Source organism: Pyrus communis, chromosome 14 (assembly GCF_963583255.1).
Source record: "Pyrus communis chromosome 14, drPyrComm1.1, whole genome shotgun sequence".
NCBI lineage: Eukaryota > Viridiplantae > Streptophyta > Magnoliopsida > Rosales > Rosaceae > Pyrus > Pyrus communis.
In genome coordinates, this window is record NC_084816.1 from 9,834,946 (window position 1) to 9,891,260 (window position 56,315).

At 38.0% G+C, this 56,315-nt stretch overlaps 2 protein-coding genes and 1 non-coding gene across 3 annotated transcripts; all 3 read left to right on the forward strand.

Moving 5' to 3' along the window:
- Positions 1-26,559: 26,559 nt before the first annotated feature.
- On the forward strand, positions 26,560-30,759 carry LOC137715524 (BTB/POZ domain-containing protein At3g44820-like). The gene is made up of 3 exons (XM_068454876.1): positions 26,560-26,820; positions 27,909-27,978; positions 28,514-30,759. Exons 1-3 carry the CDS (start codon positions 26,771-26,773, stop codon positions 30,290-30,292), a joined length of 1,899 nt encoding a protein of 632 aa, XP_068310977.1. The 5' UTR covers positions 26,560-26,770; the 3' UTR covers positions 30,293-30,759.
- Positions 30,760-35,099: 4,340 nt separating this feature from the next.
- On the forward strand, positions 35,100-35,181 carry TRNAS-GCU (transfer RNA serine (anticodon GCU)). The gene has a single exon. It is a non-coding gene; the product is annotated as a tRNA-Ser (tRNA).
- A 256-nt stretch (positions 35,182-35,437) lies between these two features.
- On the forward strand, positions 35,438-40,256 carry LOC137716032 (protein RETICULATA-RELATED 1, chloroplastic-like). The gene is made up of 7 exons (XM_068455420.1): positions 35,438-35,964; positions 36,082-36,180; positions 36,375-36,595; positions 37,550-37,619; positions 37,886-37,965; positions 39,029-39,093; positions 39,845-40,256. Exons 1-7 carry the CDS (start codon positions 35,446-35,448, stop codon positions 40,036-40,038), a joined length of 1,248 nt encoding a protein of 415 aa, XP_068311521.1. The 5' UTR covers positions 35,438-35,445; the 3' UTR covers positions 40,039-40,256.
- The last annotated feature ends 16,059 nt before the right edge of the window (positions 40,257-56,315 follow it).

The following is a 56,315-nucleotide window of genomic DNA, read 5'->3' on the forward strand; positions in this document are numbered from 1 at the left end:
AAAAAACTTTTCTTGATTTGAGGGCTAGTGTGAATCTAATGCCTTTTCAGTGTATGAACAACTAGGTTTGGGAGAGCTTCAACCTACTTCAGTAGTCTTATAACTCACAGATCGATCAGTAAAATATTCGAGGGGAATTCTAGAAGATGTTCTTGTTCAAGTTGATCACTTTATCCTACCGGCGGATTTTATTATGCTTGATGTGGAAGTTGTTCCGATGCCTGAGAAAGAGATTCCGATTATTTTAGGAAGACTATTCATGGCTACATTCGGGACTAAGATCGATGTCAAAGAAGGTCTTTTAACAATGACAGCCTTAGGGGAAACAATCGAATTTAGAATTTTTGATGCCATGAAGTTACCGGGGAAGGTATATGATTGTTTTCGAGTAGACACCATTGATCGTGAGGTACAAAAATTGTTCAATCTTACTAGTTGCTCAGATGCATTGGAGACATGTCTTACTCAAAACTGTGATAAGTACGAATTGGAAAGTGAACTTTATGAAATGCAAGTTGTGCTTGACACATTACTAGTAATTGTTGTGGTTAAAAGTATGCACCAAGTTCCAGGTAATCATGTCCAAGGTCACCATGTTTTTGAGGAACTTCCTCTCATTTTCAGCAATCTTGTTCAGTTAGTCAAGAAACCTCCAAAGTTGAAACTCAAGGAACTACCTGAACACTTGAAGTATGCCTACCTTGGTGAATCAGAAACATTGCCAGTTATTATTGCTTCTAAAATTGACTAAGGTAGAAGAAGAGAAGCTTTTAAGGGTGTTGAGAGAGCACAAGATGACTTTGGGTTGGACTATAGCGGATATAAAATGTATTACCCTTTCCATGTGTATGATCGCATCTTTCTTAAAGATGACGCTAAGCCAACTAGTGATTATCAAAGACGGCTAAATCCAAATATGAAAGAAGTGGAAAGAAAAAAAGTTCTTAAATTACTTGAGGTTGGGATTATCTATCCTATTTTAGATTCAAAATGGGTGAGTACAATTTTGGTGGTACCAAAGAGAAGTGGTATAACAATGGTAAAAAATGAAAACAATGAGTTGATACCTATGAGGTTGACAACGGGGTGGCGAGTTTGTACTGATTACCGAAAGTTGAACGATTCAACACGCAATGATCACTTTCCTATGTCTTTCATTGATTAAATGTTGGAGAGATTGGTAGGGCATAGTCACTATTGCTTTCTAGATGGTTACTCCGAGTACAATCAAATTCCTATTGCTCCAGATGATCAAGAGAAGACTACCTTCACTTGCCCTTTTGGCACTTTTGCTTATCGGAGTATGTCGTTTGGGTTATGCAATGCCCCTGCTACTTTTCAGAGGTGTATGTTGGCCATCTTTTCTAATATGGTGGAGAGATTTACCGAGGTATTCATGGATGAAATTTTAGTATTTGATTCTTCATTTAATGATTGCCTCGATCACCTATCTCAGGTTCTAGAAAGATATGAAGAGTCCAATTTGGTCTTGAATTGGGAGAAATGTCATTTCATTGTTCAACAAGGCATAGTATTGGGACATGTGGTTTCCTGTAGATGTATTGAAGTGGATAAAGGGAAAATTGATTTAATTGCTAAGCTTCTACCACCAACTTCGGTCAAAGCAGTTATATCTTTCTTGGGGCATGCTGCTTCTATCGTCGATTTATCAAAGATTTCTCTAAGATATTGAAGCCTCTATGTGATCTCCTTGCTAAAGATGCCACCTTTGATTTTAATAATGAGTGTTTGCATGCTTTTAACTATCTTAAAAATCTTTTAACTTCTGCTCCTATTATGATGACTCCATATTGGAGTCTTCCTTTTGAATTAATGTGTGATGCTTTTGATTATGTAGTAAGAGCAGTTTTAGGGCACAGAGTTGGCAAGCTACCCCATATTATTTATTATGTAAGCAGGACCCTTAACAATGCTCAATTGAATTATTCAACCACTGAAAATGAGTTGCTAGTTGTGGTTTTTGCATTGGAGAAATTCAGGTCTTATTTGATTGGTTCTAAGTTAATTGAATTTTCTGATCATGCAGCTCCCAAGTATTTGCTTACCAAGAAAGAGGCTAAACCCAGGTTAATCTGTGGGTTCTTTTGTTGCAAGAATTTGACTTAGAGATTCGAGATAAGAAGGGGTCAGAGAATTTAGTTGCAGATCATCTTTCTCAGTTAGTTTCAGCTTTGAGAGATGATGAAGCGGAGTTACCGTTGAATGAGAGTTTTTCGGATGAACAACTCTTTGCCATTTTCAAAACAAATTTTCCTTGGTTTGCTAATATTGGGAATCACTTGGCTACCGGAGAATTTTCTGGAATGAGTAATCGTCAAGACAGAAAGAAACTTCAATCTGTGGCCAAGCATTATTTTTGGGACAATCCATATTTGTTCAAGCATTGTCCGTATCAAATTATTTAGAGATGCATTCCCGAGGAAGAACAGCAGAGTGTGCTTACTTGCTACCATAGCTATGCAAGTGGAGGACATTTCGAGGCTAAGAAAACTACTACTAAGGTATTGCAATATGGATTCTTTTGGCCTTCTTTGTTTAAAAATGCATATGATTTTTGCAAGAGATGTGATCGCTGCCAAAGAATGGGAAATATTTCGCACCCAAACATGATGCCACTCAACAACATTTTAGAGGTTGAGTTATTTAATGTGTGGTGTATTGATTTCATGGGACCCTTCCCAAGCTCTTACGATTATCAGTATATATTGGTGGGAGTTGACTATGTTTCTAAGTGGGTTAAGGCTTTGGCTACTCGAACCAAAGATCATAAAGTTGTTTTGTCTTTCCTCAAAGGCATCATATTTCTTCAATTTGGGACTCCTAGAGCCATTATCAGTGACAGAGGCACTCATTTCTGTAACAAGCCTTTTGAAGTTCTCATGAAAAAGTACAACATAACCCATAAGGTGTCTACATCTTATCATCCTCAAACAAGTGGTTAAGTTGAGGTTTCAAATAGAGAAATCAAGAGAATTTTGGAAAAGACGATCAACACTACAAGGAAGGATTGGTTTGTTCATTTGAATGATGCTTTGTAGGCGTATAGAACTATATATAAGACCCACATAGGCATGTCTCCTTATCGACTTGTCTATGGGAAAGCTTGTCACCTTCCGGTGGAGTTGGAGCATAGAGCTTTGTGCGCTATCAAGCGGCTGAATTTTGATTTAAACAAGGCTGGAGCACAACAGCTTTAGTTGAATGAACTAGAACTGCAGAATAAAGCCTATGAGAATGCAAGGATATACAATGATCAAATGAAGGCTTATCATGATAAGTTAATTGTTCGAAAAGAATTCTTTCCGGGTCAGAAAATGTTGCTCTATAACTCTAGACTCCGCCTTTTTCCAGGTAAACCCAAATCCCATTGGTCTGGTCCTTTCTTAGTACAACATGTTTTTCCTCATGGTGCAGCTGAAATTCATGATCCCAAGGATGGATCCACGTTCAAAGTGAATGGACAAAGACTGAAGCTTAACTGGGAGGATGCAACGCATGAAATTTTTGAAGCTTTATATCTTGATAAGTGCCCTGTTGTCTCCATTTAAGTTTGGGGGTCGTCCGTTTGGCTGAAGATGTTAAACTTAGCGCTTGTTGGGAGGCAACCCAACTAAGTGTTTTCGTTCCTTTTCTTTTAGTTTATTTTTGTTTTGTGTTTTTGATGCTTCTATCATGTTTTAAATGTTTATCTAATATTTGCAGATATTTGCCATGTGCCTATGCTAGTAAGTGGAAGTGAATGGGTGATTTGTCGACTTCAATACTTCATTAAAGGGCGTTCTAAATCCTATATTTGCAATTTCTATTTTCTTTTTCAATTTTTTTTTTCTTTATGTGGTCTTTCCATTTCTTTGCTTTGGTGAATGTATTGCGTGTATTAGTTTTTGCAAACATTGAGGGCAATATTTCATTTAAGTTTGGGGGTGGGAACTTTAATTTTTGGGTTTTCATTGCTTTTGTTTTATGAATTGTCAAAAAATTAAAAAATTAGGTTGCTCAAGCGGTGGTTTTTCTTCTGCTTTAGCAAAAAGTTAGTATGTGTTCTGTTGCTCAAGTGGTCATGTAGTCTGCTCAAGTACTTTATTTTTATTTATAAAAAAATGTTTTTTTTTTTTTTTTTTTTGTTTCTTCCAACACCTATGATGAGAATTGGATTTAAGTACATTGTATGATTGATATGAGATTGGTGAGTATTAATTATGGTCTACAGATTATTCACTTACTGTCACTAATTGACATGACTTTCCTTGAAAATTCTTGGGCACATTAACCATGTTAATATGACGGTTTCATGATATAGAGACTTGTATGTGGATTTTGTGAGGGGAGTTTTAACAAAACACTCCCGATACTGTTCACTTTTAACAAAAAATCACATTTTTATCTTTTCCTAGTACTATTCACTACACCTTTATTTGTCATTTTTCATTAAAACTAAAGTTTTGTTGAACTTTTCGGTTGTTTTCCTTTTTGTGAGATTTGTTTAACCCTTGTGAGCATTTGAGCCTATTCAAGATTGAACTATTATGTGCAATTCTCATTTATTCTTGTGGGAATGTTCTCATTTTATTTGTATCTCTAGAACTTCTCTTAAACCTGTTGATACACTCATCAATTCATGTAACAAACTTGGAAGTGATAAGGCATTTGTTTCTTTCGTTTGAGCCTTTCAAGCCAACCATTATTATGATTTTCCCTAGTTAGCCCTGTTGAGCCTTTAATGTGAACCTTTCTTGTTTCTTTAACCTAAATATTTCTACCTACCCTTGTTAAAAAAAATAAAATAAAATAAAATAAAACTAAACAAAAACAAAAATCCTACCTGTCTAAAGAGCTTGTAGAGTAGTTGTTAGGGTCGAATATTGTAATTTCAATCTTTCTCATTTTTCATGTTTAAAAAAAAATTAAAAAAGTACGTTGTTGTTACTACAAGAAAATGAATTGAGTGTTTCAAAGATCAGACCAAATGAAAAATAGTCTCTGCATAGAGTAGAAGTGCTTCATATATCTTTTAGATTATTACTTCTTTTTTCAAAGTAATTGTAAGCTCTACAAGTCATTTAGATTTTGTGTTTTTCTTACCCTTCTTTGTTAGCCAATTAACTCTTAGCCTCAATACAACCCTGCGAAAGACTTTTGATCCAAGTAGTTATTTGATATTGATACCAAGTTAGGTGGACAAGCAAGTATATGGCAGCATGTTTAATGAGATCACTTGAGCGAAACACACCAACCTACAAATATGAGTTAATGAATGTATACCCTGTGAGGAATTGGAGTTGAGCTAATTTGCATATACATATCTAGATCATGAAAAGTTGTGTTAAAAATGGTTAATGCTCACACACTTCAAGGATGCTGAGTCGATTTCAGAAAATTTGTGAATTGTTTGATTTGAAAATCTTTAATACTTGTTGAGATCATATTGATCATGTTTATGAGTTGAATTTCCTGAGGGTGCCATTGTTGGAAGGATTGCTTTGAGTTTTAGTTTAATTTTCTTTTGTTTTGTTTAGCAAGAGGACTGGCAAAATTTAAGTTTGGGGTACTTGATAGGACTCATATTTATACAAGTTTTTATCACCTTAGTACTTGGATTATGTATAGTTTTCATCCTTTAGTAGTAGTTTACTAGTGGTTTTCTTATTTTGTAGGATTAATTGCAAAGAAAGGGATTTTGAGGCTAAAAAGAGGAGTTTTGAGAGCCTAAAAACGGTCTGTAAACATTCAAAGGAAGATCCCAGGATATCAAAGTGATGCCTACGACATGGAGGTGACAAAATTTGGAAAATCTGGGATATGGGAGTTTCAGTCCAGCGACTTTGATGGGCTGCCATTTATTCATCCAGAGGAACCTCATTGCACACCATATATGGATGAAAAGATATAGAAGTCTTCTTTCAAATGGAGTTGGAATCATGTCAATCTGATATTCCTGCAATGAATTATGATTGTCTTAGTGACTACTGTTGGGATTTCCAGGTTCGGTTAACTTTGCATTTTAAGTGATTTGAGCCAAATCTGTGCAGTTCATTTGAGTTGGAGATTTAAAGCCCAACAAGTAAATTAGTCTAACCAGTGTGATGGAGAAATATGAGCTGCCCTTCTAGGCCCAATAATGCACTTCATCCTCATCAAAATACGAGTGGAGGGTGGAGATGAAAAGCAAAAAAAAAATTAAAAAATTGGCGCGGGGAGGGGGGGGGGGTGGGTGGGGTGGGGTGGTGGGGAAGGATTGAACTGTTTTGTTCCAAGCAGTTGTTGCCGCAAAGTAGGGGAATAAAGGGGAGAACGGCTGCAAACTTGAAGGGGGAAAAAGGAAAAGAAAAAAATGCAGAAAAGGAAGAAAAAGGCACACAAGAGTTCGGTAGCTTGAGGAGCGCAAAATTTTCCTTTGGTTCAATGGTTTCTTATGTTTTTCTTATCTTTAATTATGTTTTCCATGACCATGCGTTTCTAAATTCTTTTGCTAACACTACAATGTAGCCATAACAAGAATATTTTGTGTTTTAGCTATTTGATTATCCAAGAAAAATTTCGTTATGATGAATCTCAAATTTTGGGCTTAATTCGTTTGTTCTTTCGTTCTTAACGATTGGCCATCACTTGGCTGAATTAATAAATGTTTGTTGCAAGTTCATAGGCATACACCCATGTTATGTTCCTGTTCGAATCATGAATTTGAGATCACAATTTACTAGAAGCATACAACATGTTCTAGGTGTGGGCAAATAGGTCCTGGACCCGCTGGTTAAGGTGGATCCATGTTGTTCGGAGAGGGTACAGGGCAGGTCCAAAAATTCTAAATACAAAACAGGGTGGGACGGGGCGGGACGCAGCGGGTCTAGGTAAATATTGGGGCGGGGTGGTTCTACAAATTGGAGAAAATAGCCCCCGGCCCTGACTGTTAATTTCCTACTTTATTAAATCTCTACCATCTATTATATCTATCACCCTCTCTCTCTCTTGTTTTCAGATGTCAGACCCAATTCATTTCACTCAACTCTCCCCTCTATAGAATTTGAGCCTCAACCTCGAGGTCTCTATCCCGACTCCGACACCGGATTTGCTCTCCTCAACACAACCACCACCATCTACTCTCCTCAACGCCGATAGACTTCATCTCCCTCGAATTCCCAACTGGAGTACTAGCAGCGAGCGGTGACTTTCTCCTCCCTCGATCTCTCCTCCTGGAATCTCCTTTTCTCTTTCGTCTCAGACCTCAATCTCGAGCACATGCTCCCATCTTTGTCCATCAACTCTCCACATGTTCTCGTTCTCTCTCACACCCATAACAACTAAGTCGACCTCGACTATGTCGACATCACAGCAGCCAGCCATCATCACCATCGTGGCATCATCTCCTGACTCTCCACCGGTCCTCCCAATCATGAATTCCGACCACCACCACATCATCTACGCAATCGAGAATACCACCATCATCCTGCAAATCCCTAGGTAATTTATGAATTAGGGTTTCTGATTTAGGAGTTTAGGATTTTTGCATAAGCCTTTCGATTGATTTAGGAATTATGTGGGTTTCTGATTTGGGAATTTAGGGCTTTTGGGCTGTGATTGCATAATAAGTGCTTTTAGGAAAATCTGTTTCTGGGTATGTAAGATTTTGTTTTTATTCATCAATTGGTGTAATTTGTAATGGTGAAGGTGGAGGTCTTAGATCTGTGAAGAAAACGACGTCTCTCTGGTTCAATTTGTGTGTCAGGGTTAGCGGCTCCAACCGAAGCTACTGGTGTGGCTAGGCTCAAGCTCAAATTGCTAGAACAATCGAGAGAGCTGAAGAAGAAGAGAAAAAAAAAATACCTATGGACTTGGCCCGAACCAACCCATTTCAAACGGGCCAGGTTAGGTCCGGCTCCTGTATTAAAAAATTTTGTACCTACCCCGGCCTGGCCCGTTTCTTTTAATCCTGTGTCTGGTTCGGTCCTTTCAAAATTGGGCCGACCAGGCCCATGCCCAGCCCTACCATGTTCTAGGTTTTGTATGGTTGTATAAAAGTTTCCATTGTACTTAGGGAACTTCAAGTTGTGAATTCTAGGCATACACCATGCTAGGTTACTTCTTAGAAGAATATAATTTGACGCATACATCATGACCGGATTATAGAGTTGGGAAACTTAATCATCAACATAGGAGTTGTTAGTTGGATAGTTGATAGCTAAGAATCGGAATAGGATTGTTATTGGTGAAATTGGATGCCTTAGCCCTTAACGTCTTGTTTGTTCTTAAGTTTTACTGTTATTGCTTTATTTAGTTTCGTAAACTTTCAGCAATTTTATCTTTTAGTATTAATCTTCATAACCAATATTTCCTTTAATTTTCTTGCTCAATAATATTTTCAATTTCACTTGTGTGTTAAGTAGTTAGTTTTCGAGTTAAATTACCGTTCCTTGTGGGATTCGACTCTGTACTTGCACAACTATACCATCTATAAACCGTGCACTTGCTGATAAACGTGATTAGAATTAAGCTATTTTAGGTTGCTCTAATTTACACATCAAGTTTATAGGGACACCACCTCGCAAGCCGATGATTATCTAGTTGTTATGCAATTCCTACCTTACAGCTAAGTTTTTGTTCGTTTCACTAGTTTTTCAAAGAGGAATTCAGAAGTTATTCACAACTTAGCTCGACTGCATGCTTAAAACAACTGATCATTCTTGCACTTCAAATAAATATCGCACCCTTTCTAGGACTTATCCTAGGAATTACACCCCCTGGGGACCAACCATGCTCTCCAATACGATAGGGTAAACCAATTCCCCGACACCCGCATGGGTTTGCTTTCTAACACGAGAGGATAAATTATACACTCAAAATATCTAGACGTAGATGAGTCGGGCTGCCATGATGTAACTAGGTGCACGATGGCTTGCGTCGGGATTCCTAGAAATAGCTACAATGGTCTTTTTCAAGGCTTAACTAACTGAAGGACTTTTGGTCTTTAGCTTAATCTGCGAGGAACCAAGCCTTAGAAACGGAGACGCATTACGCAAAACACCCTATGAACGGCTGCATTGGAACCCTAAAGCTGCTACCGAGTGCACTAAGGTAGCCTACAGTTTCCAGAAGACTACCTACGCCTTACCCTTCAAGTAATAAGTTGCACTAAACTTATACAACCGCACATTTTTGTGAAAGGCTAACAGTTAGCATTCATATACGAAGCTTTATCCACTGCTGACATGCTACGTAGTCGATAAGCTTCATCTCTGCCAACCGCGGAATGATCTTTTAGATCTACACTAATTCCTAAAGTGTTGCGATACTTGCTACGCAACCCACAAAATTGGTTACATAAAAAGTAAAGAGTTTTCTCGGACCTTTGCCTACGAAATTCCAGACAACCGCATACTTTTGATACGAAAGGTTAGAGAATTTCATGCTTCAGAAATCTTTAGTATGTTGTGATGCAGGCCACATAACTCAAAGGATTGAAGAAAGCCAAAGTTAACAGCCAAGTGGTCACACAGACTCATCTGTTTCTGTAAGTAAGGCGTCCGGTTGCCGACCCTATAGCTAACAACTTTGCAAATTTTTTACACCAAAACCTACAGCTATATAGGCTACATGGGCTTGTCTGCTTATAAAAAAGCAACACGTATGCCACTAATCTAAAGGTTAAATGTTGGGTGTAAACAAATGAAGCAAAATGAAAATAAGCAAAGGAAACAAGTTTATTAAATTTTCTAGGAAAATTGATAAACAAATAACAAAGGTCGTTGGAGTTCAAGCAAAGCAAAAAGCAACAAGGAAAATAAAAATGATCCTAAATATTACTCGGTCGCCACACCTTCAGTAGTAGATACATTCTCAGCAGCTGCATCATTCAGCACTTCACCCTTGGCTGCCCCAACCTGGGCACCAACTTCTCCGACTACTTTACCTATGGAAGCCTTAAAAGTAAAGGCAAGCAAGTCTTACAGAGAAATTGAGAATGTCTTTAAGTCTTTCCCAGCAAACTCGAAGTCAAAATGCCTACCAAAGAGATGATCTACATAACCCAGTTTATAGAAATCGGCCTAACTCTAAACAAGCGAAACCTCAAGTCCAACTTTCTTACCTTTCAGCTGTTCTTTCTCCTTGAGCAGACCAACACGGACGTGCGGCAGCTCATTGATAGGAGCATATTCATGCGACTTAATTAGCTTGTTCTCGTGCATTTATGTTGTGTTTATTTAGTTATTTTAGTGTTTAAGGCCACTTTTGTGTATTTTCAGATTATAAGGCCAAAGTGTGCAAGAAGATGCAAATTGGAGCCTTTTGGAGCAAAAGAGGAATGAATGAGTTGAAGACGTGAAGAAACGACAAATTCCTACTCCAACAATGAATTCTTACCAAAACGAGGAATCCTACTCAAACAAGGTTTCCTATTTTAGGAAAGTTAACCCAAAGTTTCCCGTTTTGGTAACCTTTCCTAATCTTAAACGTCCATATTTTCTAGCCACTTTGAAGTCCTTGTAGGCGCTTTAGGATACAAAACGAAGGCCCTAGCCCAAATTCCAGCCCTTGCCGTGGGCTTTAGCCCAATTCTCTTCCCTTGCCGTGCAAGGGGGGCATTTTAGGCCCATTTCATGCATTAAACTCTAACCCTAAACCCTAATAACCTAATTCATGCAGCCGTCCCTCTCCCTTGAATCCATAGCCTTTGATTCATCCAAAACCAATCTCAGCCGTATCTTGTTTTTAACCCTAGAGCCTATTCTATTCACTAGCCGTCACACCCTAATTAAATCTGCCATTCTCTCCCATTCCTTCCCATAAGCCGCAGCCACCATCATTCATCTTTTCCATCATCCGTGCACCCCCATTCAGCCCCCTTTCACACATATTCCTCTCTAAACCGTAACCAGCCAATCTATTCCATCACCCTAATTCCCTTAATCCGTAGCCATCCATTTAATCCATTCATTCACAAAACCATCCGCAGCCACCTTTACACCCCATTCACTATAAGCCGTGTCTCCCATTCATCAAATATTGAATTCCTAAGCCGCAACTCCACTCACTAATCATTCTATCATTCACCCTAATTTTAGGCAGCCACCATCCCATTTATTTTATTCCCTTTGCGTGCATTCCATCACTTTTGATCCCATTTTTTTATTCTCTTAAAAACTGTACCCTAATTCACCTTTTGTCCACCACAGCCGCAACCATTCTTCCCTAATTCCTAAGCCGTGACATCTCCCTTCCATTCCAGCGATCTTACACATACAATCCAACCTTGCCGCAGCCATCCCCACACTTCCAGCCACCATACAACCCTTCCTCCATCACTCCACCACCTTGCCGCACTACCAAACAACCCTAAACCTATCTATAACCCAGAAATTCACCCAAAATCATCCAAAACCCAATCTGCCGCATCAAGGAGAAGAGGAAAGAGGAGCTTCGACGCGCACCAATTCACGTGGATTCGTTGGGCGTTCTAGGTGTAATCAATCCTTTGTGCTTTATGTTTAAATTCATTTGTAATTCTCTTTTTGTGAACATGAGAGGCTAAATCCCCCTAGTTAGCTAGGGGGTGATTCGAAACCATGATTATATATGTGAAATAAGTTGATTACTTCCAATTATCGTTGCATAAGTTTTGAATACAATTTGCTTAACCGTTTGATTTAAAACTTATTCTTGTATGTTGATTGAGAGTGCACGCTTAATTTGCATGCTTGAATTTGATGCTAGGATATAAGTTTGTTTCACCTAATCGTTATGAATTTATATTCACAAGTAGTGAAGGTTGCTAGTCACGATCATGTTAAGTAGATTCCTGGCAAGCGTATCATGCTTTTCATAGTTACAAATGCCTTGTCGATGCTTATGATTTCCAAAGAACGTAATGATTCTAACTTATATCTTTATCATGCTGTTCATATAGAGAATTTGTTAGGAATAATTTGCTTGCGATGCATATTCATCCAATTCAATGATTCTAGGGAAATCTGAAGGTTAATTTAAGCGGACCTAATTAACTTGGAGTGTCGAGGTTCACAACTTATTGGATTGATAATTGGAAATTGATTTACGTTGCATATATTTCATGCGTGGAGAAGAACCCCTTAGCTATCCCATCATCCATTGATTCATCCAAATTTTGTCTTAGAATCTATTTTCTTTACAATCTGCCCATTTAGTTTAAATTCATCCAACCACAATCCCCCCATATTTTGTTGAGTCGTAGTCATTCGTATTTGTTTTATTTTGTGTTTTTAAGCATTTGGAGTCATAAACACTTTCAAATTCGACCAAATTAAATTTTAGTTTTTGTGTTTTTGAGTCAATTCAAATTAGATTAGCACCCCTAGTTAATCCCCGGTTAGAACGATCCCTACTTACTTCATTACTACAATTGTCACAAATAGGGTTTAATTTGTGTGTCAACATAAGTTACACATCAAATTTTGGCGCCGTTGCCGGGGATTAGCAAAGTTGCTAATCCCTTGTCTTGAGTCTTGTTTAAATTGTTTAGTTTCTGTTTTGTTTTAATTTTTTTTGCACCGTGTGTGTGTGTTTTGTTTTTGTGTCGTGTGTGGCACCTTATTTCCTTACTTGTGCCGAGTCTATTAGGTTGATTGCTAACCTTGTTTGCTCTTGTGTGCAGGTACTAGTTTATGACCCGTGGCTCACAACCTGTTCGTGAGCATATCTCTGACTTTGACGGTGATTTCGAGAGGACTTTGAGAAGGAAAAAGAAATCGCAACCGTCTAATCCTCCTAGTCCCGAACCTGAATTAGAAGAGCAAGAAGTTGAAGTTGAGGTTGAAGAGGAGGCCACGGATTGGGTTGAAGAGGAAGTACCAACCATGGCAGTGGACAATCGAACCATCAAGGAGCTTTCTGCCTCGGGTTTGGCCAATGCAGCACCTCTTTGCATCCAATACCCTAGGGCAGCCCCTGAGAAGACTGATGAATTTGAGTTGAAGTCCAGCTTGCTCCACCATATTCCGAAATACCATGGGTTGGCCATGGAGGATCCGAACAAGCATCTAAAGGAATTCGAGGTGGTGTGCTTAAGTATGACACCGGTGAACGTGGACAGCAACATATTGAAGATGAAGGCTTTTCCTTTTTCTTTGGTGGAGAAGGCCAAGGATTGGTTGTATGAGTTGGCTCCCGGAACTGTCACATCATGGGAGAGTATGAAGCGAGCCTTCTTAGAGAAGTTCTTTCCGACATCACGAGTCATTCTTCTTCGCAAGAAGATTAGTGGAATTCAGCAAAGCCAAGGTGAATCTTTTCCTACGTATTACGAACGTTTTAAATCTCTTGTTGCTTCCTGTCCACAGCACCAGATGAAGGATGAGCTATTTCTTCAATATTTTTACGAAGGCCTTTTACCACTTGAACGGCAAATGTTGGATGCATCCGCGGGAGGAGCTCTAGTGGACAAGACACCTAGGGATGCCAAAATTCTCATTGCTAATCGAGCACTCAATGCACAACAATATGAAGGTGTTGGGCAGAGAGACACCCCACGGCCACAGCATGTAAATGAGGTAAGTTCTATTTCTGAGTTACAATCCCAAATGGCTAACCTTACGTCTATGTTATCGCAGTTTGTTGAAGGCCCTAAAACGCAAGGAAGTACAATCTGTGGTGTATGCTCCATTCAAGGACACCAATCTGATCAATGCCCTCAATTAATTGAGAACGGAGGGTGGGAATCTGCCAATGCCGTGGGCTTTGGGAATCAGAACCAACCAAAGGGTGATCCTTTCTCCAACACATACAATCAGGGATGGCGTGACCACCCCAATTTCAGATGGAGAGATGCACCACAATATGCCCAACAAAGTGGATTCCGACAACCCCCGGGTTTCTTTCCAAGGCCAATGGCACCACAACCACCTCCTCAAGCACAATCATCCCAAACCAACTTAGGTACGTCTATGAATGACGATAAAACATATCAGTTACTAACCACAATGGCGCAGGGAATGCAGAACCAAGCAAAGGAGGTTAATGAGCTAAAGAAGCAAATGGGCCAAATGGCCGAATTCTTGGGACAATTCCGTGAAAATGGTAAGTTACCAAGCACTACGGTGGTCAACCCCAAGGGTGGTTTCGAAACGGCCAACGCAATCACCTTGAGAAGTGGAAAAGAAGTTGGCATTACATCCAAACCATCACCATCAAGCCCCGAAGAGGATGAAAAACGAAGAATTGAAGAGGAGGAAGCAATACAACCCACGGCAAAGGTGGACATACCTTTGCCGCAAGCTTCTAAAGATTCCAACTTGTCCAAGTTGTCCAAAAAGGGTAAGAATGTGTCAAATTCGGTTCCTACTAATGTGATTCCACCAAATGTGCCTTTTCCTAGCAGGTTTATGCAAACAAAGAAGGAGGAACAGGAGAATGACATTCTGGAGACGTTTAGGAAGGTCCAAGTAAACATTCCTTTACTTGATGCCATTAAGCAAGTGCCCAGGTATGCAAAGTTTTTAAAAGAATTATGCACAACTAGAAAAAGAATTTCAAACAAGGAAGTTGTGAAAGTAAGTGAAAATGTATCCGCGGTGTTGCAACGAAAGTTACCTCCAAAATGTAAGGATCCAGGGAGCTTTACTATCCCATGCACAATTGGAAACACTAGATTTAAACAATGCATGTTAGATTTAGGTGCTTCTATTAATGTCATGCCATATTCCATTTATGCATCTATGAACCTGGGTGAGTTAAAACAAGATGGCGTTATAATTCAATTGGCCGATCGTTCTAATGTTTATCCCAAGGGAGTCCTTGAGGATGTTTTAGTGCAGGTCAATCATCTCATCTTTCCTGCAGATTTTTATGTCTTAGAGATGGAGGATTCGAGCGATGCTCCATCATTGCCACTCTTGCTAGGCCGTCCGTTCATGAAAACGGCCCAAACAAAGATTGATGTGGCCAAAGGAGCACTAACAATGGAGTTTGGTGGTGATGTAATTAAATTTAATGTTTATGAATCTATTAAGAATCCTAACGATAGTCGTTCTTGCTTTGTCGTAGATGTGCATAAGGACAAAGGACCAAAAGGATCCACACTTACCACGAAGGATGTATCATGCACCACCATTGGAGAAGAACTTGGAGTGATTGGTCTACAACCACCCAATATGGCCGAAAGTAGCCATAGTAACATTGTTGAAAGGGCTGCCATTTTTGAGCCCTCACCACACTATGTTTGTAAGTCTTCAATTCCAATCTCAATTCCTATTTCAACTAATAGGTTGTTACCTTCGTTGGTGCAGGAGCCCAATCGATATAAAGGTGGTGGGAGCAGTTATATGGATTGTCGGAACCGAAACACCACCATCAGGGAGGATCATTATCCCCGCCCATTCAGTGAGCCATACTACGAGAAATTTCAAGAAGTATACCATGGAGGACATACCCCTCCATGCCGTGAGCCAGAGTGAAGATTAAAAGAAGGTTTCGTCCGGCTGGAAGACGTTAAAGCAAGCGCTACTTGGGAGGCAACCCATGCAATCAACAAAGGAAGAACTTGGGAATCGCTCCACACTCAGATTTGCGTCCCTAAACCCTTTCCTTCGTTGCTTACTTTATGTTATGTGTAATGTGTTCAATTGTGTCTAAAACATTGAGGACAATGTTTAGTTTAAGTGTGGGGGGGTAACATTCTGTTTTGAGATAGTTTTGCATGAAATCCGTAGGGTATTACCACCTAACATGTCTAAACTTGTTTCCCACTGTTTTTAAGTGTTTTTAAGCTATTTTAGAGTGTTTTAGAGTATGTTGACTTAAAAATCCGAAAATACCATAAAAATTTGAAAAATTGTTTTGAAAAACCCAAAAAAGAGTTGTTTTTGTGTGTTTGTTTGTGTCGTAGGGTACCTTCCAACGCAATGATGAGGATTTGGTTTTTAATTGCATGATGGTTAAAGGAAGTTACAAACATGGATGGACGTTTGATATACTCTTTGGTTTATGCTTGGTTGTAGTTATAGTTTACGAATTCACATGTAATCACAAATGATAAAAATCAGTTTTTGTAACATGCTTGAAGGAATGAACTCAAACTAACGCTACATCCCTGTGAGACTTGAGCCTAAACGTTATTTGGAGAGTTCAAATCTGTGCATCATTGTTTTCTAAGTCGTTGCATGATCTCATTATTCTTTGCTTGGTTACTACTTAGAAGGCGTTTCATCACTTAGTTCCAAATGCTAGAACTCATGCCCATTTCATTCAAAGCATGTCATTGATTTGCATAACACATATTCAAGATGAAGTTGTGTAGTGACCACCATAAAAGCCAAACAGCCATGTGCCCTTCACTCATTTTGTGTTTAAGTTTAACCCCATTGAGCCGTGTTAGCCCATGTTCTTTGTTAACCCACATTATCCTCACCTAGCCTAGAATAGGACCATCCATATCCTTGTTCTTGAAGCATAGTAAGCATGAATGAATTCCCTTTTGATTAATGTGTTGCAGAAAATAAGTGTGGGGGAAAGAGTAATTATGTGAGTTGATGTGCCATAGGCACGATATATAAAAAATAAAAATAAAAAAAAAAGAGAAGAAAAGAAAAAGAAGTGAAAAAGAGTTCCAAAGTGTGGTTTGTTGACGTAAGGGCCCAAAACAATGAATTAGGCCCTAAGAGTTGTTTGAATCTTCCCTATTTGGCTAAAAGTTGATTTCTGCATCCTAAGGGAATTCTAGGTCTTAATTTCATTACTATACTTGCTATTGCTTAAAGAACTTTTGTTTATCCCTACCTTTCCTTGTTAGTCAATACCCCAAGCCCCGTTACAACCCTTAACTTCTATCTTGAGTGTTGTGCATTTCAATTGTGGAGTTTGAATTTGGTATGAGCATATGGTGTCACTGGTTCTCGCATCTAAGTAGTAGTGTTCCATTCATGAGATCATATCTAAACACGTTTAATTACTCTAGAAATTGCGTTCTTTGTTATAACATATGTGAGTACTAGTCTTTCATGTTTACATCAATCTTCTCACATATAACTAGTGTAGGGTGTGTAGTCAGAAAGTATGAGTGAAAATTGAGTGCATAACTAGTGAGGAATTGAGGGAATTCTCTAAGGCATGTTACTACATTCAAAATGTGTTTTAATTGATTAAATGTGAACTAGTGAATGGTGACTATAATTAAGTATGTGCTCGAGGGGAAGGAAGACTAAAAGCTATGTGAGTAATGATCTTTGACATGTCATGTTTCATTGGAAATCCCTGAGGCAAATGTTGGAAGGTTTAGGTTATGTTTTGTTTGTTTTGTTTCGTCTTGTTTTCTTTAGTTGTTTTGTTTTGCTCGAGGACTAGCAAAAGTTAAGTGTGGGGGAATTTGATAGGAGCATATTCATGCGACTTAATTAGCTTGTTCTCGTGCATTTATGTTGTGTTTATTTAGTTATTTTAGTGTTTAAGGCCACTTTTGTGTATTTTCAGATTATAAGGCCAAAGTGTGCAAGAAGATGCAAATTGGAGCCTTTTGGAGCAAAAGAGGAATGAATGAGTTGAAGACGTGAAGAAACGACAAATTCCTACTCCAACGATGAATTCTTACCAAAACGAGGAATCCTACTCAAACAAGGTTTCCTATTTTAGGAAAGTTAACCCAAAGTTTCCCGTTTTGGTAACCTTTCCTAATCTTAAACGTCCATATTTTCTAGCCACTTTGAAGTCCTTGTAGGCGCTTTAGGATACAAAACGAAGGCCCTAGCCCAAATTCCAGCCCTTGCCGTGGGCTTTAGCCCAATTCTCTTCCCTTGCCGTGCAAGGGGGGCATTTTAGGCCCATTTCATGCATTAAACTCTAACCCTAAACCCTAATAACCTAATTCATGCAGCCGTCCCTCTCCCTTGAATCCATAGCCTTTGATTCATCCAAAACCAATCTCAGCCGTATCTTGTTTTTAACCCTAGAGCCTATTCTATTCACTAGCCGTCACACCCTAATTAAATCTGCCATTCTCTCCCATTCCTTCCCATAAGCCGCAGCCACCATCATTCATTTTTTCCATCATCCGTGCACCCCCATTCAGCCCCCTTTCACACATATTCCTCTCTAAACCGTAACCAGCCAATCTATTCCATCACCCTAATTCCCTTAATCCGTAGCCATCCATTTAATCCATTCATTCACAAAACCATCCGCAGCCACCTTTACACCCCATTCACTATAAGCCGTGTCTCCCATTCATCAAATATTGAATTCCTAAGCCGCAACTCCACTCACTAATCATTCTATCATTCACCCTAATTTTAGGCAGCCACCATCCCATTTATTTTATTCCCTTTGCGTGCATTCCATCACTTTTGATCCCATTTTTTTATTCTCTTAAAAACTGTACCCTAATTCACCTTTTGTCCACCACAGCCGCAACCATTCTTCCCTAATTCCCAAGCCGTGACATCTCCCTTCCATTCCAGCGATCTTACACATACAATCCAACCTTGCCGCAGCCATCCCCACACTTCCAGCCACCATACAACCCTTCCTCCATCACTCCACCACCTTGCCGCACTACCAAACAACCCTAAACCTATCTATAACCCAGAAATTCACCCAAAATCATCCAAAACCCAATCTGCCGCATCAAGGAGAAGAGGAAAGAGGAGCTTCGACGCGCACCAATTCACGTGGATTCGTTGGGCGTTCTAGGTGTAATCAATCCTTTGTGCTTTATGTTTAAATTCATTTGTAATTCTCTTTTTGTGAACATGAGAGGCTAAATCCCCCTAGTTAGCTAGGGGGTGATTCGAAACCATGATTATATATGTGAAATAAGTTGATTACTTCCAATTATCGTTGCATAAGTTTTGAATACAATTTGCTTAACCGTTTGATTTAAAACTTATTCTTGTATGTTGATTGAGAGTGCACGCTTAATTTGCATGCTTGAATTTGATGCTAGGATATAAGTTTGTTTCACCTAATCGTTATGAATTTATATTCACAAGTAGTGAAGGTTGCTAGTCACGATCATGTTAAGTAGATTCCTGGCAAGCGTATCATGCTTTTCATAGTTACAAATGCCTTGTCGATGCTTATGATTTCCAAAGAACGTAATGATTCTAACTTATATCTTTATCATGCTGTTCATATAGAGAATTTGTTAGGAATAATTTGCTTGCGATGCATATTCATCCAATTCAATGATTCTAGGGAAATCTGAAGGTTAATTTAAGCGGACCTAATTAACTTGGAGTGTCGAGGTTCACAACTTATTGGATTGATAATTGGAAATTGATTTACGTTGCATATATTTCATGTGTGGAGAAGAACCCCTTAGCTATCCCATCATCCATTGATTCATCCAAATTTTGTCTTAGAATCTATTTTCTTTACAATCTGCCCATTTAGTTTAAATTCATCCAACCACAATCCCCCCATATTTTGTTGAGTCGTAGTCATTCGTATTTGTTTTATTTTGTGTTTTTAAGCATTTGGAGTCATAAACACTTTCAAATTCGACCAAATTAAATTTTAGTTTTTGTGTTTTTGAGTCAATTCAAATTAGATTAGCACCCCTAGTTAATCCCCGGTTAGAACAATCCCTACTTACTTCATTACTACAATTGTCACAAATAGGGTTTAATTTGTGTGTCAACATAAGTTACACATCAAATTTTGCTCATCCACTTTTTTCTTCAGACTTTCATTAATCTTCAACATACCTTAAAGTTCCAATACTTGGGGTTCAACCTTATTGACTACTTTCTGGAAGTGGATCACTTAATTATAAGTAGCAATCAACTCTTCATCCTTTGCGTAAGAGTAGAACGAAACTCAGAAACGGCACTCTCAAGATCTTAAGTCTGAGGTATGTAACGATCAATCTTCTTCTTTGCACTTTCATACTTTCGTTAGAATTAATTTTGAAGTGAGCAGACTTAAAGTAGTCTACTTTACTCAAAAACCCACCTTGATGATCACTCATGTGACTTGAAGAAGACATGCTCGAATAAAAGTGCATCAGGTCTCATGGCCTAAAGACAGCAACTAAGGAAGCCTAGCCCGCGCTAGCTCTCATCTCTCTCTCTTAACCGAACACACTAGGCAACCCAGTGCACCAAGCAGCCTAGCACACCAAGTGCTGCTGTCTCTCGTGGCCCAATCCAAAAAGGCAGGGGGCTGGCGCCCCGCGCCTCCTTCTCTCTTATCTCTCCTGCAAGAGCGCAAGCCCAACGCCCCAATGCCTCACAACTTCGGTCCAAGCCGAAAAGCTCCTGACTTGAGCCAAGCCTCACCTTGCCTATGCAGCCCGTGCCGAGCTGCCACCGCACTGAGCTGCATACAGTACCATGGCATTCCAACCACTTTTTGCCACATCTTCGACCCTCGCCGAGCTAAATTTCAAGCCCTTAGGCTCCAAAAATTAAGAAGACAAGGAAAATTTAATTTTCTTACCTTGGTGCGGCATGAAGACAAAGAAAGCAACGAAAGACGGTCCTTTGCAAAGGCAAGTGATGAAGATTGCTAGGGGAAGGGGAACAAATATCCTCTAGCTTTCTCTCTCTTGTAGGGTTGAATAATTTGCTCTCTAAAGTTGATTTAATCATTTGCTTAAGGTAGACTTAAATAAACTTTGGAAATGATTTATTTCCCTTTCCTAGAATGATCTAATTTCCAATCAAAGTGGAAATCTACATCAAAATAGGAAACAATCTTATATTTCCTAAAGTAAAGGAAGATCTCTACACCTACTGCCCTTTTTCTGCAAGCAGCCCGGTAGTTGTTGGGGTATTTGTAGAGCCAAAAATAATCCAAAAAATTATGGAGGTGACACGTGGACTTTTAGGTTAAAAGGACTAAATTACCCTCGAGGCACACTGGGATTCGCCCATGCAAATGACAATAACGGGTCAATCAAGGAAGTGTCAAAGGTGATCAAAATGGTATTTATTCAAATCTCTCTCATCACTCCTCATCAAATCCTTATTCAAAAGGCAACTCCCCAAACTTCCTATTTAATTTAGAAACAATTGTCATGTTAATTGCAAGATATTATTTCACATAATATCTTGCAATTATTCACCCAATTACACTATATATGGCCGCCACTTTTCTCCAAATAGGGTCGGTCACCTTCCTATAAATACCCTTATGATCCCATTAAAAACCTAAGTCATTTGCTACCCACAGACTCCTAAACACATTCTTTTCAGAATTCTAACTTTAGCATTGGAAATTCTTCGACCAAAGCCCCCCTTCCAAATTCATCGTGGACGCGTGAGGCTTTTGGCTTTAATTTTAAGTGTTATTATTTTGCAAGTGCATTTTTGTTAGAAGAAGAAAACGAAAATTTACATCCACAATAGACAATTACAAAAAATAGTCACACCAGGTGGGGACTTGAACCCACAATCGTATGGCACCTTGGGTGTAGAATGTCAATGTTCGAGACAAATGTATTCTTTAATGGTCTATATGGCACTACACCTCCAACATTTTCTTGGGTCAATCACCTCCCAAACTAAAGGCAAATGGCTAGAACTGAAAGAAGTTTTTCACTTTCGTTCATTAAATATTTGTTCCCTTTAAAATTTTGATTCAACATTTTTTTTACAATTTTACTAGAGGTACGTTGAGGACCAGGATCCTCTTTTAATCTAAGGATGAGGATCCTCATGACCAAGAGATGTGGACCATTGGATAAAAATCCAACGGTTATAATTATTATAACTTTAAAGGGACCCCCCCTGTTTGTAGCCGTTGGATAAAAATCCAACGGCCCACATCCCTTGGTCATGAGGATCCTCATCCTTAGATTAGGAGAGGATCCTGGTCCGTACGTTGATTATATTGGTCGGTTTGATTACCTATAATATTGGTACATTTAATTTTATGATGCATTGGGATTTTTGGTACATTTAAAATCATGGTATGTTTATTTTCAAATGTACCATAAGTTTTAAATACATTTTTTATATAACTATATTTAAAATTTTAACAAATTAATAAATTTTTCTTATGAAATTATTAATTACTTTTTTAATGAAGGAAGAGACTAATTAAATATAGAGTTAGTTTGAGATTGTTGTGCTTCTTTTCAAAACTGATGTGTTATAAGAATAAATAGTTGTGAAAAAAGCAAGTAAATGTTTGATAAACTATATTGTTAAAAATGTTTTTAGCAAAACGCAAGACTCTGTCCAACATTATGATGCATATATACTGCTCAAATTTATATATGTAGGCTTTTTAGCCAAATGATCCCTGAGATTTGTATAACTCCTCATTTTTTTTCCTGAGATTTGAAATCAATACAAGTTGTCCCTGAGATTGTCTACCATCAATCATTTTGGTCATTCCGTGAATAGTCATGTTAAATAAAGATTAAAATGACAAAACTATCCTCAATTTAATAAACAAAAGACCAAAATGATTTGACAAAAATTAAGGGTACTTTTATCATTTTATTCTTATTTAATGGAAAATTTTCACAAAAAGACCAAAAATGATTGATGATAGACAAACTCAGGAACCAATTTTGTCGATTTCGAATATCAATGACCAAAATAAAAAGTTATACAAATCTCAAGGAGTATTTTAAATTAAAAGCCATATATGTATATTAGTGGACTTTTCTTTTTAATCTACAAAATAGAGAGTTGCAAATGGATCGAATAGAAAATAGGGAAAGGATCCTTGCTGGATCTTTTCCTAAGGATCCTAGGGATCTCATGATCTTACCCGTTCATCGTATATCGTGCGATTAAAAATCATTTCAATATTTAAAATTTAAAATTAAATATGAATAGTACTTAACGAAAACTGATCGCATGATATACGATAAACGGGTGAGATTACGAGATCCCTAAAAAAGGAATTCGACAAGGATCTTTTTCCTAGAAAATATATGGTAGGAGAGAAATAATTGTTTGTGGTCCGGCACTCATTTGTATCCTATTGATCCAAGAGAGTGAAAGCTTGTCTTTTGGTACTTTGGGAAATGTTGTTTTGAGTGTTTGGATCCATTAGTAATATCACATTAGAGAAAACAAAGTACAGTAAATAATGGAGATTAAGGATTAACATGGTTTAGTAACGCCGCTTAGTACTACAATCTAGTGGTATTTCTCTTCACTTATAAGTAAGAGATCTTATGTTCGATTCTCGCCAAAAGCAAATTTGAACCAGATTATTGCTATCTTATTGTGAAGCTTAGCTCACTCCCAGCCTCTTAATGTAGATAATATCGATTGTTCACAAAAAAAACATTGTTTAGTAACGTGTGATAATATATCACCTTAAGTGATATCTGATGTGGACATCCACATTATCTAAATTAAGTAGCATTTAATTTCAAAATTTTAATCAATAATTAATAATGATTAATTAAATGATGATTGTGGCATACGAAGAGCCTTCTTCTTTCTTCCCCATTCAACCTGCTTCTTCTTTCTTCCCCTTTCTTTTTCATGCCAATTTTTTATTGATTTCTGTTGATTCCCATAATAGTCAACCTTTATAGAATTCACTCGTATACCACAATCACCATTGACTTCTATTTCCAAACTCATGCCCCGTGGCCCCAATCCTCATTTCCCATCAAGTATTTCTGTCTCCAATCTTCATCGGTACTCCATGGTTGTTCATCTTGCGATTTTTTTTTTTTTTTTTTTTTTGTTTTCTTTTCAAAATTTTCTTTTGGTGGTTTAAAAGAAGGATTTCATCTGATTATTTCATTAAATAACGCCTATTAGCTTTCATGAGAATTAGGAGTCAAAATCAAATTTGTCTATCGGATTAGGGTTCATATCCAATTAAGTTATTAACGCTAGAGGAAGATCTTGAAATCTGCAATTTTCCTTATTTAAGTGTTTTAATTAATAAGAAAATTGAAATTGAAATTAAATGACGTGGTTTATCCAACTCATTTGCCACTTAAGATGGTAAAGAAATGTGATATAAAATTGTGGTAAGAATAGCGTTACTCAAAAAATTAATGAATAAATAATATTTGGAACTTTGGAACTTTGAACGGCATTTTTTTTTCAATGTTATGTAACATTGAATGATATAAAAAATGTCACTACACTTTACTAGATAGAACTGAACTAGATTGGATTGACCAGACCAGGGTGGTAATCTAGTATTCGTTATCTATATGAACTAGCTTTAATGAGATTACGAGAGACTCACCCCAACTAAGGGGGGTGTATTCCATTGGGAATTTGAGAGATTTTAATGGATTTATAAATCTATAGATTTTTATGGAGCTTAACTGATTTGTAGAGATTTTATGTAAAATTTTGATTTAATTTCCTTGAAATCTCATGGGGAGAGGTGAGATTTATGGATGCTTATAATACACTACAAAATCTCTCTAATTCCTTCTAATTCCTCAACTTTTCCAAATTCTTTAAATTCTAATTCTAATTTAATACACCTGGAATGTTATAAACTTTTTAAAATTTCAATTGAATACACCCGGATTTATAAGGAATTTAATAAACTATCTTAGGGAGTGTATTCAATTGAGAATTTGAGAGATTTTAATGGATTTATAAATCTATAGATTTTTATGGAGTTTAATTGATTTGTAGAGATTTCATATAAAATTTTGACTCAATTCCCTCAAAATCTCATGGGAAGAGGTGAGATTTGTAGATACTTAAAATACACTATGAAATTTCTCTAATTCACTCTAATTCCTCAACTTTATCAAATTCTTTAAAATCAATTTCTAATTGAATACACCTGGAATGTTATAAACTTCTTTAAAATTTTAATTAAATACATCTGGATTTCTAAGGATTTTAATAAACTATCTTAAAATTATAATTGAATACACCTTAAATTTCAAAGAATTACTTAAAATCTTGATTGAATACCCCTAAATTCATTAAAAGAATTAAAACCCCTCAAAATCTCAATTGAATACACCCCCCCTTTAAAATTTTGATTGAATACCTCTGAATTCATTTAAAGAGTTAAAATCCCTCAAAATCTCAATTGAATACCCTCCCCTAAATGTTTCACTTGCCGGTGTTAATGAGACCCCAAAAAGTAAAGGGAAATTTTATTTGAACTCATCTAACCTCTTTCTATACTCAACTTACTCTCTTCATCCATATTGTTTTTTATTAAAGAATTAATATCTCTTTAAATCCAAATTTATTACCTAAACTACCCTCTCAAGTCCAATTCAAAATGTAAAATTATCTTTACACTCATTCCCTTTATAATTACATAATTGCATATGCCATATAAGACTAGCATTTCCATAGTTGCTTTTTTTCTTTATGCTACCACAACTCATCCATGGACTTGGGATCCAAGAGATCATTCCATAAACTTGAATTTGCCAAGAGAATTATAAGCAAGCTTCAGTTCAGTCCTTTTTAAATCAAGCATTTTCATGTACTTTTTAAGAAACTTTGAAGTGACATAGGGTTAGGTGTTTTGCTGCTATGTTAATAAACAAATAAACAAATTGGAGCTGTTTCGAATAAAAAAAGATGCAAGACATGCCACCCTCTACTTCGTGGTTAAGGTTGAGCAATCTTTATTTGCACCAAGAATCAAGTTTTATGTCTTTACAGTACTAATCAAAAGTCCTTACATTGGTGTTTTGAGGCACATACAGACGGCAGAGAAAAATAAATACAATATATATATATATATAAAGTAAGAAATTTAATCCAAAGAAGAAGCAAACAAACAAAATATCCATAAATTGAGTCATACCTTAGTTGGAGAATTAAAAACTTCAAAATCACCATCCATCAATAGAAAACTTGTTTTTCTCTATCAGAGCTATTAGGGTTTAGTCGGAATGAATATAGGATAAACAAAGGTGATGGTAGGGTTTAATTATAGTATGTGAGTCTATTGATAAATTTGATTTTTATTATTAATTTCATTTTGTACTTAATAAAATAGACAATTGACATTTAAAATTTAAGTTGGGTGCACCGAGTGGGTAGATAGGCTTAAACAAAATTTCCCAAAATAAATGATTGCTAATCCCATCCCTCTTTATTTCACTGTTCTTTCGCCTTTCTTTCAAATTTTCAGTCTCCCTGAAAAACCCAAGTTTACTAAATAACCCTAATGAAAATCGATCGCATCCAAAAGCTACCACGACGGTCAGACACCACGCATCTCGGAAAATGATTGCAGGGAAGGTGTTTGACAAAAAGCCTCGGAGAGAGAGAGAGTAAACAAACACATAATTATCCCGTCTCCAACAACAACAAAAAAACCCAATTATTTACTCGGCCGGCTAAAGAGTAAAAAAAAAAAGGCCCCCTCTGCAATCACTGATTGATGCTTTTGCTTGCTTCGACCCCATGGCATTGTTCCCACACATGCCGGCCTCTTCTGGTTGTCCCAGTTTTATATATCCTTTGTTTTGCTCACGTATTGGGGGCGTCGTGATCTGTGCACTCTTTTCTGGGTGTGATTAAATTTGAATTTGTGTTGGTTTTTTTTGTTTATTTATGGTCTCATCCCATCTTATGGTGTTTGGTGGTGTGGTGGTGGTGGGTGTGGGGTTTTGGGGTTTGGTCATTTGATGAGAGAGAGAGAGAGAGAGAGAGAGAAGGGGCAACACGGCATTTGTTTTGACTAAGTTGGACTTGGATTCCTACTTACGTCGCTTGGTGCCATCTTTATCCCCTTCTTTTTCACTTTTGATTAAACAACTAGTTTGTGTCTGTGTCTGTGTTCTTCTCCCCACCCAATTTCATGAAGCTCTAGTTTTCCTTTCCCTAGACAGAGAGAGGGTGGAAGGTTCTCTCTTCCCACCTCAGCCATGGCTCCACCTGGGAAGGTTTCTGAGTTTTGCAGAGAAGGCAATGACTGGTAATCTCTCTCTCTCTCTCTCTCTCTCTCTCTCTCTCTCTCTCTCTCTCCCACCACACCAGTTTCATGAACAGAAGTACAACGCCTTTTCTTCAGTTGTTCAACTTTCTAAATTATTGTTCTTGGGATTGAATTCACGACCCTTTAAGGCCAAATTCTTATTATATTTCAGTTTGAATTCAGATAAAATTCTATTAATCAGTTTCAAATAATACCCTCTTTGTTAAATTGCAAATTGTTTATTTCATTGGTTTATACACTTGATGAACACAGTAATACTATACAACCGCTTTTCTTCAAGATTTCAATCTTCACAGTAATTTGGGACTTAATCAGACTCTGATTATATTCAACCGTAGCCTTCAATTACATAATTGAATTCAGATAGAGTTTTATAATTCAATAGGAATAGACCCTATTAGTTAGAGCTCAAATTGATTATTTCATTGGTGTATGTACACTTTCATGAACAGTAATATGACCCCTTTTCTATGTTTTCTAAGTTTAATCCTCCCAATTATTGTCCTTTTAGGGACTTAAATTTAATGCGATATCGAATTTATGACCTTTAAGGACAGAGGGCCAGAGTTTGTTATATTTAAATTACAGCTTTCAACTCCATGATTCAGTTCAGAACTTCAGATAGAGCTTTATAACTCAATCTCTTAGAGCATCTCCGATGGAGAGATGCAAATTTGAGATGTAAAAGCCTCATTTACATCCCATTTTACATTTCCAGGGAAGTTTAAATGTTAGTTCTACTCCACTGGAAGAGATGTAAATTTGGGATTACATTTATTGTTCTCCCTTTGATTGATGGGGCCCACATCCAAAAAGATGTAATACATGATGTAAATTTACATTTTTATCTATATCTTCTGGCGAAGATGGATATTTTACATCCCGCCATTGGAGTGTTTTCTGGCCAATTAAAAATGTAAAACGCAATTTCGAGGTATTTTGCATCTTCCATTGGAGATGTTCTTACAAATCCTTTTTTGGTAGAATGGAAATTGATTGTTTCATTGACTTAATGTATGGAATTGGAGAGGCTATGTAATTGATGTGGTGTTTTCTTTCTCTGTCAGGTTTTGCAAAGTGCGATTGCCGAGTGATATAACTGTCATGGTGGACGGCGTGAACTTCCACCTTCACAAGGTATGCGCTTATCATTTGCTATGGTGGATTATGGAATTTTGTGATTAAAAGTGGATATAAACCAGTACCAAGGTTTCTTTTTCGGGTCAATACTAATAACAAGGTTTAGGTTATTCCCAAACCTCAGAAATTAATTGTTGACTGGCTTTTTAAGATTGTCAAAAGCATTTCAGTTTCCCTGGTAGTTGGTGGTGCATTATAACTCACAAACTTTCAATATATGTTTCTATAACGAAAGAAGGTATTTGCCTACTGAAAGCCGCATTAATGTGGACTGTGGAATATGTAAGGATGTCTGTATTCTAAAAATAAAAGCTTTGAGCATTATTGCTTCATTTCACTAATAGTAGTTATCATGTTTCGTAGATTTATATTCTGGATTTTTTCTATATTTGTGTCTGTTCTGGCGTTGCTCTCATTGTTATGGTGAATTCTTGGAATTATTGGAATTATTACTTATGACAATTCTTTACTTATCACAGTTGTTATGGTGAATTCTTGGAATTATTACTTATGACAATTCTTTACTCTCCAGTTTCCTCTCATATCAAAATGTGGGAAGATATCACATATGTATGAGTCCAAAAGCACATGCAGGAGCATTTTCACTGCAGTTCTGGAGGAACTTCCTGGTGGCCCTGACATGTTCCTGATTGCAGCTAAATTCTGCTATGGTATGCGAGTGGAATTGACTCCAAGAAATGTAGTGATGGTGTACTGTGCAGCGGACTACCTTGAAATGACAGATGAGCATGGAGAAGGAAACTTGCTCTCAAAGTCGGAGAGTTTCTTCCATAAGAATGTACTTCACAACTGGAAAGACTCTATCTTGGCTCTTCAAAGTTGCGAGCCTGTTATCCAGTGGGCAGAAAAGCTTCACATAGTAAACAAGTGTGTAAATGCTATATCAGTGATGGTTTGTACAGATCCTAGTTTGTTTGGATGGCCTATGATGATGTATGGTAGCTTACAGAGTCCTGGTGGAAGCATCCTATGGAACGGAATTAACACCGGAGCGAGAATTCGAAGCTCTGAGTCTGACTGGTGGTTTGAAGACATCTCATACCTCAGTGTGAGTTTATTTGAGAGGCTTATCAAGACAATGGAAACAAGGGGTATTAGACCTGAAAACCTAGTGGGTTCTGTAATGCACTATGCCAGAAAGTACCTACCTGGCCTAGGACGATGGCAGGGTGGACGACATGGTATACCCAGAACAGTTACAAGTTTCAGTTTGACACCCATTGCCCTTGATCAAAAGGTAGTTTTAGAAAGCATTGAAAAACTTCTTCCCCGAAAGAAGGGGAAATCGTTTTGCCGTTTTCTACTTGGTCTTCTTCGCGTTGCATTAATATTGGGTGTCAGTCAAACCTGCAAGCATGCTTTGGAGAGGAGAATAGGGATGCAGCTGGAATTGGCAACCCTAGATAGTCTTCTAATTCCTACTTATTCAAATGCTGACACATTGTACGATACTGACTGTGTTGAACGGATAATCCATCATTTTGTGTCGTCAGAATCAAAGTTTACACCACTTTCTCCATCATCTGTCAACATGGAAACATCACCTTTGTCAAGACCTTTACAGAAAGTTGCGAAGTTGGTAGATAGCTATATTGCGGAGGTTGCTTCAGATGTGACTTTAAAACCAGGAAAGATACGCTCTCTTGCGGAGGCCCTCCCAGAATCTTCAAGAACTTTATATGATGGGCTGTATAGGTCGCTGGATATATACTTCAAGGCACACCCTTGGCTCACAGATAAAGAGAAGGAAGATCTCTGCAGCATCATCGACTTCCAGAAGCTATCTATTGATGCCTGTTCCCATGCGTCCCAAAATGAAAGGTTTCCACTCAGAGTTGTTCTTCAAGTACTGTTCTTTGAGCAGATGCATTTGAGAACGGCTCTAGCTGGTTGTCTTCATGGCTTGGAAACTCATAGTGGCCCTGCAGGTCCTACGACTGTCCCAGGTGACATGACTGGCCAGATCATACAGAGGGATGGGTGGGTGACTATGGTGCGTGAGAACCGGGTTCTAAAGGTGGATATGGAAAAGATGAGATCTAGAGTCGGTGAACTCGAAGAAGAGTTCAGTCAAATAAAGCAAGAGATGAAAAAGGTGAGCAAATCACACAGCTCCCTCAGTTCTCCTCGTATGGTTGGCAGGAGAATTGGGTGCAGTCTTCTTTCGCGACCATCTGATGCTAAACCAGATACTATTCAAAGTACGCAGCCCTCCCCAAGATCATCAGTTGAGCAGGGACGCCCTTCGACCTTGCATATTAGACACAGAAAAAGTTCCTCATTGTTTTGAGAGCCAGTCTATAAGCAATTGAAGTCTGCCTTGGTACGTAGAGGCTCTGGTTGGTTCACAAAAAGTACCCAAGCAAGGAATGGATAGTTCATGCGTACTCCAAAGCCTCGAAACAATTCCATGTTTTTGAGAAAGTTTCATTTTCTTCATATTTCTGTTAACCAACCAGAATAGTTTCCGAGTTATAGGGCAACGGTTGGAACTTGGCCGATATCAGGAGGAACCATTATTACTCTTACCTTACGTGTTACAGGATGCTAGTCCCATCCAAGATTCGAAATCAGAAATCTGTGCTCCGCATCTTGATACGGAGGTTTGTTACATGTAAATACACTTTGTTTTGCACATATTTTTTTTCTAGTTAGCATGTTTATGGGTTTATACATGTACATGTTTATGACCCGAATTGTAACTTATAGGTCTGTGAAATAGTGGAAATATACAAAATTTGAATTTGCTTGCCTTCCTTTGAGGTGTCTTCATTTTTAATTGCTATTCATTAAACAATGGAAAGTATCTGTAAATGAAGGATTGTAATCGAGGAAAGCATAGGGAATATACGAGTCTCTCTTAAGTGGGGGATTCTACTATGTTACGTGATGTGAGAGATAGAGAGGGAGATAAATAACCGGTTACATCCCCGGTTCTTTGGTTTAAATACTGTGGAGCTAATTTATTCAAATTCTGGGCAGAGAGCCAAAAGTTTCATCGTTCTGCATAGACAACAAAGTTTGCACGGGCAGCATTTATCAATGTTTCGTTTTTGCTAGGCTGGCTAGCCCAGCCTGTTCGGCTACTTTAGCGTAAAAATGACAAAAATTTGTTTCCAAATTGGCAAATGAACAGTAGCTAGATAAATCTAGCCTGGATGGAGAGAGAAAAATAGCAGATGTTAAATTTAAAATACTATTAAAACTGACTTTTGTTTTTGCCTTCTCTTTCCTCTTGACCCTTCCTATCTGCTGCTCGCGTCTCTGCCCCATGCGCCTCTTCAATTTGGCTTCCTCCATCGCATCTCCTGTTATAAATATAGCTCGTCATCTGTTAATTTTTCATGCTCTAATGGATATAGTTGTTCAGTCATTCTCCCATTATCATTTCAGTTGGGGTTTTTTCTTTTTTTTATTTATTTATTTATTTTTATTTATTTTTTATTTTATAAATTGTTGAGTTTGAAGTGTTTCTTTAAATTTGTGATTCGAGCAACAAGGTGAAATTTGGCAAGAAATGCAATCCGGTTGTCATTTGTTTTAGGGAAATGTCCAAATTGTCATACATCTTGAAATGATCAAATTATCCTTCCATATAAATGGGTTATCTAGAAGTTCCAACCTTTATTTCTCATTTTGTAGAGACAAAAACAGAGAGGAGATAGAGAGAGAAAAAAAAAAATATCTCGCCCAATTTCAATTTGAAGAACCATAACCCACTCATCTTCTTCATCCAAGATCTCTCCCTCTAACCCACATCCAAGATCTCTCCCTCTAACCCACTCATCTTCTTCATCCAAGCTCTCTCTCTCTCTCTCTCTCTCTCTTTCTCTCTCTCTCTCTCTCTCTCATCTCTCTGCATTTTGAATATGCACAAGAGCTCTCTCTCTAATCCACCCCTCTTCTTCGATTTTTACCTTTTCATTTGTAGGTTTTTTGAACTGGATTTGCTTAATTTCGCTTTTTGATTGATGGATTTTTGGAGTTAAAGTGATTGGTTTGGTGTTTCTTGGAGAAGACTCAAATCCTTCATTTTTTTTTTTTTTTTTTTTTTTTATCATTTCTCTAATTTATATGTGGGTTTTCATTTCTTCTGTCTTCTCCCTCCCTATGCTCCCTCTCTCGATCCAAATTTACAAGCACTAAAATAGGATTTGGCTTTTACTACAATGAAATGAAAAAATGTATTAAAGGTCAGTTGCCTTTTGGAGAAGAGATAAATTTGAGTGAAAAGAGAGAAATCGGAGTGGAAAGAAGGAAGAGAGAAGGATATGCATGAAATTGTTTCACGTACTTGTTCGCTCTCTTCTTATTAAGCTCGCTCATACACTGTATGTACACGACATGCACATGTAACGCTCACAAATCTGAGCTCAACCCAAAAACCCATAATTCACAGCTCTCTCCTCGAAATCTGAAGAAAAAAAATGACGCAATTAGATAAATGACCTTAAACTTTATATGAAAAATTGAAGATTCATTAATTTGAATTTGGTATCAAATTTGATTGTGTTCAAATATTTCAAGGATTTGAAAATTGCAATTTGAATGGGCACGAAAGAACCCAAATGAATCAAAGGAAGTTGTTTCATGAACTCGTTCGCCTTTTTCATATTTGGAGGGTCTGCTTCTGAATCAAAGGAAAAAGTAGTAAACTACGTTAATGCGAAGAGTATCAAAGATGTAAATACGCACCATATACATTATATGCACACCACATGCACATGATATGCACAGAATTGGAGAAACTTTAATGGCAATATATTGATATAGTGGATACAATTAAAACATATTTATTACGTATATAAGGTTAAAGTGACAGTTTGAAAGTCTTGTTATGTATATCAACCACTGTCTAACCGTGTACATGGAAAACATGATACTCGTTATCTTTATTTCATGGACATGCATGACCCTTAACGTCCTCTAATCTTTTTCTTAATTTTGTTTTTCACTGAGGCCAACTAGGTTGTGGTCATACTCACTAAATTTCGGGGCGCAACATACATACATCATAATTAGTGAACATTCTCGCAGACCATATGCACACCACATGCACATTACGGAAAAAAATTCACAAATTTCTGCAATTGAGCACATGAACCAAAAATTGTTCCATCCCAGTTTTGTAGCACGTCAAAACTTGAAATTTATTCCACAACCTATATCCCCATCATTGATAAAGGAACTTGGAACTAAACACTCTACCTTACTATGTATGCTGAAGCTTTAGTTGTCAGAAAAAATGAAACTTTCCGGCCAAAACAAAAAATATAGTACAAAATTCAGCTCACTCTTCTCATATCTCTGGCATCCCTTTGTTTGAAATCAAATGTATGAGGTCAACTCAAAACCCAGCTCATTCTTCTCGTCTTTCTTTGAACTTCCCTCTCTTCGAAATCGAGCTTAGAGATCTAAGCTCAACCCATAAATTAGGGCTCACGGAGCTCTTTTGACATCCCCCTCTTCCAAATGAGAACAGTGATGGAATGAGCTGATGATTTTTTGTATTTATATGTGGTTAGTAATTTCGATTTTGTGCATGGCTTGTGCATGGCTGGTTTGTCTTATTTCTGTCTCAAGATTAAAGAATTGTCCTATTTCAGGGTATTTCCCTGACAAATAATACGATAAAAATCTATAGTCCTATGGAGTATAGAATATTTCTAGCTTTTTAACGTTTAGATTTTCATTTTTGTATTTTTAAACAAAAATATAACAGTAAAACACTTGAAATTCTCTAGCGCACCTTAGAAAATCTCACAATACAATAATTACTCCAAATTCATCTCTATTAATTAATGAAACCGTCTTTGTCAACCAAAAGATAGTGAAAATACTACTTAGTCTTCTATCACAAAAAAAAATGATGGGCAATAATGTAATTTCACAAGTCTAAATTTTACTGTTTTTTATTGAAGCCTCACATACAGGTGATGTTAAAATACCTCCAATATTAAAAAAAGAAAAATCCAAAAACATTTAAACTAAGAGCAGTTCTACCATGGGCAATAGCTCGGTGGACTGGCTCTTAAATAGGACCAAAAAGCCCAAGCAACTTGGTCTAGCGTGTGCTGGCAATGGAGCCCAAGGGAGAGGCCTGGACAGAGTCGAAGAGCAGCAACACCCTGATGTGGTGGTGGACAAGCCTGGACAGCTCTTTGTAGAGGTCGATCTCGATGCCGGTGACGTTGATATCCCGGAGACGGAGGGCGTGCTTCTCACCAACTCGAGAGGCGACGACAACGACTCTCCCCATTGCTTCCTCTTCCCTTCTCAAAACGATGCCTAGCCGGAGTGCTCCGCATCCACAACACGTGTCCCGCTCGCCAACACGCCAATCCTCCTGCTCGTCTACTTCCACAAGGCGCTATAGGCAGAGCTCTTAGATCCCCGCCTCGTGACCACCGCCTCCTTGGAGAGTGGATCACTTGACCGCCAAGACCGTGACTTCGTTCTCTTGCTTCTGTGGCGGTTTGAGTTCCTCAAGCTCGCGTATGAGTACTATTGCTCTGCAGTGGATGAGGTCAGCTCAAAGTTTCCGAATTGATTAATAGTTCCTGATTTTTCGTAATTTAACTAATTAACTAAATCAAATTCTTTAAAGCTGAATTCTTTAGTTCCAAATTAGCTAATTGTTTCTAATTTCTATCTAGAAATTAGAATTGCATAATTTGATTCGTTAATTGCTTGAGCAAACTATTTTAAAGATGAAAACTTTAGTCAAAATTTGACTAGTGTGAGAAGCTGCATTAACTTTGCAATGGAATTTGCATCTTTAATCTTTAATCTTTAATTTTTACTTTTCTTAAAATAATTATTTTGTATTATTTTATAAATAAAAAAAATTAGTATTATTTTATTGCCTATTGCTAGGGCTATTCAATGTAGGAGTCGAGATACAAAAGGTAATTACTATTTATTAAGGGCAATTACTGTTCACTGGGTGGATTAAATAGTGAATAACCCTGGAGGCCTTAGCAACGGTGGAGTTGCTCTAAACAAAGACAGATTCAATCTTGAGTGTGTTTGGAATGGTCTAACTAACTTTATTTTACTAAATTAAATCAAAAGCCGAAGTAAGCTTAACATCAGCCGACGCTTTGGCCGAGTGGTTAAGGCGTGTGCCTGCTAAGTACATGGGGTTTCCCCGCGAGAGTTCGAATCTCTCAGGCGTCGATCATTTTTTTCCTTTTGTAAACTGTTTTACAGCCAATCACTTTCTGCCACGTGGTTCTTTTCCACGTAATAAACCCCGGGGGTGGATTGCGCGCCAGAGTTTTATCCTCTATTTTCTTATATTTCCCAAACTGTTTTACAGCCAATAAACTTCTGCCACCTATTACCTTTTCACGGTCTCATCCGCAGGTGATTACGATCCCTTCAGTCAAAGTTGTTTTGGAACAGTGAGTCTGTGACTTCCCTTCGTGCCAGTTACACACAATGTCAGTTTGTTCGCCACCATCGCATGCCCACCTCCCAAACGCCGTCGTTTCAAGCTCCGCCTCCAAAGGCAGAGTTCCTCTGCAGTGTCTCCAAAACCCTAATCCCCATTCCGAACTCACAAACTCGTTAAAGCTGGTGGCTTCGCACCATTTACCGTCTCGCAACCGCCGTTTCCATCTCAATTGCGCGGGATCAGAGACTGCCTCCGTCGCGGGAAAAAATGGTGATTTCACGGAGGCGAAAGCGATGGTTTTTGAGCCGAAAATCGACGGTTCCGGCGGAGGAAATGACGGTGGTGATGGCGGCGATTCATTTGGTGGCGGAGGAAGAGGAGAAGGAGACGGCGGGGGTAAAGAGGATGGTGGAGAGGAAGAGGAGTTTGGGCCATTGCTGAAGTTTGATGAGGTGATGAAGGAGAGCGAAGCTCGGGGTATGAAGCTCCCTTTAGACATGGTTGAGGCTGCAAAGACTACTGGGCTCCGGGAAGTGTTTCTTCTCCGCTACTTGGATTTGCAGGTTTGAATTTTTGCTTAATCTGGTCGTCATTTCTGTTGAAAAATCTTTTAAGCTACGATTTTTATCAGGTTTGTGATTGAATTTTCGTTATTTTGTGTTTTGATAATTGAATTTCAGGGGTCAGTTTGGCCACTGGGTTTTTTGATGAAGTACTGCTCAATGCTACGTAATCGGATGATGGCTGATCCTTCCTTTCTTTTCAAAGTTGGGACAGAGGTTTGTTTTTGTCCGTTTTCCATTTCGGTTTATAGTTTTTGAGTGGTTTTTATTATTTTGAGTGATTGGTGCCATTGGTGATAATTCTACAAGTTAGATTACATGTATACCTTGTGTTGAATCTGCACTGGTTTTCAATTTCTGCTCTTGTTAACTACTGAATAGGTTTTTCTTCGTCCACCTTTGTAATGCAGATAGTCATAGATTCTTGTTGTGCAACATTTGCAGAAGTTCAGAAAAGGGGAAAGGATTTTTGGGCTGAGTTTGAGTTGTATGCTGCTGATCTTTTGGTTGGAATAGTGGTTGACATTGCTTTGGTTGGCATGTTGGCACCCTATGCTCGGATTGGAAATCCGTTAGTATCACAGGGTTTATTAGGAAGCGTGCAGAAGGCTTGTGCCGCTCTTCCTAGCAGGTTAGCACTGCAACGCAGCATTTTATGAAACTCGTATTCTGCTGTAGGTCATTTAATGTTATCTATCAATAGTTACTGCGTTTAATTTGCATTTGGTAAGAGCTCGACAAGTACTCGTTGGATTGTTTACTCTGATTGTAGTCCATCTTTCCAGTCATCTCTGTTTATATTTTTAATTTGTTTCATTGTTACTCAAGTCAGGGTAAGAAAGACTGCAAAATTCTTAGGAAACATAATTCTTCATCATTCTGCTCTGTTAAACCTTTAACATCATGCTCTGTTTGACTATTTCTGCCTGTATTCATCTATACACTAGTTTATATCTGTATTTTTATTATCCATATCTTCTCATTAATTTCAGTCTCTTATCCATTTAGGTTGACCAGTGTAAATGTTATTCTTATCATTCGTTTTTTAGGTTAGTTAGGTTCTCTTGTTTAAGAGGTCACGGTCATCATTTATCATGATATCTATTTTTTGCTCCAATTAAATATATTTTATCTTGTTTAGAGGTCATTGTTTGTTGGACATTGCAATGTCAACAATTAACTCTTAGGGCCTTTCCGCTATTGCATATTTACCCGATCGGATTTCAATACTGAATTTGTCTGCTTTGGGATACTTAAACTCAATATGAAAGGGTTTGAGTGAGCTTGTTTATTGAGCAAAGCTGTTTCCTTTCATTCTTCCTTATGTACTGTTTGGTTGCCTCCCAATAATTTGTGAGCCCCGTGTCGAGCTACAGAAAATGATGAAAACACAATGACTGACGTATTGACATCAAATTTCTTTTCCAAAATTGGGAGTGGGACTCAAGGTTACCATTTTGGGACCACATGATTGTATTCTCCTGTCTCTTGAATCTGACTTCAAACCAATGAGTCCTTCTAGCATTCTTCTTCTGTGAACCGTTGCATGATCTTCAATAAATTATTCACCATTCCTCTTTTGCAGCGTCTTTGAAGCCGAAAGGCCGGGATGTAAATTCACAGTTAAGCAGAGAACAGCCACATATTTCTACAAGGTAAAACATCTTATTAGTGATGTTGTTCAGTTTTTTCTTGTAACGGATAGATAGGTAGTTGCCCTCTGGACTGTAAATGTTAATGACAAATGCTTCATCAAGATGAGAAGGGGTGGAGATTTTCACTGTCTTCAGTTTTTCAAATGTGGTTCTTTTTAACTATTCTCTCTTCAAATTAGGTTTCTTTACCAGCTGTAATATGTTAATTTTCTAGACCAAAATATGGGTTCTGGTTCTCATTAATTGATTGGAACATGTTGGTCCAGGGTGTGTTGTACGGATCAGTTGGGTTTGTATGTGGTCTTATTGGACAAGGAATTGCAAATATGATCATGAATGCCAAAAGGTATGCTTTTATCTATATAGTTTTCATGTTATTTCAGTTTCTTTGTCAGATGTCATTCGCTCTTGTTTGGATATCTGCTGTTAAATGTGTTTTTAAGGGCCCATTGATATCCCTTTCATTTTTAGGGTTTAGTTGTCTTATTTTTTTATTTTTATTTTTTTGTGCGAGTGGTAGAGGGAAAGTATATGGGGAAAAGAGGGACGAAGAAGGGTAGAGGGAGAGAGGAGGGAGTAATGAAGGAGTGTATGAAACAAAACTTGAAGTGAAAACAACTTGAATGTGTATCCCGTTTTGAATTTTCATTTTATGTACCATTCTATATGCATATCTTCCACATTTCTCCCGTCATCCTTCCTCCCCCTGTCTCCATCTCTCCTTTCTCTCATGTAATATCTTCTCTATTTGTAACAGAAAAATGAAATGGTTGTCAAACTGTCCCTAACTTTTTATACTTATATAGTTATGTACTCATTAGAAAGTAAAACACATGAAACATGAGACCTTACATTTTATTTTATTTTATTTGAGGAGGTTCATCTACCACATTTCCAGGTTGAGCAGAAAATGAAATTTATATTATTACTTAACATTGATGTCATTGGAAACATATATATCTATGATATTTTAAATTGAGAGTCAGGTGGTTGGATGAAGGTCTTTCCCTGACCTGCAGGGAAAGGGGGCTTAAGTCTTCTATGTTATAGCTACACAGATTGATTATCTTTTGAACTTTAGGAAGCATTAAATGGAACTTCCACTGGAATCATGCATGAATGTACATCTTACCATGAAGTTCGTTGATGAAAGGCTGATCATGTTGCCTGCCTAAACATAAATTTCCTTCCACTGTTAATTTGTTTTTGTGCACAAAGGTGAAAATGTGTGTGTGTGTGTGTGTTTTCTATTTCTTTTGCTTTTTTAATTTGTACTGACAACCTGAATTGGGTGTTTTGAATAGTATCAAATATAAGGATCGCCCAAAACTTCCACCGAACCAAACCAAAAGGAAAAGATTTCTTTATTAATGATAATTATTCACTCTCTTATTCTTATGTGTCATCAGGAGCGTAAAAAAGTCAGAAGGGGACATACCCGTGCCTCCTCTTGTGAAAAGTGCTGCTCTTTGGGGTAGGTCCTGCTCTTTTGTTCAGATTTCAATTCTTTTCCTCATTGAACTGTGTACTACTGTGTATCTGTTAAGCAAGTTTCCCTGTGTCTTAGTTGTGAAGTCATGGAATAAATGTAAACTAAAAGATATGCATAAATACTATTTTAACAAATGCCATCTCACAAAATTAATTCCTGGTACTGGTGTAAATTTGTGTGGAACTTTTTTTTTGTCTGTAAAGAAACTGAAATAATGAGCCTGTAACTTTTACAGTTCTACAAGAAAGAAAAAACACTCAGAATATATGGATTATAGGGTACATTTTCTATCTGATAAGAAGTGGAATCTATGATATAGGAATAATGTGAAATGGTACTTGAGGACACAGCTTTTGTTTTTGCACCTGAAAGAATAGTATATTAGCTATACCAATTGTTTCTGAGATCTTCAACAGAGCGAATATGTATTCTTGTCCCAAACCTAAAAGATCTGTTAATGTACTTGTCACTGCAAGTTGTTTACGCTTTATTCATAGGATACACTAATGCACTTGTCACTTTGATTATTTGTGTATATATTTGCAAGTGCAACCTGCGAACCTCAGTGATTAAACTGATTAGTTATGTCATGTGTGTTAATTGTATGGTGCAATTCAAATGTGGGTTCATCTCGGTAGTTTGAATGTAACAATCGGGCCAGGTTGTGGTTAGGGGGATATTATTGTACACATAACCATCGACTTTACACCAACTGTTTTGATCTGTTAATCAGGTGTGTTCCTTGCTGTCTCGTCCAACACACGTTATCAGATTGTAAATGGTCTGGAAGGGCTGGTTGAAGCATCACCTTTGGCAAAGCGCGTTCCGCCTGTTGCAATGGCATTCACTATAGGTGTACGATTCGCCAACAATATATACGGTGGTATGCAATTTGTAGACTGGGCTAAATTGAGTGGAGTGCAATAGCAGCAATGCATACCGATTACCAACATGCTCCCCAGTTTTTAAATGTCAATTGGACGATACGTTCTTTTACATTTTGGCTCAGATTTTTCCGCTATAGATCATTTCAATAGGGGGATAGATCATTTTTTTTCCGGGCAATTTAAGTGATTTAATGTGAAAGTAAAACATTTTGTTAGTATTTGATATTGGTAATGTTAGTGGTAATAAACTCATATGATCAACCCCATGGGTGACTGATTTTTGAGCGATTTTTTACCGTTGATGCATGTGGAGGCGACTGAAGGTTTCAATTTCATTTGAAAATGGTGCTATTGTGCTTTGTATTTATGATGACTGGTTAACAATCGGGCAACCACTGCCTTTTGTGAGAGTTCCTTCACTCTCCCCCTCTTCAGATTTGGTTTGCCTTCGCTCGAGCTATTGTTTTGAGAGCCGCCAGCATGAGAATTCGGCGTCCATCGCCGTATTTCCCTTTTTATTGTCTTCTTGTCTTCATTTTAATTTATGCATCTTTTTCAAAAATCCTAGTCTCAAACTTGAAGCCTATTTCCCCTACTTTTCTACACAGGAATCGCATGTCAAACTTGCTTCATGTGAAAGCTTATTATTAAGCCTTCTTATGACAAGATTCTTTCGAATCCTCCTATTTTTCTACAAAGGATTCAGGGGCACATTTGTGGACCGATTCACCCTCCCTGCATACCATTTAGATATTTTTTGGTTTTGGTTCACGCTTCCACACATGTGTCACACATGTGCTTATTGTCTACAAGGAACGTTGCATTCTCCAAACTGTTGACTCAGGTTATCAAGCTCAGGGCTCACCACCTTGATTATCTAATCAAATATATTCAATTGTATAATGCTGGAGAATTCACATCTAAAACTTTTGATGACTATTGCATGTCGGTTGGGGTTGAAGTTGAACATCCAATACCCCATGTTCACCCCCAGAACAGTCTGGTAAAGGCATTCGTTAAGCATTTACAAATGATTGCTTGATCGTTGGTCATACGTACCAAGCTCCCGATCGCTACTTGGGGCCATGCAATATTGCATGCAGCCATGTTGGTCCGCTTGGGGTCTATTGTGACCCAACTGTATAGCACCCTTCAGTTGGTTACCAGATACGAACTTAACATATCACATCTGCGCGTTTTTGGTTATGCGATTTATGTGCCGATTTCACTCCTCTTACGTACAAAAATGGGGCCTTAGCGAAGGATGATAATCTATGTCTGATATGATTCTTCTTCAATTATTCGTTACTTAGAATCTTTGACAGACGATTTGTTTACTGCTCATTTTGTGGATTGTTACTTCTACAAGACAGTCTTCCTGTCGTTAGGAGGAGATAAGAACGTCACCGTTCTTGAAGAACGACGCGAATTATCATTGACGACTCCCACTTTGTCTCATTTAGATCTTCACACCACTCAGTTTGAAACTGAAGTGCAGCACATATTAGATCTTCAGAGCGTAGCTCAGAGTATGTCGGATGCTTTCACCAATCTAGAGCGAGTGACAATATCACATATTCCAACTGTGAATGTGCCTGCAAAGATGGATGTACCAAATGTACAATGAACTTCCCTCTTGGAGGCTTGGGATGCCACTTTGGTCAATCCACGTAAATTAACAGCTAGCCAATCCTTTGACCCTACACAAAAGCGTGACATACCGCTTGGTTCATAGGATTCACACCCTCGGAAGAGGAAACCCATGGCACAAGCTCTTATTGAGCCTACCATGAATCTGACTATCGCCTACTCATTTTATCCAACTCATGGGGAAATTTTAGATTACGGAAGCGTCCTTGAAGAGACAAATCTATTTCCCAAAAATTGTGAGATTTCGGTCCATTATGCCAGCTTGGATGATGTTTGGTGTAGAAATGAGATGATTATCGATGATGCATTAGCATATGTAGTAGCTATTAAGATCATGTTGAGCGATGACATTGAACCCCGTTTCGTTGATGAATGTCGACGTAGAATTGATTGGTCAAACTGGAAATAAGCAATCCAAGTCGAACTCAATTCACTTGCGAAATGTAAGGTGTTTAGACCTGTAGCTCATACTCCTTCACATGTCAAGCCCGTTGGCTACAAGTGGGTTTTTGTTCAGAAGCGTAATGACAAGAACGAAATTGTGCATTACAAAGCTCGTCTTGTTGTGCAAGGCTTCTCACAACGCCTTGGGATTGATTATGACGAAACTTATTCACCTGTTATAAATGTGATTACTTTTCGCTACCTTATCAGTTTGGTAGTTTCCAAAAAAACTAAGTATACAACTGATGGACTTAGTGACTATGTATCTTTATAGGGATCTTGATATGGAAATTTATATGAAAGTTCCCGAATGACTTACAATCACTCTATGGTTTGAAGCAATTCGAAAGAATGTGGTATAACCGTCTGAGTGAGTATTTGACTAGTCAGGGATATGTGAACAACGAACTATGCCCTTGTGTGTTCATTAAGAAGTCACATTCCGATTTTGATATTGTTGTAGTTTATGTTGACGACATGAACCTCATCGAAACTCCTGAATAGCTCGAGAGAATTGTCAGGCACCTAAAGTCAGAATTTAAGATGAAAGATCTAGGAAAGACTCAATACTGTCTCGATCTTGAGATAGAGCACTGTTTGGATAGAATCTTAATACATTAATAGAACTACACCCAGAAGGTGTGGCGTGCGCTTTAACGAGGATGAAGCGAAGCCTTCGAGTACTCCTATGGTCATTTGATCGCTAGATGCAAAACGAGATCCCTTCCATCTGAAAGAGGATGATGAAGAGATTTTGGAGCCTGAAGTTCCTAATCTAAGTGCCACATGCACTTTATTGTATTTAGCTGAATGCACTAGACTTGACATTTGCTTTGCTGTTAATCTTTTGGCAAGTTACAGTAATGCACCAACATGCAGACACTGGATTGTTGTTAAAGACATCTTCCATTACCTTAATGGTACTACAGATTTGGGCTTGTTTTATCCCTACAGATCCTCGAGTGATGCTGCACCCCTTTATATCGAGTCGAACCTCACCTTATTAGTTATGCCGACGAATGATACTTATTTAATCCGCATAAGGTGCGTTCTCTAACGAGTTTTATCTTTACCGTTGGAGGCACCTTAATATCTTGGAGGTTAACCAAACAGACCTTAGTTGCCACTTCATCTAACCATGCTGAAATTATCACCTTACACGAAGCAACTTGGGAATACTTCTAGTTAAGAACAGTTGTGGGTCATAGCCGAATCTCCTGCGATCTTGACCCTGTTGTTGATGTCTCGACGACGATCTATGAAAACAACGCAGCATGCATCGAACAACTTAAGAATGGTTACATCAAAAGAGACAACACCAAGCATATTGCGCCAAAATTCTTCTTCTCACATCAACAATAAAAGCATAAGAAGATTGAAGTCATGCAAATCCGTTCAAACGACAATCTGGCCGACTTCTTCACCAAATAACTACTGAAGGTGATGTTTCAAAAGCTTGTTCAAGGAATAGGTATGCGTAAACTTTCTGAGTTGTAACATTGTTAGTTTTCTTTTTAATTATGTCAAACTCAGGGGAAGTATCTTGAAGCATACTTGCTTGATCTTAATGTACTCTTTTTTCCTACGATTAGGAGCATTTTTCCCACTGGGTTTTTGCTACCTAACGAGGTTTTGACGAAACACCCACCTTGGGTTGATCATATCCCTGATGACGTCCCATTAGACATTTTATTTGACTTTGCATTACTCACGCATTTTTCCTTAGACTATGGATTTTTTCCCTACTTGGGTTTTACCATAGCCATTGGGTTTTTTTGTGAGACTTAGTTCCATATGCAAGTTTCTACTTTACTTTAAAACCAGCGTGTTCCCAGAATCAGTGCCGACGAGTCGACTTCCTCAACTCTACATGATGTCGAATCTACTTGAGTATTTACACACTCAAGGGGGAGTGTTATACACATTGCATTTAAATGTGTTTGTGTAATCCTAGATTAGATTAGATTTAATACTAGTTATTCTTCCCTATTAGGACTTGTATTCCTTGGAGGAGAATGATTCTTCCCTCCCTTATTACTATAAATAAAGGCACTGCGTAGGGGGAATAATACATCCTCTACACAACCCTACAAACATATCTCTCTCTACTTTCTTTGCCTTGCTCCCTCTCTCCCTTGTCAGATTAAAATAAGCCACAACAAAAACTACTTTCTTGGGGGCCACTTGATAACAATTTCGTTTTCACTTTTTTTTTTCTCACTTTTTTGAAATTTGAAATGTGACAATCCGTCCCTAAAATTTCGTTTTTATTTAGTTTAATCGAGGGAATTGACGAAAATGCCTTTAGAGGCGAGGGTTTTGACTTCTATTGATCAACGCGAAATATTCTTTTAGTGTATTCCTGAAGTACTCAGCAATATGGGTGCGTAGGGCATGCAAAAGCGGATTTGGAGTAATGGTGTGACCAATTATTATTATTTTATATATTTTCATAAGTACTATTATATTATGGGAAGATTATATTTGGTAAAGGATGAAAGAAGGAAAGGAAGAAACAGAAGAGAAGGGGATGACTGCTGCCCAATCCGATGAGGAAGCTGAGAAGGTTGCTGCCCAATCAGGAAGATGAGAGAAGTGAGGGACAACCAGAGAAGAGAGCAAGGATGGGAAATGAGGGAGATGAGATGTGCCATATCTCCTTGACCCATTTGTTCCCCATCGGACTCGTGCGACCCGACAGTTTTCCATTATTTTTCCGCCAATTTTCCGATGACTCGAACCTCGCCACCACCTGAAAATGAATCATCATCTTTCCCTCTTCCAATTCCATGCAAAACCCAGTTCTTTTAACCCCAATTTGAGGGGAATTGAGCTATCAAACCCGTGGGGGTTCCGAAGGTTGCCACGGCGGAATCCGCCATTTCCGAAGTGTTTCTCTTCAATTACCACCACCAAAATACTCCTCAAGAGGTTAGGAACAAAGCCCAATTAGTGGTTGAAGCGTCAGAGCGGCCGATGTCGTTCTTAGGCTAAATTAGTTGCCTTGAGCTCAGTCTTGGTAATTGTATGAGATAGGTTGATGGTTAGAACCTAAATTCTCTACGTTACATTATTTGGTAAAAGCAATGTTCTAAAAAACGGCCTAGGCGCTGGTGAGCCGAGACGTTTTCTTGCAAATCGGTGGGAAAAATTGGATGGGTTCTAGGCGGCCTAGGCGGCGCCTGGGTGGGCTAGGCAACTAAACAAGCTAGGTGGGGCTAGGCGGTGTTAGGCGGTTTTTTTTTTTCTTTAATGAAATTAAAAAATGAAAAAAAAAATCTTATCTAAGTCTAAGTGGTTTAAAATTGTGAACTAATTATACATGTGTCATCCTACAATACTCCTCACTATGATTATATGGCATATATGCTTAATTTGTTTTTAAATTTTGGACTTGTTGGATACTCTTTTTGCATTTTATCATTCTTTTATTATCTTATCCATGGATTTCAAACAAGTATAATTTTTTGTAAGTGTCAATATGCACTTATTTACAAAATATATAAGAAAGTTACCTAAATCCGCCTAGGCGCCTAGGCGCCTAGGCGCTAGGTGCTAGCCTGCCGCCCGACTAGCGCCTAAAGTTTTTTAGAACCTTGGGTAAAAGTATGAATCGATGATCCAATAGTTGGATCGTCACCAAACTTTAATAAATTGTAGTACGTAATATTTGAGGACCATAGAAACTTACGGATCGGAAATCCGACGTACGGATCTTCCCAAATTGGATTTGTAAGTTCTTAAAATAAAATGTTGACCGCCACTTGGTTTTGGCAATTGGCGAAGATCCAACCGTTGGATAGTAATGAAACATTAGGACGTTGTTCTAGGAACATAATGTGGATCCTTGCAAGTAATGGATCGGAAATATGTGATGCAGATCTTCCAGACTGAATTACGTAGGGATGTGTTTTATGTAAATTATGTATTATATCGGTAAGAACTTTGAGACATGATTTGATAATTGTTTAAGGCGATGTTGGTTCGTGATGTCTCGATATTCGTGCTTGGGAGTTGTAGCATGGACCTAAGGTGAGTGCGTCTTTTCCCTTCTATCGTATATATATATATATATATATATATATATATATATATATATATATATATATATATATAAGATTGACATCTTCACAAACGCTTATCAATTAAATATTTCATATAATTTCTGTGAATGCTTTGGAGGACAGTGCGAACTACGAATGGCTTGATCCCTGTTTAGGGTACGTAGACAGTTTAACGAGACGTTAAATGCAGCCATACAAGAAGTGAGATTAAATAATTGAGACAATAGCTTTGTTTAGGGAATTGAACAATGTGAGGGACGTTAGTTTAAAATGTGAGATTTAACCTTATGTGTTGGTGGTTAAATGTTGGTTATAAATCAATGTGTGAAGAATCAAGAAATTAAAGTAAGAAAACGTAAGTAATGATAGTTAATTAAACTAGTGTCTAGTTGGGCTTATCACCGATGATTCTCCCCGAAAATAAATAGTTTGGGAGTAGGGCGTTACAGCTTATGCAATTTATGCCATATTATATATATGTATATAATTGAATATGCTATGACATGGTTGAGTATTAGATTGCATCATGGTATATCCATATGTATATTACCTACACACAATTATTGTGAATGCTTTGAAGTGCAAAGGTGAACGCAGGATACCCAGGTAAGTTCAGGTGAGTTTATGGTATTAGTTGAATTGATGGAGTTATGGCATGACTACATTTATGTGTTAGGCAACTCCGACACTGTCATACAAGTTGCCCATGAGTTGTACATGTTATATTGAGATGCATTGAGAGCTCATAAACACGCACCCCCGTGTTAGTGCTCCTGTCCGTGGCCAAGGCACAGTCTTTCACGTGATGTTCACCTCCCACACCTTATGCTCACCTCGGACCCAAGGTAAGTGCACAAGCCTGTCATACAGACCACTATAGGTGGTTCCGACTTATAGGTAACCCGCGATAATTCGCACAGCCTTCACGTGATCGTAGCACTTGAGCGTACTTATTTACACTCAGTCTTGTCGTACAGACCACTAGAGGTGGTTTCGACTCGTGTGCAGGGATGTTTGATGAGCTATATATTAAGTAGTATAGGTCACTATAGGTGACTCCCAACTTATATGCTAACATTGATTGATGAGCTATAAATTAAGTCGTACATGTCACTATAGGTGACTCCCAACTTATATGCTAGCATTGATTGATGAGATATGGATAAGTCGTACAGGTCACTATAAGTGACTCCCGACTTATATGCTAGCATTGATCGATGAGATATGGATAAGTTGTACAGGTCACTATAGGTGACTCCCAACTTATATGCTAGCATTGATTGATGAGATATTGGTTCAACCGTACAAGCCACAATAGGTGGATCCGGCTGACGTACCATTTCATATTGATTTATTTCACCTGGGTTGCTTATTCTTGTTAAGATATTTGACACGGCATAACTGTAAGACTGTTATTTTGGTTATGGTTTTGAGTTATATTCACTCCTGTTATTTCTGGGAAATTATACAGGTGTTGCGGAGAGGAACTACTGCCTTTAGTAATTGAAATTGGTTTGAAAAGTTTTGTTTCACTCACTCTCATTTTCTATTTTTGCACCCCTCCAGGTTCTAGCAGTGGAGTTCCGTATCAACGAGGATTCGTGGCACTTTTCAGTACAAATGTCTTCTTTTGATGGTATAATCATTATCTTACCTTACTGTACTATACCTATGCTCTGTATCACGTGTGAATGAGTCCAGACCCGCTCACCGCGCACTTGTGTACTTAGGCACTTTAGATCTTAATTTATTTGCATTTTATACAATATCACAGTTTATGGCTTCGTCACCTTCCAGATGTCGGCCAACACGGCTCGATTCGGGATCCTAATGGACATTTCGGGTCGGGGTGTGTCATGAAATATTGTTGGTAACTATTTTCAGTCAGTTATAAAAAAACCCAAAAACTAAATACTACTTTCTTGAGTATTCAAAATTTGGCCTTGAATTTTCACTTTTTGGATTTCAGTTTTCATTTTATTGAATGAAAACTAAAAATAGTTACAAACAAGATTTCAATTTTTAGTTTTTAATAAGGGAAAAGTGAAAACCAAAACCCAAAATAAAAAAACGAATAGTTATCAAACAACCACTAAGTTAACCACTATGTTTTGCCATAACAAAAGTTTGTATTTGCTATCGATATGGCAATTTTTTTGTCCATTTAATCCTATATATGCATGCAAAAAATGGGCCGACTAAGTGCTAAGTCAAAAATATAAAGTTAACCTGAAGGCTAGATTTGATTTGAGGGTTAGATTTTATATAGGTACTAATATTGTAAGAATTTGTAACTTTTTTTTATTTTTATAGTAAGGTCTTATGGCTCGTTTAAAAGTGTTTTTAAAATGATTAAAAGTACTTTTAAAGGAAAAAATTTGGGTTCTAGAAAATCAAGTGCTTTTCTATGATCATTTGCATTTTTATTAAGGATTGGTTCCAAAAACATATTTACCAAAAACAGTATCACTATTTTAAATGTATTTCCAAATGAGCCCTTAATTTTAAGGCTTAACTACATCAACACCCCTATAAACTCAACTAGAGTCTCATTTGTGTTTTTGTACTTAATCCTAATTTATGTAACATTTTTAGTTGAGTCTCGCTAAAACAATTTGTAGCCAATTTACTCTTTGGAAATGTGAAACACTGTCAATTTTTATCCATAACTATTTTTTTTTTTCAATCAATTAATCCCTGAGATTTTATAAATAGCCACTTATCTCCTTGTTGTTAGAATACTCAAAATTACATCCAAAATTTTATTCGTCATGTGGACAAAACTTGAACGTCACTTTGCCGTACTTTAGATGAGTAGTTGCTATTAGACCTATATCAGTCGCGGGGGCTGGGGGGGGGGGGGGAATAGAATTGTTTAATGAGGGAAAGAAAGTCATTTTGCCTTCTTTAGTAGCTTACGTTTGTTGTCTACGTGATAAATAGGGACGAAATAATAGGTGAAATTTTTTTAATATATGATAGTGAGGAAGAAATTGAGTATTTATATAAGTTTAGGGCATAATTGGCTAAATACAAAATTGAGGATAAAATTGAAAATAATTTACAAATTTCAAGAGTAATCGGCGAATACCTCAAGTTAAAAACCAAGTCAGCATTTGTAAGACTTACTCCAACCATTGGAGTACTACTCAAATTTAAGCTTCTAAATCTACCTCAACTTGCTCCAATCATTGGGCCAAATATGAGTTTTAACCCAAACTCATATTTGGGGCAAATTTAGCCTAGAATTCTTTCTGGATTAATGGGTTGGCCCACCATATATGTGTACTTTGACACACCCCGACCCAGAAAGTCCACTTGGACCCTGAATCGAGCTGTGCTGGCCGACACCTGGAAGGTGACGAAGCCATAAAATGTGATAGTGCATAAAAAGTGAATAAATTTGAATCTAAAAGTGTCTAAGTACCAGAGTGCGCTACGAGTGGGAGCAAACCCATTTCACACGCGATGTCAAAGCATAAGTAAGGTACAATAGTGTGGGTAAGAATCATACCCTCAGAAATATCCATCAATACTAAGATTCGCCACAGATTCTTGTCGATACAAACTCAGCAGCTAAAACCTGGAGGGCACCAAACAGAAGGTGTGAGTAAGCAATAAAACCAAGCTTCCCAAAGTTATTACCTCTCTAAAAGTAATGCCCCTAAATGTAAAACCGGTATCGTTTTCCATAAGACAATACAACATATATACATATATCCAAACCATACTCAGAAATGACCAAAACCACGGTTTGCCATCAACTCCACCATACATTAATAAGTAGGCCAAATGAATCAAATCAATACAAAGTGATATATCAGTCAGAGTCATCTAAAATGGCATGTATAACTTATCCATATCTCATCAATCATGGCTAAGTCGGAGTCACCTATAGTGACTTGTACGACTTATCCATATCTCATCAATCCTGGCTAGCATATAAGTCGGAGTCACCTATAATGACCTGTACGACTTATCCATATCTCATCAATCATGGCTAGCCAATAGCTCAATAAGTATACCTGCACACGAGTCGGAATCACCTAAAGTGGTCTGTACGACAGGACTGGGTGTAAATAAATACGTTCAAGTGCTACGATCACATGAAGACTGGGCGAATAATCGCGGGTCACCTACGAGTCGGAACCACCTAAAGTGGTCTATACGACAAGACTGTGCACCTACCTTGAATCCAAGGTGAGCGTAAGGTGCGGGAGGTGAACATCACGTGAAGGACTGTGCCCTGGCCATGGGCGGAAGCACTAACATCGGGGTGCAGGTTTATGAGCTCTCAATGCATCTCAATATAACATGTGGAACTCATGGCAACCAGTACAATAGTATCAAAGTTGCCTAACACATAACTGTAGTCATGCTATAACTCAATCGATTCAATTAATACCATAAATTCACCTGAACTTACCTGGGTGTCCTGAGTTCACCTTTGCCCTTGAAAGCATTCCCAATAATTATATGCAAGTAATATACATATGGATATACCATGATGCAATCTAATACTCAACTATGTCGTAGCATGTTCAATTATAAACAATACAGTGAGAAGTGTACAATCAATAACGCCCTACTCCCAAACTACTTATTTTTAGGGATAATTATCCATGACGATCCAATTAACACTAATTTAGCTAACTAATTCATAAAACTAAAACTTGCCTTTACCAATTTCCTTTGCATTACTCAATTTCCCAATCAAGGCTTTTGTCTCAAATATTTTATGGCTGCATCTAACGACTCGTTAGACTGCCTACGTACCCTAAACAAGGATCAAGCCATTCGTAGTTCATATAGTACTTCAAGCATTCACAATAATTATATATGAAAGTAATATACCTAATCAATTTAAAAGTGTCGATAGAACTCTCAACAATATATACGATAAAAAGGAAAAGATCCACTTACCTGGAGTCCACGCTATGATTCTCTAGCACACACATCGAGGCGTCCTGAATGATTGGTCCCTGTGACCAATTATTAAATCACATCTCAGAACTCTTATCCAAAGAATACGTAATTCACATAAAACACAACCTCAACGACATTCTAAAATAGTTTGGGACCCATTGACCACAAGTCAACCGTCGATCAAAGATCGACGGTAGGGTTTACAACCCTGTATAACTTGACCCGGAAGATCCGCATATCAGATTTCCAATCCGCAACTTCCAACGATCCACAATATGTTTCTAGAATAACATACCAAAATTTCATTACGATCCAACGGTCAGATCTCCGCCAATTGCCTAAAACAAGTGGCCGTGAACATTTATCTTACTAACTTACAAATCCAATTCAGGAAGATCCGTAAGTCGGATTCCCGATCCATAAATTCCTATGATCTTTAAATATTACGTATTATAATGTATCCAATTTTTGGTGACGATCCAACGATCGGATCGTCGATTCACATTTTTATCAAGTAACGTATCGTAACGAATTTAGGTTCCAACTATCAACCTACGTTATTCAAATGACAAAACTGAATTCAAGACATTTGACATAGCCTAAAAATAGCATTGGCGGCCCACTGGCCACGCGTTGCCGCACGCGCCGCCGCAGGTGACGATCGGCCGTCCCGACTCGCCGGAAAATCCAACTATTTCCAAAAATTCTCAAACTTCACAGAAATGAAGATCTCAGTGAGTGGAGCAACTTTCATACCTGCCACGAAATCCAAAAGTGGACGAAAGATGGTCAATTTTGCCCACAAAGCAGGTGGGTGCCTAAAACTTCCCGACGTCGATTCGTCGTCTACGGTGGTCCAACGGGGTCAAGGTTGGTTGGGTTTTGCTCCTGGGATGATGGGCTACAAAGCCCAAGTGGTGGCATCGGCCATCGCTTTGCCGATTTGCCGGAAAATCGAAAAGGGTGGCCGGAGCACCATTGATTTTCGTCAATTTTCGTGGCCTCAAACCACCACATACCATGGTTAATCAAGGTGGTTCTTGGGCGGGTTTTGTAAAGGGGAATGAGAGCTTCAAGATGGTGGTGGTGGCATCGAAAAACTCCACCGGAGTTGGCCGGAATCGGCCTTGGAAAATGGACTCGCGGTGGTGTGGGTATGGGTGCACGGGAAGCTTTTCCCCCTTTTTTTTTTTCTTCTTTTCTTCTTTCTTTCTGATTGGCTGCAAGCTTCACTTTAATTTTCTAATTGGTTCCTTGTCCCTTTAATTTAATTGGTCCACTAATCCCACAAGGTGGGAATTCAAATATTTAAATAACCAATTTCAAACGTCCATAAGTATACCGTTATAATCCGGACTCGCAAATGGTTTTCGCCTATACGTTCGTACCAATGAGTACTACGAGGATATGCTAAAAGAATAAGTCTCACATCTCTCAAGTCGATGGTCAACAGAAGTCAAAGTCCTTGCCTCTAGGGCAATTTCGTAAATTCACGCTTTTAAAATAAAATAAAAACGTAAAATTTGGAACGGGTTGTTACATACTTTGTTTTAGTTTTATATTTATAAATTCATTGAATCCAATAGTTAAAAAAAAAAAAAAAGAACTAGCGGTCCAAATTTAAGTCCATCAACTAAATAATTTAGTTTTTTTTTTTCATGTGTTACATATTATTTCATTGTGTTCCACGAGTTTCATGATGTCAGATTAGTGATTTTTCAATATTTATCTGAATCTATATATTTTTAAGTTAAAATGTTCATAAATTAAATTAGGAGAGTCTAAATATATATATATATATATATATATTTTTTTTTTTTTTTTGAAAGTTACTTCAAGAAAAAATTATTTAATTTTTTTTTTAATAATATCGAGCTAAAATTTTAACCCAAAAGGGTTGAAATAGAAAAATTGTTTCTGGGTTAAAAATTTTAGGTTTTAACCGCAGAGTTGGAAATTGTCTAAGCAATACCAATAGAGAAAAGAAAAAATTAATTTAAAAATTGATGGATAAAAAACTTATCTGTTAGTGACACACCCCGACCCAGAAAATCCACTTGGACCCTGAATCAAGCTGTGCTGGCTGACATCTGGAAGGTGACGAAGCCATAAAATGTGATAGAGTGTAGAAAAATGTGAATAATTTGAACCTAAAAATTTTAAATACCAGAGTGCGTTGTGAGCGAGAGCGAACTTATTTCACACATGAAGTTAAAGCATAAGTAAGGTACAGAAGTGTGGGTAAGAATCATACCCTCAGAAGTATCCATCAATACTAAGATTCGCCACAAATTCTTGTCGATACAAACTCAGCAGCTAAAACCTGGAGGGCACCAAACAGAGAGTGAGAGTGAGCAATAAAACCAAGCTTCCCAAAATTATTACCTCTCTAAAAGTAATGCCACTCAATGTAAAACCCGTATTGTTTTCCATAAGACAATACAACATATATACATATATCCAAACCATACTCAGAAATGGCCAAAACCACGGTTTGCCATCAACTCCACCATGCATTAATAAGTAGGCCAAATGAACTTAATCAATACAAAATGATATATCAGTCGGAGTCATCTAATATCACATGTACAGCTTATCCATATCTCATCAATTATGGCTAGCATATAAGTTGGAGTCACCTCTTGTGACCTGTACGACTTATTCATATCTCATCAATCATGGCTAGCACATAAGTCGGAGTCACCTATAGTGACCTGTACGACTTATCTATATCTCATCAATCATGCTAGCTAATAGCTCAATAAGTATACCTGCACACGAGTCGGAACCACCTAAAGTGGTCTATACGACAAGACTGGGTGTAAATAAATACGCTCAAGTGCTACGATAACGTGAAGATTGTGCGAATAATCGCAGGTCACCTACGAGTCGGAACCATCTAAAATGGTCTGTACAACAAGACTGTGCACCTACCTTGGATCCAAGGTGAGCGTAAGGTGCGAGAGGTGAACATCATGTGAAGGACTGTGACCTGGCCACGGGCGGAAGCACTAACACCGGGGTGCAGGTTTATGAGCTATAATATATCTCAACACAATTATACTCACTAACATCACTAACATCAACATGTACTCACCTGAAATTTACCTGGGCGTCTGTGGTGTCATATAGTACTTCAAAGCATTCGCAATAGTTAGGTTCAGGTAATATCCATATGAATATGCCATGATGCAATCTAAACCCAAACATTTCATGATATTCCCAAAATATATAATACGGCGTAACATGTACAATCAATAACACCCTACTCCCAAACTATTTACTTTTAAGTGTAATCATCAGTGATAAGCCCAATTAGACCCTAGTTACATTAACTATCATTACTTACCTTTCCTTACTTCAAGTTCTTGATTCTTCACGCATTGATTTATGATCAACATTTAATCACCAAATCATAAAGCTAAATCTCACACTTCCCACCAATGTCCCTCACATTGCTCAATTAACTAAACAAGGCTATTGTCTCAATTATTTAATCTTATTTATTATATGGCTGCATCTAACGTCTTGTTAGACTGCCTACGTACCCTAAACAGGGATCAAGCCATTCGTAGTTTGCAATGATTAATTGTAGGTAACAAGCATAGATCGCTATAGAAGTGCTTGTGTAACTATCAATTATATGCCTATGAAAGAAAAAGACTCACTCACTTGGAGTCCATGCTATGATTATCTTGCACGCATATCGAGACATCACGATCTATCGTCGCTTGTGATCAATTATCAAATCACGTCTCAAAGTTCTTACCGATAGAATACATAATTTACGTAAAACATATCCTCAAGGACCTTCAAGAATAATTTAAGACCCATTGACCAAAAGTCAACCGTCGATCAAAGATCGACGGTAGGGTCTACAACCCTGTATAACTCTATTTGGAAGATCCACATATCAGATTTCCAATCCGTAACTTCCAAAGATCCACATTATGCTTCTAGAATAACATATTAAAAATTTATTACCATCCAACGGTTGGATCCTCGCCAATTCCCAAAACTGATTAACGGTTAACATTTTATTTTATGAATTTACAAATCTAATTCGGAAAGATCTATAAGTCGGATTCCCAATCTGTAAGTTCCTACATTCTTCAAATATTATGTACTACAATGTAACAAAGTTTGGTGACGATCCAACGGTTGGATCGTCGATTCACATAAATACCTATTAACATATCGTAGAGAATTTAGGTTCCAACGATCAACCTACATCATTCAAATATCAAAACTAAATTCAAGACATTCGACATAACCTAAAAATAGCATTGGCGGCCCACTGGCCATGCGCTGCCGTGGGTGGCGGTCAGCCGCCCCAACTCGCCGGAAAATCCAACTATTTCCAAAAATTCTCAAACTTCACAAAAATGAAGATCTCAGTGAGTGGAGCAACCACGAAGTCCAAAAGTGGACGGAAGACGGTCAATTTTGCTCACAAAGCCGGCAGGTGCCTAAAACTTCTCGACGTCGATTCGTCGTCTACGATGGTCCAACGGGGTCAAGGTTGGTCGGGTTTTGCTCCTAGGATGATGGGCTACAAAGCCCAAGTGGTGGCATCGGCCATTGCTTTGCCGATTTGTCTGAAAATCGAAAAGAGTGGCCGGAGCACTATTGATTTTCGTCAATTTTCGTGGCCTCCATCCGCCACATACCATGATTAATCAAGATGGTTCTTGGGTGAGTCTTGTAGAGGAGAATGAGAGATTCAAGATGGTGGTGGTGGCGTCGAAAAACTCCATCGGAGTTGGCTGGATCGGCCTTGGAAGACGGGTGGTCGTGGAGGTGTACGGACGGAAACCCACGAGAAAAGCTCCTAGCTTCCTCCCCCTCCCCCCTTTTTTTTTTCTCCCTTCCTTTTTTCTGATTTCTCACTGGTCCTCCATCCCTTTTAATTTGATTGGTCCATTTTCCTCTTTATTTAAGGCTGATTAGTTAGTCTTCTCACATGGTGGGAGTTCAAATAATTTAACTACCTTTAAATAACTAACTTTAATCATCCGTAATTATACCGTTATAACTCGGACTCGCAAACTGCTTTCGCCTAAGCGTTCGTAGTGACAAGTACTAAGAGAATATGCTAAAAGAATAAGTCATATGTCACTCTAACCGATGATCAATAGAAGTCAAAGTCTTTGCCTCTAGGGCATTTTCATAAATTCACGCTTCTAAAATTAATAAACATGTAAAATTTGGGACGGGTGTCACAGTTAGTGCA

Excerpts from the sequence above, each read along its gene's own strand:
- LOC137716032 (XM_068455420.1), top strand. The coding sequence starts at position 35,446 with ATGTCAGTTTGTTCGCCACCATCGCATGCCCACCTCCCAAACGCCGTC. Across the intron at positions 36,596-37,549 it reads TGTGCCGCTCTTCCTAGCAG|CGTCTTTGAAGCCGAAAGGC; the intron begins GTTAGCACTGCA and ends CCTCTTTTGCAG. Across the intron at positions 37,966-39,028 it reads ATGATCATGAATGCCAAAAG|GAGCGTAAAAAAGTCAGAAG; the intron begins GTATGCTTTTAT and ends ATGTGTCATCAG.
- LOC137715524 (XM_068454876.1), top strand. The coding sequence starts at position 26,771 with ATGGCTCCACCTGGGAAGGTTTCTGAGTTTTGCAGAGAAGGCAATGAC. Across the intron at positions 26,821-27,908 it reads TGCAGAGAAGGCAATGACTG|GTTTTGCAAAGTGCGATTGC; the intron begins GTAATCTCTCTC and ends TTTCTCTGTCAG. Across the intron at positions 27,979-28,513 it reads TGAACTTCCACCTTCACAAG|TTTCCTCTCATATCAAAATG; the intron begins GTATGCGCTTAT and ends TTTACTCTCCAG.